The sequence below is a fragment of the Dioscorea cayenensis genome, chromosome 5 (genome assembly GCF_009730915.1).
Source record: "Dioscorea cayenensis subsp. rotundata cultivar TDr96_F1 chromosome 5, TDr96_F1_v2_PseudoChromosome.rev07_lg8_w22 25.fasta, whole genome shotgun sequence".
Classification (NCBI taxonomy): Eukaryota; Viridiplantae; Streptophyta; class Magnoliopsida; order Dioscoreales; family Dioscoreaceae; genus Dioscorea; species Dioscorea cayenensis.
The window spans coordinates 2,887,837-2,959,226 of NC_052475.1; the positions used below are offsets into that span (position 1 = coordinate 2,887,837).

At 34.9% G+C, this 71,390-nt stretch overlaps 6 protein-coding genes across 10 annotated transcripts; 3 read left to right on the top strand and 3 right to left on the bottom strand.

The window, feature by feature from the left end:
• The first annotated feature begins 8,353 nt into the window (after positions 1-8,353).
• LOC120262098 (protein FAM133) lies at positions 8,354-12,927 on the top strand. The gene is made up of 5 exons (XM_039270155.1): positions 8,354-8,619; positions 10,129-10,230; positions 11,195-11,336; positions 11,549-11,595; positions 12,441-12,927. The coding sequence occupies exons 1-5, from the start codon at positions 8,533-8,535 to the stop codon at positions 12,681-12,683; spliced, it is 621 nt and encodes a 206-aa protein (XP_039126089.1). The 5' UTR covers positions 8,354-8,532; the 3' UTR covers positions 12,684-12,927.
• Positions 12,928-14,582: 1,655 nt separating this feature from the next.
• Positions 14,583-21,461, bottom strand: LOC120261568 (HIV Tat-specific factor 1 homolog). 3 transcript variants are annotated; one of them, XM_039269505.1, is made up of 14 exons: positions 21,342-21,461; positions 21,048-21,155; positions 20,647-20,784; positions 20,317-20,573; positions 19,807-19,995; positions 19,348-19,440; positions 19,120-19,158; positions 17,910-17,999; positions 17,725-17,827; positions 17,558-17,638; positions 16,824-16,900; positions 16,640-16,720; positions 15,503-15,594; positions 14,583-15,044 (listed from the first exon to the last, which is right to left on the bottom strand). In XM_039269505.1, the coding sequence occupies exons 2-14, from the start codon at positions 21,151-21,153 to the stop codon at positions 14,921-14,923; spliced, it is 1,470 nt and encodes a 489-aa protein (XP_039125439.1). In that variant the 5' UTR covers positions 21,154-21,155; positions 21,342-21,461; the 3' UTR covers positions 14,583-14,920. The 3 variants fall into 3 exon arrangements, with proteins under 3 accessions (XP_039125439.1, XP_039125438.1, XP_039125440.1); XM_039269504.1 differs by having other exon boundaries at positions 21,314-21,447; XM_039269506.1 differs by having other exon boundaries at positions 21,396-21,414.
• Positions 21,462-37,608: 16,147 nt separating this feature from the next.
• LOC120262107 (60S ribosomal protein L5) lies at positions 37,609-41,500 on the bottom strand. Its single transcript, XM_039270165.1, has 9 exons — positions 41,359-41,500; positions 40,558-40,627; positions 40,375-40,466; positions 40,161-40,287; positions 39,989-40,068; positions 39,783-39,899; positions 38,429-38,563; positions 38,000-38,169; positions 37,609-37,897 (listed from the first exon to the last, which is right to left on the bottom strand). The coding sequence occupies exons 1-9, from the start codon at positions 41,359-41,361 to the stop codon at positions 37,786-37,788; spliced, it is 906 nt and encodes a 301-aa protein (XP_039126099.1). The 5' UTR covers positions 41,362-41,500; the 3' UTR covers positions 37,609-37,785.
• A 7,364-nt stretch (positions 41,501-48,864) lies between these two features.
• Positions 48,865-51,441, top strand: LOC120260584 ((+)-neomenthol dehydrogenase). Its single transcript, XM_039268095.1, has 4 exons — positions 48,865-49,024; positions 49,151-49,412; positions 49,931-50,113; positions 50,919-51,441. Exons 1-4 carry the CDS (start codon positions 48,981-48,983, stop codon positions 51,312-51,314), a joined length of 885 nt encoding a protein of 294 aa, XP_039124029.1. The 5' UTR covers positions 48,865-48,980; the 3' UTR covers positions 51,315-51,441.
• Positions 51,442-53,355: 1,914 nt separating this feature from the next.
• LOC120261905 (shewanella-like protein phosphatase 2) lies at positions 53,356-56,556 on the top strand. Of its 2 annotated transcripts, XR_005536655.1 has the most exons (2): positions 53,356-54,870; positions 56,228-56,556. XR_005536655.1 is itself a non-coding variant. In XM_039269926.1 (1 exon), the coding sequence occupies exon 1, from the start codon at positions 53,525-53,527 to the stop codon at positions 54,713-54,715; it is 1,191 nt and encodes a 396-aa protein (XP_039125860.1). In that variant the 5' UTR covers positions 53,356-53,524; the 3' UTR covers positions 54,716-55,217. The 2 variants fall into 2 exon arrangements, 1 of the variants encoding a protein (XP_039125860.1); XM_039269926.1 differs by lacking the exon at positions 56,228-56,556 and having other exon boundaries at positions 53,356-55,217.
• Positions 56,557-59,144: 2,588 nt separating this feature from the next.
• LOC120261166 (protein NLP2-like) lies at positions 59,145-64,204 on the bottom strand. 2 transcript variants are annotated; one of them, XM_039268923.1, is made up of 6 exons: positions 64,090-64,204; positions 62,787-63,890; positions 62,227-62,280; positions 61,381-62,118; positions 60,679-60,802; positions 59,145-60,504 (listed from the first exon to the last, which is right to left on the bottom strand). In XM_039268923.1, exons 2-6 carry the CDS (start codon positions 63,615-63,617, stop codon positions 59,444-59,446), a joined length of 2,808 nt encoding a protein of 935 aa, XP_039124857.1. In that variant the 5' UTR covers positions 63,618-63,890; positions 64,090-64,204; the 3' UTR covers positions 59,145-59,443. The 2 variants fall into 2 exon arrangements, with proteins under 2 accessions (XP_039124857.1, XP_039124856.1); XM_039268922.1 differs by having other exon boundaries at positions 63,983-64,204.
• Positions 64,205-71,390: the final 7,186 nt, after the last annotated feature.

Consider the following 71,390-nt stretch of genomic DNA (forward strand, 5'->3'; position numbering starts at 1 on the left):
AGTTTTTTTCAATTTTTTTGCCTCCTCGCTTGCTTTTTCTCAAACAAAGTTTAGAAGGCTCATATCTTGTTCTTCTTGTTCTTGTTCTTGTTCTTGTTCTTGTTCTTCTTCTTTTTCTTCTTCTCATTTGGTGTATTCAATTTTTAGCTCTTTCGATTAAATTATGGAGAGTTTTTTTGTGCTATTCTTTAGAATCTGACGGGGAGGGGACGAGTGCTAATGTTCGCAGTGACTTCTTGGGAATCGGTGTTAGGTGAAATATGTGAGCGATGGGGTCTCGATATTTCCCAGTGTCGAGGGTGAAGTTTATCACACCCGATGGACATAAAAGCGGTATGTCTCATATAAAAGCGAGGTTGACTTCCGGTAGCATGTGTCACGTGCGCTCCATCTTCAAATGTTACGTTGTTGATCTTGTTGTTGGGGAGCGGATGATGTGGCATCGTATCCTCACGAAAAGCGAGTTCTTCTCGTTGTAAGTTTCTTCTCGTTTATGTTTATATAGTTGTAGAAGTTAATTATTGTTTATTATCCACTGCCATCTGTTTACATTTATCAAGTTTCCATTTAAACACTATTGTCTCCGATTAACTTATTAACTTATTATTTAACTTTTTTTGTTTTTAACGTTTAAGATTTATGTTTATCGTTTAAATATTTTTGTGTCTCTGTTTAAATATTGATCGTGTTCGTTTAAACTAAAGTGTTGGCGAGGAATTGAGATCTGGCATCGCTTACATTTCCACATCATGGTGAGCACGAGGGTGTGGCGTGCCTTCCTTCCTCATCCGATCAAGTGAAGTGTTGTCGTTGGATATTGGACAGATGTTTTTGAGGCGTTGAACATTTTCGAGAGCGCACTTAGGAATTTTCTGCAATCAAAAGGAATTTTTGACTTCAAATTCTGAAGAGCGAGAAACACGGGTGATTTGTGGAAGGAAGCTTCGACTTCAAAAATGGCGTATAAAGGAAGCTATATTCCCCATACTGAGACGATAGCGAGGCCGATGGATGAAAATCGTGACTGCGTTTGCGACCGCTTTGTGACGAGAAAGGCGACACTGGGTGTCCTAGGCGAAAGAGGATCGAGTCGTGGCGTCCGAGGTCCCATAAGTTGCGTTGTAGCCATTGCCGCGTTTCGGTCGCGATCGCGGATCGTGGAATGAATACATTGCCGAAACTAGGCATTGTGTATATACTTCTTATTATTGTTTAAATATTGAACTTTATATTTAAATATATCTCTTACGTTTTAAATATTTTTATTCTCTGTTTAGCTATTATTTTTTTATCGTTTAAAAATAAATTTGTATCCGCTTAAAATGTACAGACGGGATGGTGCTAGCGGTTCCCCAGCGTAATTAATACACGCTTTCGGTTCCCCAGCGTTTCCACTCCCGTCGCACATAAAAAAATCGGAACATTACATTACACTCTATAAGAGATTATTAAGTAATAAGGATATTTTTAAAGCGAGAAAATATTAAGTATATTTTTTTGTTGTAATTACATTGATATTATTAAATAATAAGGATATTTTTAAAGCAGAAAATATTAAATTTAAAGCAGAGAAACCTAAACTTAAAGCAGAGAAAGCGAAAGTTAAAAGGGCAAAAGTTATCATTATACTGAGTTAAAATGAATGTTGATATTAGCCGATAATGAAAATGAAAATGAAAGCAGAACCCTACCCGATAATGTACCTGCGGACTACAATATCATCCAACAAGAACAGAACCTCAAAAGCGAAAGCAGAATGAATTTAATTGAATTTAGATACATGTACATTTACATTGATAAAATTTGTCATGTTCTTCGGAAAAAAATGAATTGAATTTAAAAGCTGGTTTACATTTGAAACTATTACACCTATCTGATGACTATGACCCAGCTTGCGTACACTCCCCTACGGTTCGTTTTACACGATAAAAGCGGAGTTTAAACAATTACATTGATATTTACACAATGAACTATATGCTTAAACACGAAAGTGTATGTTAAACAATGAATCCGGATTATTAAAGAAAGAATCGTGTATACAAATATAGAAAGAATGACTAAGAACCCGCTTGCGAAGACTCCCCTCTGGCTGTGATGCTTGGTGCCCTCCCCTACCCTAAGTATCACGGGAAACATACCTGTCATCGAGATAAGGGGACGTCGGTCTGCGAGTACCCGTAGCTTCTCACCCGGCGAGTAGCGCTCGATAAACCGCATGACATAGACGCTGCGATCGACACTTCCTTTTTTTACGTCGTGGGGCTTCGATTAGTCGTGAACAAGCGGGTACTGCGATCGCCCGACTCGCCCAACTCCATGTCGATCTGAGGTCGAATAGGTTCAGTTTGTCGAGATATACAAGTTCATATTAGAATGCCGATTATTTACCGAACACTATTACACAAACACAAATTATTAAAAGCACTTACCATTTCTAGCGCGTTTTTTTATCGTATTCTTCGCTTTGGCATGAAGAATAATGCACATATTCTTGTTTTTTCATTGTCGAGGGGACGGCGACATGGAAGTGGCCACTCATAATTATCGGGAGGATGACGATGTCCACTTTCATGCAAGTTCTTGGCGGCATCTCCAATCATAGCCATCGTGGATTCATGTGCGTCGTCGCCACGCTTTGGCGTGAACAAGGCCGGTGGCGGGTGTGATGGAGCGGCGCCTCTTATAACGATATGACACTACGCTCATCGTCTTTTGCAAGATACATACTGAATGCGTCCATCACGTCAAATGCGTGACCATCTCCTTCCCCTCGAGCGGGTCGAATAGATTGGCCCGTGTGGTCTTGGCAGTCGTTCTTCCACACGAGCGGTCTTTGTGGTTGAGCGGAACAAAGACATGTAAACAATGTTGTAAGTATAAAAATTAAGCGTTAAAGTATAAACTTTAAATTCTATATTGAATGTTTTAAGCAGTAGCGGTAATATTTAAAAGGGTATCACTTATAAGTTAAATGTTATGCAGTAAATTTTTAAGCGTTAACGCTCCTACTTAAATGGTAACTAAAAGCAGTTTAAACAATATCATAAAAAAACTTCAAACTTACTTGTCCATAGGGGCGGTTGAGGAAGATCCTTATCAACTCACTGCTCGTACTTATTGAGTCGCGATTGGCAGCGTATTTTTTTCTTGAATGAAGACTTTCCGAAGTTCTTCTACTTTTTATTGGCTTCCTTTAATGGGGGCACGACGGCGGCATCAGCGGGAGACACTTCCTTACATGCTTCTTGTTCTTGTGGGATTGTGTGCGCCTCGATGCGGCGCGATCGACCGTTAGTTCCACAGTGAATTCCACCGTTGAGGTTAGACTCAGCGACCTTCTCAACCAGTGAGTTCCGGCGGCGGCATCGATGGGAGACACAGCGTTGTGCGGTTGTTCTTCTTCATGGATTGTGTCCATCTTTGATGCCCTGCTTTGTCGGCGCCGGTTCCACCGTATGCGTGATGTCGTCAACAACGAGTCGACGATCTTTTTCCACCGCGGCAAACTCGGCGCCATCTTGATCTCCTCCACCGTGATGGGCATGTCATCAGCGTTAACAACATCGACCGCCGATGAGTGCTGCTGCCGATGGTCTTTGCTATTATTTCATCGTCGGTAGACGCGGGTGGAGACGGAGGCATTATTGTTTTCCTCTTTTTTTGCAAGCTTCTTGAATGAGGCCGTCTTTGAAGGGCCACCCCGATGATGTCCTCGTCGTTGAACTCCGACGGCGTATCTGTCCCGGGTGCTTCATTTGTTTGAAGGGAAGGCGCAGTCGATTGTGACTGTGGCCGGCCTTCAATGCCTCCACCCGGCGACAAGTCGAGGGAACTTCGGTCATCAAAAATCAGCGAAAGCTGCGTGAGAGTTGCGGTGACATCCTCGCCTAGTGCCGTGAGGGGCGCCACGTTCGGGGAGTGACAGCGGTCGGGGAAGCCCGCGGTCGGGCGGGGTGGGGGAGGGCTTCTCCGGCCTCGGCGAATGCGTTTTGGCACGAGGCGGGGAGAGCGGCGTCCGGTAGCGCAAGGAAGAGGTTGCCCTCTCATCTTGCCTTTGAGCAAGCGGTTCGGGAGCAATAGCATCCGACCGAGCGGTTGGCCCGAACAAATACTTCTTCATCAGCATTCGCCGGAACCAGCTCAGGAAACTAGCATGTGTAAAGCAAACAATCTTAGCGAAATTATTTAGTTTAAACAATTAAAAACTATATTTACACATGTAACTCAGTATATTTAAAGCGTTATAACCTATTGTGTTAAAGCGAGTAAACAAACAAATTAAACATTAAACTAAAAAGTTTAAGCGGTAGTTGAACAAAAGTTAAGCGGTAAGTTATAATGTTAAGCGATAGATGAATAAAGTTAAGCGGTAAATGATATGGTTAAAGCGTTAACGTCTCGAGTTAAACAAAAATATTTTTTTGAATTATTACCTCTTTTTCCTTCGAGAGATGACAAACTCGTCTCTATCGTCAGCTTGCTTCAGGTAAGTATTTTTCACCGTAGCACGGCATCCTTGGGATCTTCATGAACGGACTTTCTTTCCGGTTCGGTCAGCTCATAAAAACCGGATGTTAAGCGCTACAGTGCGACCCTTAACATACCCGGTGTTGGTCTTCTTCCCCGCGCATCTAGATTGCACTCGGGTGGCGGCTTGTGGTATGTCCTCCATAAGCCACTTGTGCGTCGCTTGCGCCCATGCGTGGCGCCCCATTCCGGGTAGATCATCGACATAATCAGCGATCCGAGTTAGGAACCGAGCGAGGGAGGTATTTGGGAAGAGGATTGTACCCGGGAGGTACACCATCGATGGTTTGGCAAAATTCTCCTCTTCTCCCTCCGTCCAGCGAGTTCTTTGAAGAGTGCTCTGATGGAGTCTCTGTGTCTCGTACGTCTTCGATAAATACCTCTCTTGAAAAGTCGACCGTGTTTTTCTTCTTACGAAACACGATTGCCTCCCCCATCGCAACGCGAGCGAGACGATTGCCACATCTTCGAGGGCTCGAAAGTCGGCATGCTTTCCCGATCCACGAATTTATTGAGTGCGGTTATCGTATCTACTGCAAGAGAGTCGAGAAGGGTCCGCTCTTGGTATACGACTTCCAACTCGATGAAATCGTCGTGAGCGGTGTCGCTTCGGATGATCTCCGATGTCGAGGGATCATGTGAACTTTCAGATTCGACCCGCGGTCTCCACTCTAGGGTGTCAAGTAGCATCGCCCGTTAACTAGATTGACCGCCGTAATCACAAGCCTGCGACAATAACGACGACATTGTTAAGCGGAAATGTAATTTGTTAAGCGGTAAACACTCGGTTCTTAAACAGCGATATCATTTTTTTAAGCGATGGCGTATACTATTAAGCAGAGATACAAATAATTAAGCGGAGGCGAACTAACTTAAAGCGGTAAAAGCTCATTGTTTAAGCGGAGACCTCGTTTTTACAAGCTGCAACCATATCAGCGAAAGGAGTAGCGTAGATTATAAACATTACACAAAAGCACAACAATCGGGAAAAACCATTTCGATCAGTATACATAGGCGAAAATGTAAAACAAAACAAAAACCCTAGCCGAGACATCTCCCTGCGGACTAACAAAAACCCCGACCGATTAATCCCCACGAAAGCTTGATGTCTTCCAACAAAAACAAAATCACAAACCAAAACCGAAAAAAATGTCTCTTACGTATGGAATAGTTAACAAAAAAACCATAATGAATACCTTAGGCTGCAAAGTGACGAAATCTCAGAATACTTGCAGGGACTTCTTCTTGAGGCGCGGGTGGAAAGGGAAGAGTCTAGGGTGGGAAGAGAAGAGCTGGAGAGCGAGTTGAGCTGAGTCGCGAGTTGAGAGAAGACAAGCAGTTTGTAATGCCTAAGAAAAAAACCCACCCACTTCCTCTCACACTGCAGAAATGGGTGCGACCCACGACTTCCGTCAGAGGCATTTTCGTCCATAAAATTTTTAAATACACTCCGTTTAATGCCGATTACGTACTTTGGGGGTTTCAAAATCATGGAGTTGAAAAGGAAGGGGTTTTTGGGTATTCCGAAACTATGGGGGTTTGTTTGGCAATTTGGCAAAGTTGTAGGGTTTTTTTGACAATTTCCACTTTTTTTAATCCAAATGCACTATTAAATCAATTAAAAATTTGGATATATAATAATATAATTTACAAATTATACCTTTATTATAAAATAAGAATACATGATTAATTAAGAAATTTTAAGATATTATAATTTTTTTCCTTACACTAAATTAAAAATATTATCCAAATAAAAAAATTACTCACAGTTTTATGAAGCAACAGGCTTCCTTTGGCTATATATTTTTATATACATAAAAATTTAATTTTAAAACAATTTACTTAAACAATTTAGAAGTCTACTATTTGGACCAGCCAAGTTAATCATATTTTAAAACAAGTGAATAATATTTATATATATATATATATATTATCGATTAATCTTTTTATTTGTTTAACGTATGTTATATTTCTTTTTTTTTTAATGACGATATTATTATAATGTGTAAAGATGCATTATGGTATTATTCTTAAGTTAATTTCTCCAATGAGAATTCGAACCCTCATCACACTCCATAATTCACATAAAAAATTTATTTTATCATTAACCATTTAGATTAACCATTTAGACTAAGTAGTCTTGAATTATAATCAAATATTTATTTTATAACTAAAATAAAAAATAGTAAATTGTAATATTATTCATTTTTATATAAATAATATAAAAATTATTCCTTTCAGCTTGTAAACTATATAAAAAATCTATTTCATTTTCTTATTACAATGTTTTTAATTAAGTTAAATAATTTATTTTATACGTGAATAGCCAAATCATCAATAATATAAAAATAAGTGCAAGATCTACATGTGAAAAAAAAAAATTCACATCTAAAATTTTCCGCTTGCATTAAAAAATTAAAAATAAAGACCTGATTGCTTGGACATAACTGAAAATTTTAGTTTGTAAATATAATATAGAATCATGAGACACTTTGGGATAGTTCTGAAAACAAAATATCTAAAATTTTTTCTAAAAAACAATTAAGATAATAGGAATTTTTCACTGAAGTTTAGAAAAATGCAAAACTATATGGTTCAATCTCATTTACTGATCAAACATTTTAATTTTCTACTGGATTTTACTTTTTTTTCCTATATTTTTTTTTTCCCAACAGACAACACATGCCCTTCACTTAACATTTTGTTAAATAAGTATTAAAATGCACCACCTAAAGTTTATCAACATTTATAGCTTATTAACACGATCAACGGCATATAGAACAATAAAAGTCTATCACATGTATATATATGGAACAATGAAAGACCATCACGTGTACACGTAGAAGATTAGCTAATAAATTTTCTACCATACAACTATGAAGAGAGAAAATAAATTCTTCTCACATAAGATCCCCTACCATGCAATACCAAAAAGGGAAAATATGACTCCTCCAGGGGAGATGAGTTCAGCAGGAGAAGCACTGTAAATAATACCATAAATGCAAAGTTTTGAACCCACATCTGACTATGTACTACTAAGTGCTTTTACCAGCAAACTCAACAAGTGTTAGCATAATTTATACTTTTATTCAAATATTCAAATAATATTTATCAATGAAATTATTATAAAATAAATTAAAATCATATTTAGAAGTAAATATATTCGGCAAACCAGGGCCAGTTGGTCTGGTTCAATGTTCTACTAATTCCCAGATTTACAGCAACACCCCCCAATTTATTGGAAATTTCATTTATCTTGTACTCATTCATGGTTTAAATAAAACCCCCTGTTTTTTGGAAATTTCATTTAGCTTTTGATAAGTCTTCGTATAACAGAAACACCCCTTACTTTATCAGAATTTCATCCCAATTTAACATAAACAATTCAAAGTAATTAATTAAAAATTTTATTTATTCTAATTACCCCATGTGACATCTGACAGAGTTAATAAATCTCTAAATGGTCGTTAAACCATCGTAACTGGTGCACCTCCGTGCCTATCTGTCCTTTAACACCCCATTGTGAAGCAACACTTATCACTTTTGTAAAAAAAAAAAATTACTTAACATTTAATAATTCTCAGTTTAAAACTTTAAACAACGCCACCCTTAGATTTTAATAATTCCACTTCTAATTAATTTAACAAAAATACACAGTCCCACGCACACAAAAAATTATTGCATAATTTAAATTTATTTTTAAAAACCACCCTTAATTTTTTGGAAATTTCATTTAGCTTATATAAAGTCACAGTTTAACAAAAACACCCTAACTTATTGAAAATTTCATTTAAACCCTTGCTGGAGTTCACCCTCTACAATCCGTCCAATATCTTCTCTTCGCTGCGTCTTCATCTAAAGACTAAAACCAGAGAAAGCAAAGAGGAAAGGGGACCGTGAAACCCTAAAAATCCCACCTTTTTTCACTGTTTCTTCGCACGAATCCTTTGAAATCCAATCCCCCGGTGCTTCGATCTCTTTGGTGGTGTGCTTTCAGCGTCGCCGATGGGGAAGAACCAAGCCTACAAGGCCATGCAGAGGGCGAGGGTTGGCTCGACCTCCGGCGGCCCGGAGGAGATCGAAGATGGAATGGTCTGTCCCCTTTCATACCATAATCTGTTTATCTCCTCGTTTTTAAGGATTAATTTGTGTGGATTTGGTGCTTGGCCGCTTAAGCTTTAAATTTGGTGATTAGGGTTTGGAGACTTTTTTGTTTCGTTATCTAGCATTAGGGTTTGAAGAATTTGAATTTTTCGTTATTGAGATTGAACCATTTTGTAAAGGGTTAAAGCTTTCAATGGCCACCACTGTAATGTTTATCCCATTGAGATTTCACTTGATATCAAGATTTTTTCATTTTTTCTTGAACAATTTATACCTGTCATTTATATCTAGGCTGAGATACATGTAAACAGACTTGTTTTTGCTTTTCACATAGGCCTGAGAAGAGCTCTGCACATACAATGTATTTTTGCAATTTGTGTAATTTTAAGGCTCTCCTGCATAAAATGATGAATAGTGACAGAACTGAGAATTGAATGGAATTAGTAGACGGTAGAAGAGTACATTAGCCAATTGTTTCTCTAAAACAAATGAAAGCAGCATGAAGTCCTGCCAACTTTGGAGCTCCTTGTGTAGCTATGAACAACTAAATTTCTAGTTTGTCAGGTGTCTGTAGACAGGTTTGCCAACATAATGTTGTGGGAGTTGGATAATGTTGATGTATAGATTTAGTGTAGTTTGGGGAAAACCAAGTTTTTTATGAAAACAAAAGAGCATAAATCTACAATTTTCTATTATCAACCTTTTCCGCAACGATGTTTTGTAGTAACTTCAAATAGAATGCCCGTAGTCTAAGTGGTAGGGCTCTTCATGAAACTGGTTTTTGATGAAATGAGACGCAGAAATTTGATTGCTCCTTTATTGTATGAGCTTTCTGCTTGCAATTGAAGACAATTAACTGGAAGTGTTGTCTCTAAATGCACTTTGTCGTTACCTGCCATTGTTGTTTGTGTTGTAAAGAGTTCCATTTGAAACATACTTTCTATGATCTACCATCCTTTATTTGAAGCCTTTTTTAGCATTGCAGATGATTTTTCCCCCTTCAAGTATTGAACCATGCATTTTAGTTTCTAAGATATGCTAGAACATATAAATTTTCTGAATCATTTTGGCTTAATGCTAGGTTAGTGGTATGAGATTTTTTAACTTGAATGGCTTAACGCTAGGTTACTATCCCAGAGGGTCTTTTTTTCTCATAATGTAACTGGAAACATTATTTGCCAAGTGATAATTGTGAGTGCTTAGAAGAGTGTACTCTCAACTCTGGTTAACTGATTTTATTAACTGTTTGTTACATTTTGTCGAGAGGAATAAAACACAAGCTTCATTTGGCTTTCGCATATAGCTTAAAACACATTTTTTGGATAGCTCAGTGTGCTGGTTTTATTGATCTAGGAAAGTAACTATATATGTACATAGGACCTTGGATTTATACTCTTCTACAAAATCTATTGATATCGTGTGAAACCTCTTATTTAGCAGTGCTTCTGCGTGTGTACATACTTTTCCTTGGATTTTTACTAACGAGGACCATCACAGACGGATGGTTCTTTTCATTCACCAGAGTGGCATGCTGCTCGTTTGGCCAGCCTGAAAACTTCTCACACAATAACATGGGAAGAATACAAGAAGAAACAGAAGGTAATTCATTTTTACTATGGAAAGTACTAATCTTTTGAGCACTGGAAGCGAGTTCTGCTTTCATTCATTTTCTTTGTACTTTTTGGGTGATCCAATAAATTTTGACCTAATGAGTTTTCTTTATATCTAGATATATGAAGATATTGTCTTTTAATGCTATGCAACTGCCTTGCTACGTTCATACCGGATCATCTCTAAACTTTTTCATGCTAGTTAACTGGATCAGAAACAATTCCTATTAATTGGGAAAAGGCTAAGAATTTGATTGTCTCAAGTTTGGATGATTTAAAGTACAGGCATTCCACCTCTATGGTCCTTGTTTTCTTTGATAAAAACACAGCACAACAACTATGGGCAGTAAACTTGTGATAATTTTAATGAATCTCAAGCAATAAGGAAGGAACAGGAATCAAAGACAATAGAATAAAAAAAACACTAGGGAGGAGAGGGGGTGGGAAAGATGGGATCGGATGAAGTATCTGCAAGATATTTATGGTCCCATAAATAGATTTATTTCTCCACTCCAATTTTTTTTATGCATCAACTGAACTTAGTATCACATTCTCCTGCTCAATCATCGATAGTCCATCTATATTGCTACCTTTATGATTTATCATCTCAGACATCAAGGTGAAGAGCCAACTGCTCCGTATTTTCATATGAAAGTTTTAGACATTTGTGTCATTCTATTTCATTGTTTCAAGATTCTGAGTGATAATGCATGGGAAGTATGAAACAAGTTTGTTCAACTTGAAGCCTATTCTTTGTGTCTTTATTTTATTTCAGTTCTGTTGCAGATGATATAAGGTGTTTTGTCAAATTACTCACTAGTTATGATTACCCTCTTAAAATACAATTTATGCCAAATTTTTATGAATTTGTTGGCCTCCTTTAGTGTGATTTCATATGTCACCTTCTCATTCTTCTAGATTGCTAATGATTTGGTTCCTGATTGCTGTTTCAGGAGGATGAATTAAAAAAGGGTGAGCTGGAAGCTGACAAAGACAGAATGATGAGAGAATACAGGGCCCAGTTGGATGCTGAAAGGGCGAAAAAACTTTCTCATGGAAGAAACCATTCCAGCATCAAGTTGAACCACAAAAAAGGTTGTTGTGGAAGTTTTTTTTACTGAATCTGTGTTTCTTTTTCATTCGGAATTGGAAAACCATAGCCTGATTTTAGGAGGGATTTCTATTTATCTTTCACCATGTTTTTATTCAGATGTGTTAGGTTCTATTTAGTTACATGTTCTTTATTATGCGTTTGTGTAGTTTGAAATTTGAAGTTTCTTATATAATTCTGAGACATGTTCATGTAGAAAGGAAGGATAAAGATTTGAAGAAAAGGAGCAGCAGGAAGAGAAAGGTTTTTTTCTAAAACTGATGGCATTATTTCTTTTTAATTCCTTTTTTTGGTAGTCCATGCATTTCAGAGATGCACCTGATCTCCTTGAATGCAGGCTTGTCCTTTCATTCATTGGTTTATGATATTTATATGTTGGTATATCTATTATTTATTTAATTTTCACAAATGACATTGTATGCTATCCCTATGTCATTTCTCAGACCTTCCTTTTAATATTACCAATAAACAGAAGTTGCAAATGGCCCTTGCCATCAGCATTGTTCCTTTATGAGGATGAAGATTAACCAATCTACTGTTTGGCAGAACTTTGAAGATATATTTATATATATACATCTGTGTTTTCTTTCTTTCTTTTTTGGGTGTGTGTGTGTATTTAATTCTTGTATGTTTTTCCTATAACCTGCATACTCTTGTCAATTTTATCATTGTGTGATTTTTGGCATCCTTTGACAACCATATTAGTAAGTCGGATAAGCAAAATTTGGGATTAATCCCAAGAATATGTATGATTTACAGTGGCCAAGTTTCTGTGGGATAGACTAAGAGCATAACAAAGAAGAATTGAAAGGAAATAAAAAGGGTGGTTTAGGGATATAAATAGTTCAGAGCATTCATAGAATATTGAAAAAGAAATCATTGATTAGGTATTAAATTTCTTTTCTTATTTTGTCGATTGGCAAGAAAATACTGGTGGTTCTCTGTGGGTGCTTTATAGCCATTGAAGTAAGAAAAGTTGTCTTATATAAGGTTTTGCAATGCTTTAATTTTATTGGAAATACATTTTGTGTTTCATCTCCAGTTGATCAATACTTAAAATTTCTAACATTGAATTAATCATGCAACAGCACAAAAGGAGATCATCGGAATCAAGTTCATCTAGTTCATCTTCTGAATGTTCTAGCAGCGACGACGATGAGGAAAGAGACTCAAGGAGATCAAGGTCACGTTCCCGGTCCCGGTCCAAATCTAAGAAAAGCAAGAAAGAAAGAAAGCACAAGTCGAGAGTGAAGCATTCAAGCAACAGCGATGGTGAGGAGCGCGAGGGGCCCTTGCCATTGTCCAGATTCTTTGGAAATTCGAAGAGCTGATCATTCAATCTGTATCTTCATAGATATCCATTTTCTAGTGCATGGATGTCGGTAAAATTGGGTTAAAAGAATGGCTTCACCTCTCTGCACACAATGGAGGCTGGTTTAATTGTTTACATGCAGTTCTTGCCCTCCTGGAGATGTCACTATGTTTGTGTAGTTGAATTTTCTGTATTTTATCAGACATGTATAAACTTGATGTGAGATTCATGCCATTAATTAATTTGGTCACCAGGATTTTTCCCCCCTTTTTTTCTTTATGGATCTAACTATCTGGTTTTCAAACATTCAGAGAGTCTTATGGTACAGTTTGCTTGTATTGAAAAATATTTTCATGACATGCAATATATATCATAAATTTTCACAAAATAAACAGTTTTTCAATACTGTCTTTCATTTTGTGACAACATTTGTCAATGAGCTGATTTTTCCAATAATGAATACATTTGTCAGTTATTGAATACTTACCTTGAACAATAAGCGAATACCAAACTACCAAAAATGAGATTTGAAAAACCCGGCAGATCCAAATCCCTCTGCTGTGTTTAATGAATATTGATGCCAATCTTAGGCTTGAAATCAAACTCAAGCTCCATTGAAAGCTTTGGGATTGAATTGAATCTACAACCACTGATTGAGGTAGGGTTGTACTTATCAGTGGTAGGGTTGTACTTGCTTTTTTTCGTGTGCACGCGCGCATTTACACCCTAAAAGAAATTGGGTATATATATATATATATGACGACCATTCATCTATGGACATCCATTATCAACCGTTGGATCTCACATTGATAAACAATAGTTAATATAATAACAAATACAGTAATTACTGTTTGGAATAATATATCATACAATACTACTGTTTGCTGGGCGGGCACCTATGTACATCTGGCCGGAGGAATTCAAAAGGGCTAGTGTGCCCAACGGAACAGTGCGCGAGATGAGTTATCTTCTAAATCAGGCCCCTTTCTCTGGGGAGGGAGAGAGCCGGAATTACAGGACTAGGCTAATGGATTTGGATGGGGCGGTAGGAGATAGAAAGAGGTGGAGGCTGACCGGCAATGGTACCTTCACGGTGAAATCTTTCTATTCTTTTCTCATTGATGGTGGTGTGCGTTGCTCTATTGCTAGGTTCTTCTGGAGAAAGCCGTGTCCGAAGAAAGTTAACCTGTTTAACTGGTTAGCTGAGAAGAATAAGATTCTCACCTTGGATGTCCTTGCGAGAAGGAGTTGCAATCGCCTCCCTACGACGACCTGTGTCTTGTGTAATTCGGCCATTGAGTCGGCTGACCATCTCTTCTTACATTGTTTAGTTGCTAGAAAGGTGTGGGGGTACTTCGTACATTTACTGCATCTTCCAGATCCTCCCGGGTCTATGCAGGAGATTTGGCGGGGTTGGAGAACCTTGATTCGGGCTAACTTTAGGGAGATAGGGGTCTTAGTCGCTAAGGCTATTGTGTGGAATATTTGGCTAGTTAGAAATGATTGTATCTTTAATGCCAATTGTTTGTCTACGCATGCTCTTGTTTTGAAGATTGACCGTATGTTGATATCTTGGCTCTCTTCAGTTGGCGAAGGTTTGCGAGAGACGATGGAGGATCCTATTGCCTTGCTTCGGCAGAGCACGGAGGCCCTAAGGACCAGTAGAGTGGAGGCTGTCGGTGACCCACTCTCCGGGGTAGATCATGTTCATCTCTCGGGCTAGTCTGTTTGTGTTTTCTGTTGTTGGGCTGAGAATCCTTTGTTGATTCTCATTCGGTGTTGTTAGTTCTGCCACTCCTCGTTGTGTCCAACGGCTGATAATTAAACGGCTATAGATTTTTTATATATGGATGTTTTGCCTATATATATACATTACATTAAAAAATACATATAATAGTCACACAAAGACCCTAACAAATTGGCAAGATGCATAACTACAAATAACTTTTGCTTGACTTGATGCAAACGGTACAAACCTGTTTGGCTCACACTGATTGTTGAATAGTACAAGAGAGAACTATATACCAACGCCTAGGTTATAAGGATATTTGGGGCATAATGTACACTTTAGAGCAAGTATCAGAATTTCCAAAATACATATTGGCAGCCAAAATTTGCTTGAAAATAAATATGATGATCAGTCATCCAACCTTGCATCAGAATTGAAAACGGCAGAACAGCAGAACCATGCTCACTTTGCCGTATTCTTGCAATCAGAATGTTACACAGAATATCTAGGTTTAGCTTTGGTCAATCTCACTCTGCTTCCAGTTCAGCACCGAACTGCTCTAGTCTTGCAGCATCAGCATCATAGTCCCGGATTTGCGCATGGTTTATAGAGCCATCATCCACGCTTGCATGGATCTGCCGGCCACCAAACCTGTCCACACAGGAAGAAAATAATCAGAGGAACAGAATACATGCTAGACAATGACCAAAACAAAAAATTATCAACACAATGCGGAAACACAACAAATTCAAACTGCGAGAGAGTTAGTGTATGATGATAGATTTATATGATTTCTAAAACACAAAGTGTGAACAATTCCATCATTGATATTGAGCAATGCAAGAGTTTCAGTTTTCCGTGAAGCATAAGCAAGAGCTTTGTTGCAGAATACCCTGCTTCTTCACAAGAAAATGAAGACTTAAGAGTCCATTTGCCTTTGTAGATGGGAACTTTAAAAAGATAAAAATAAAAAATAACTCGGATTAGATAATGATATGCAGATGCTAAAACGAATTAGATGGGCAGGGGTGAAATGATCATCTAATGGCAGGAGAGGATTAAACAAATTTATGTCAAATTTAACAATCAGTTAGAACAAAAAACTTTACCATCTTCCATTCATCAATTCAATGCACTTCAAGCCATCTTTACGGTCCTTAAACTTCACCAGTACCACACCTTGTGGATGGTTTTCACAAATCTGCATTCAAATCCAGGAGAGTAAATTAATTATTGATGAATTTAAAAACAGCCGAATACAAGAATAATTTTTCTGTAGGAGATGACATTAGTTTTTCAAACTTAATAACCATCAAGCAAACAGTCCTAACAGATTAAGGTCAAGAGGTTGAAGATCACCATAGAATAACCAACTTACATGAACCACACTGCCACATAAAATATCAATTTTTTTTCAACCAAGATAGTTTCTCCAAATAGGCATAACAATAAATAGATTCTGAGATGATCTTTGCAATACTTTATGGTTCTTGATAAAGTCCACATTCAAGAATCCTACAATAATCTCTACTCTTCACACAAAAGCAGCTTTATTCTGCCTTTCCTATACTGAGAACAACTTTCAAAATAATAATCTTAGTCTATGGCATAAGCTTCTAAACAAAACTGCAGAAAATTTATACATGCTTCCACAAAAATATGCAAAATAGCAGAAGAAAGAGCACCCACAGCGGCAATTGAAATGTGGGGCAGAAAAAAGATCTAATGTAGCAGCAGAAAGTAATGGGGTCATCCTGCATATAATGATAGGCCTAGAATCTAATGCCAACCGGCTTCTCCAACACCCCAATGTCCGCACCTCCATAAGATGACATTTGGTTAGGAGATGCATCAAAAGTAAGAATTATTGCCCTAGTAGGCAACTCACTACATGTATCAAGGGTCAGAATTATAGCCCTTGTAGGCAACTCACTAAATGTATCCAGGGTCAGAATTATATAGCTACTTGTCAAGCATTATTCACATCTCAGCAACACATTCATTTTATGGTGGTGGGAAGCTTAGGCATGCGTGATGGGAGAAGCACCATAGTGTCTCATGATAAACCTGAAAGCCAAACGACCTAAACCAAATTACACAACATACAAACTGATGCAACAACAAAAATCAGCATAAATTACAACCACATCACACTTGTCACAGCCCTGCTTATAAAAGGTTCCATGAAGTTTGAGAATAGCAAAAATGTGGCAACTTTACTAATTAAACTTGTCGCAAATCCATACCTTAATGGAGTCAAGCGGCCCAAGCTTGGCACATTCCTCTCTCACATCTGCCTCCAACTCTGGAAGAAGGCTCTCATCTGCCTGCAAAAGACAAAAATCAACTCATTTGGCATTTTAGGTATCTAGACAACAGAAAATGCTTCAGAGGTTTATGACAAATAACATGTAATCCCAGCAACTATACCCTCAATTCAGCAGGTGTGAACATATGGCGCAAAATGATGGTCGTCGGAATTGACAGTTTTGCATCATCGTGGCCACCTAGACACATATAAACAATATTGCAGACAAATAAATACCAAGGCATTTTAAATTGTGATAATACTGATTAAGTACATAAGAATAAGCAAACGGATAAGCAGAACAGGAAGTTGTTCTACTGTTACACAGCAATGGAAAACCTCAGCAGTAAAAATAAAACGGCAATCAACCTAAACTAATTGAAATTTTCTAGGGCAAACGTCAAGCAGGGTAATCAACCATGTTTCTAGCAATAGAGATCATCATTTAACATCTGAAAAATTGGACCCAAGCGGTAATGACAATAAAACAACATCAAGCAAACAATATAGCATTAGGGGCCATCAGGTATTGAAAAACTGACTAGCTGCCATCAGGAAATCAGCAAAAGTACAGGTTTTTCTAGAAGTGCAAGTGCATGTTTGTTTAAATGTATGACGGATACAATCACAGAATAAAGCATACTATTCCATACAACATATTGGTAAGTAAAATTATATCACACTATATTCAGAAGTGACTTCACATCATTCTCCCGTGATAAGACCAATGGATGTAGATGAATTTAAATAAATAGAAAAAAGAGGAAGTATGATCATAGAAAAGTTACAATTTGATCATTTGCACACACCAGAGGGTAAATTATGATAGAAAATTGAATCTAAAATCAGGACTCACCCCATCCAAGAATTTTATCTTCAACCCTTTTAAGTTTCTTTTTCTTTTTCTTATCCTGCTGCTTTGGTACAAATTTGTCTCCTGTGGACATTGAAAAGGAATTTAGTCCAAGGTTCCCTGTTTCCATGCGTGCAGTTATTACATAATGCAACAGCAAAAGCAATTACCCTTTTGCTCAAATTTCGCTTGGGTTACAGACATGAGGGTCTTCCCACCAGGTCGGAGTGGTGTCCCGTCTAAAAGTTGCACAGCCAGAGCAACAGAGGGTTCCTGAAGTTAAAATAAAATTTATTTCTCTTCAGCAGCAAAGGCTTCAATAAATATCAAACCGTGCCTCCTATCTATAGTCTACCTTAAGATATGTTACAAGTGCATCGCCCTTTACTCTACCAGTTTCCTTATCGACATATATCTTCACTCGAGGCTTCTTGGTTTCAGGATCCTGCAAAGGATGATAATAAGATTTCATAATAGATTTCAGAAACTGAGAATCATGTGAAAAAAAAAAGAACATGCAAAGTTTATCAAAATTAATATACTAAACATTTGATTAAATGAAGATATTAAATCACAATTTAATACATAAAACCGCAGAATAACTATTACTATTAGTACATTCAAACCATAATGTTCGAAAAACAAGACATGCTCGAGAAACCAAACAGAAAATCATGAACAAGAATGAAAGGTTCATCTCTATCTTACGTATGATATTACACTGAAAAGTCTGCAGAAGAGTCTCTTCTTTGCTAGGAATGCAACGGAACAAACATACAAAAAAGGATATAAAGGATTGTATGGCATATACAATCATATCATTCAGGTAAAATACTAAAATTAAGATTCAGAATATTTGATTGTTTTATACTTGAGGAATCTGTAAAGCTCTCGGCCATAATAGGACGGTTAGGACCTCTCATATAATATTCTTTGTTTCATTGTAAAAACTTTTAATATTGAAGCATGCATCACATACTGCTGTTAAGCTACAATAACTTATTCAGACTACAGCAATAGAGAAAGATCCAATAGAGGATTATTAAATCATGTTGGAAGACATGGAATTCCTCACATCTAGATTTGTCCAGGGATGGGAACTGAAATCATCCCAGTTCCAATAAGTTTTTTTCCTTTTTGTGTTTTTGTGATTATTTCCAAAGAAACATCACAATACTCAAGTTTAAAGGAATCTTGTCCAGAAGCTATATACTACAAGTGAGTCAAAAGAAACTTATGTTTCAGAGCAAATACCACTTGTTTAACTTAAAATACTATAAAATTTGTTTCTGTTGACAATTGCCAAACTTTGAATCATACATTGCATTTTTTTGAATCAGTGAAAAAGCTAGCTATAAGGAGGAGAGCAACAAATTCAAGATAACAAAAAGCTTGACCACCATACTGCCTTCAGGGATTCCAATGACCACAAATTTTGGTTCTAGAACTAGTACAAGTTGATGGTTCAGATAAACCTGATCCAGACATCTGCCATGCCCAGATGTAAAATCTACTCAAGATGAAATTCATGAAAACTGAAATATGTTTGCAGAGTTATGTAGCACCTCCTTTATAATGCCGCACTTGGAAAATACCTCCACCACCTGCAAATATGTACAAAATCAATATCTGTACAGGATAATGCATGCTAAAACATAACAAAAGGCTTGGTAGAACTAAGTTCTCTTCAGGAACTTTATATCTAAGAGTGTGCAACTTCCAGTAGAGGACAGTGCAACCTAAAATGAATAACCGCAACAGAAGAGCATGAATAAGCAGTAATCTAAACTTACCTCCTCTGCAGTAACATCATCAGGCAACCCCAACACATAGACATGAGTATTAATCTTTAGGTCAAACCAAGTATCAGGAGGTTTGTTTGCTTCCTGTAAAGCATCACATCGTAACTGTTAGTATCTTACCTGAAAAAGCATACCTACATAAACAAGAACCCAAACACCTGCACTTCTATCTATTCAGATCAGCTGCATAAAAAAAACCAAGAGGCTATTCTTACTGTTATAGTACACAGATAGGTGGAAACAAATATTAACCAAATTTCTTGGAAATCCACAGGCTGAGAATTTCTCCTAACACCCTAGCGGACCTAGCCAACTTATTCTTTCTTTCCTAGACTATGCTCTAGCAATAATAGCAAAGCAAAGACCACATTCCAGCGGGAGTTAAAAGAGAACAAGAAATCAGAAGCATATATCTGTCTGCCAAAAAGTAGACAAAAAGTAACTGCAGACCTTTTTTTCAGTTGGTTTATCAGGTAACTTCCTCTTCCCCTCGGATTTTGTTTCCACCTGCTCCACAGTAGTTTTCGGCTCTTCAACTGCAGTCGTCTCTGTAGGTGCCAGAGTAGGAAATACCTCTTCCTCAACTGAATAAGTCATCTCTTCAAGTCCATAATCTTGACCTTTACCATTTAGATTATCCTTAATGCAAAATCGAATAGCTTAGACAGTTGTCTCACTTATGTATGCATAAACAGTATTTTCAAGGAAATGGCATGACATAAAAATAATAGCTATTAGTACGTTTCACACCCCTAGGAACAAGGGCAAGTAAAGTAGGATAGAAACCAGAAACTCTAGGATGTAAACATAAAGTAAACAAATTATTTAAAAAACACCAATTCTACATCAGAATGTAATGCAGAAATCTAGGAAAGAGTATTTCAACAATGAAATGCATGGAAAACAGCTGACAATGCCAAGGCAACCATTCCTTTCAAGGTATTGAGCTGAGACACATACTTGAGGAACCCACGCCCTAAGACCACGATCCCATTTATAAGTAGTTCCATCGTCATCAGTGAATTCTTCTTCGCCATCTGGAGGTGTCGCTGGCCGATTATCAAGACCGGTGTCTGCTTCCTCCAGTACACTCTCTTCCTGTTGAACAGAGCCTAAGCCACTTATTACAGTCCCCTTTTTCAAAGCTGCAGCCGCAGCCTCGGCCTCCTTGACCTCCTTCTCCCACTTTGTGAAATCATCATCATTATCAGTTGCATCTGCGAAAGAAACACTATATTCAAGTCCAATGGAAACAGCAACATCAAACATAGCCCAAGATGCCATCTTTACCTCTGATAGAAGAGCTGCTAGCTTTCTGGACGGAGATCACTGTACTTAATTCTGGTATTGAGGATAATGGCAGCCAATCACTCCTCCCGTCGGCCCAAAGAAAGGTGCTCTCAGAGATGTAACCACTCAAGAAATGGTCTGTAAAATTGAAGGCAATACAAAAATCTTCAAGTTGTGTTTTTTCTTGATGGAAACTAGAACAAAAGAAAAAAAAAAAAAACATAAAATTCCATTAATACAGAATCCATCTCATTCCATTCAAACAACAATTAAAAAAAAAACTCCTTTTTTTCTGTTTCATTCTAGGTTTCTTTTCTTTCATTCTATCTTCCCCCATTGTTTCAGAATCAAATCAATAGAAGAGGAGTGCAACCACCAAAATTAAGATTACTAGAGCTAACCTTGCAACTCAGAGATCGCATAGGGACCAAGAGATTCTTGATTATCCCCAAGTATATACCATCCGGCCTCTGCGACTGCTCCATAATCAACACCACTGCTCTCCATTCCTGAAATTGATAGAAAATTAGAAAAAAAAAAAAACAAAGAAAAGAAAAGAAAAGAAAAGATCCCAAATCCCTCTGATTCCCGAGAATGGGAAACGAATCAATGATAAAAATCACATAAAATTAAAGAAGAAAATTACTAAACCCTAACTCAAACTTACAAATTCGGCGATTATTCGATAAAATTACCACAAATTCAGAAATTATCCGCCTAAAAAACTGAGAAATCGAGAAGAATGATACGTAATTCGAAGAGCGATCGAAAGAGACACCCGAAACTTGGCGAGCCGCCAAAACCCTATGGAGGGGTATTCCCGTCAATTCATACAGTTAGACACGTTATGCAATCTTCACCGTTTGTGCGATCCGTTTGTGCATATCACAAAGCAGTCTGAACGTTCTTGGACACAGAAGAACTCTAGAAAAACCAGGGTCCATTTGATACGTAATATTTTAAGGGAGCACATGCCAACTTATATTATTACTAATTTGATTTATAAATAAACTGATAGTATTGGATAAATGGTTGCTTGAGTTCTGCACAACTTGTTAATTTTTTTTGTACCACTAAAAGCACTATATAAAATTTCAATCGAAGTACATGAAAACTTAAAGACCTTGTTACTTTATTTAAAATTAAAAATTACATTAATATATTTAAAAGGGGATTAAGTTTACTAGGTAATTAGATTTTTTTTTTTTTGTTTCGGTTGAATGAAGATGAGATTTATTTTTTAAGTGCGTAGATCACTGTGATTGCATTATTTATTTATTTGTTTGTTTGTTTTTTATTAGGATTTTAATGGGAGTTTGTTGGTTGTGGATTGAAGGTTTTTTAAAATTGTGTTTTGTTTGGATCAAATTTTTGGATTTTAAACAACAAATATTGTGTTGAATGTTATTATAATATAAAACAAATATAACCATCTCAAAAAAAATATAAAACAAATATAAAATAGTAAAAAATCATTATAATAAATTTTCAAATTTTAGTTCTATATTTTTGTAAATCAAATACCAAACAGCACAAAAAATTTTGTGTTGTCCAATAAACATCAAACATACAATAGCACAAACACTTATATTGTACTTCAACCATTTGTTACTATTTTTAGTACCGCTTGTGTTATTCTTATGAATGAATCAAATAGACTCCAAAAGAATTTCAGCCCATTTGCTAGCAAGAAAGGCATTTTTTTTTATTCATAAATTAAAAAACAATTTTTTAATAAAATTATCTCTTATCTATTTCCTTTAAAAAAAATAAATTTCTAAATTATCCCTCGATTATTCAAAATCTGTCATTTGTGTTCTCTTATTATAATTTTAACCTCTTCGGTCCCTTATTTTATCATTTTGGACAATCTTAGTTCACCATGTAACGGAAGTTTTTTTTTTTTGCCGTGTGACTTTGTTGATGTGGTTTTTCCTATAATGAGAAATAATTAAAAAATAATAAATAATAAAGAAATATTACAATACCTCAAAATAAGGATGAAATCGAATGAATCAATGTTTTAAAAATAGGACCGGACCTGGTTAGGCAACCGGTTCACGGTCTAACCGATTGAATAGGTCGATTCAACCGGATTTAATATTTTTCAAATAAATAAATTTTAAAAATTAAAAATAAAATAAAATAAGTAAAAAATAATTTAAAAAATAAGGAAAAAATTAAAAAAAAATACAAAATACATATTACAAAGTTATATTGCCTTTATAAGGTCACAAAGTGTTAACTCTATATAAAATTGATTTTTTTTTCAATATACAAATATACAAGATACAACCATACAACAAATATTCAAAAATAAAGAATTAAATAAAATATAAATATACAACAACAAAAACAACAATAAAAAATAAGGAATAAAATAAAACACAAGTATATAATATATTGTTTTTTGTTTTTGTTTTTGGAAAGGGTTTAATTTTAAAATTTTAAAATAAAAAAAAGCATATGGTCTGGTTGAACCGGCCGGTTCGGTTACTTAGTGTTTAGTGTGACTAACCGAACTGGTTTACTAGTCGGTTCCCGGTTGAACCAGTCGGTCCGGTCCGGTTTTTAAAACATTGGAATGGATCCGAATCCATGATAGTAATTTTCACACCCTTTCTCTAAATACCCAACACCCTATACCCCTTTCTAGATGGCTAGGAAGCTTCACCACTAACCTCGATGATGGCAGTGAAGCTCCCCCACCGATTTCATTATCACAATAATCTCATTACATGGTAATTGTCAGCGCCTCTCGATCGACACCACAATCACACCATGCGGCGCTTGACATGCCACCAAGAGTCAAGCCAGCCTACCGAAGGTTAAGGTTGAAAAGCAGGCCTAATACAAGCAACAAGTATGCTATCAAGTAAATCTAGTCATACAAGCATGCAAGCATCATAAGAGATATCACAAAAAACCAAGTATTAGAGAGAACAATGAAACTCTTTATCAAATGAGAAGATTACAACCATGACCAAGACTTACAACCAAGAGTTCATCCAACCTCCCCAAACAAGGAGAATAAGAGACCTTATATAGGAAATCTCATAGAAAGGATAAGGACACCAAGACTCCATCATATGGATGAGATTAAGTCAGCTGTCTTGTCAAAACAAGCACAGTGCTACAGTGCCAACAAACACAACACTGTTCCAGCCCTCACCAGGATCATGTTACAGTGCTGCCCAACGATACTGTTCACCCAGCCAGCTATGTCCCAGTATTCCCCTAGTCGTTGCGTCCTCCAGCCTCGACAGTGCCACAAGCTAGCCCAACCACGCCGATACCTATTGGTATCAGTCTAGCTATCGGCAAAGTCTCTCGGTAACGGCGAAGTGCCTCTCTTCGTTACCCAACATCAGCGCATGAAGCCCCCATAAATCGGCTAACTATTGGGCACTAGCCTCTGTCATAATGTGCCCACCCGCGGCATCTCGGTCATGTGCATGCACTCACAGTCATGCACACGCACCACATAGTCTTGGAAATATGGTCTAGCGGGCAATTATGCCCACTATCGGTCACAACTCTCGCTCACACGCCCATGTGCGTTGTCGGGTCCGCGTGGTTATGCGCCCATGTGCATATGCCTAACTCGACACCACTCAATCAGGCCACACCGGCTCTCTCCGTCACCTTCCCGCGACCAAGGCAAGTTGTCATCCTGGATGATATAAGCTTCATATCATTTAGTAACCATAAGTAAGGGACCAAACCCTTACAAACCACCCCAACTTGTTGAAACTGACGTCCTCGTCGGACCCAACCTCGTCAAGAAGTCTTGCACCAACTCCTCGAATTTCCAAAAAGTAGTATCACGTTCCAAACTTACCTCCGATGCTGGCAAGTCTTTCCACTGCACAAGAAAGAAAACACGACGATTCTTCTTACTTTGGCCTTCGATATTCTAGTCTAAGATCTCCTCAGCCCTACGAGTGAACTCCGTCCGCACCATCAATGAGCTCGACTCGCATCCACCCGTGCTGGATCAGTGGGGTCTTCATGGCATAGCTTCAATAAACTGATCTGAAAAGTCGGATGAAGCTTCAGCCGATCGGGAAGATCTAAACAATAGGTAACGTTGCCAACCTATTGGATAATCAGAAATGGTCGGTCATACCGTACAATCAACCCCTTATGCACATCCTTCCGATGCAACTTATTCCACATCCGTGGAGTGACCTTTAACCAAACCCGGTCCCCAACCTAAAATTCCAAGGGACGTATTCCTTGGTCTGCATACTTCTTCATGCGGCTAGCTGCCTTGGCGAGACTATCCCGAGCACTCTCCATCATCTTTTGCCGATCAAGGGCAAAGTGATAAGCAGCGGGGCACTTTCCTCCGATCCTCCTCTTAGCCATCTCCGAAGTGGTAATGGGTTGGTACCCATAAGCAAGCTCAAAAAGGCTCTTCTCCCTCGAAGAAGATCGATGGAGGTTGTAACTGAACTAGGCTACGTCGAGTAGGTCCGGCCTATTCTTCTGTGAGGGAGAGATATAGTGTCGAAGAAATTACTCTAACAAAGCATTGATATGTTTTATCTGTCCTCAATCTGAGGATGATTGGCAGTCGAGAACTTCAACTATGTGCCCAACAACCCAAACAAGATTGTCCAAAACCGCCCGGTGAAGCATGCATCTCTATCGCTCACAATGTCCTCCGGTACACCAAAGTGTTTCACCACATGCCTTAGAAACAGTTCAGCTACCTTTTCAACTATACATGTCGCTAGAGTGGGTACAAATACAGCATACTTAGTTAATCGATCCACGAGCACCATATCAGAAGACATATCATTCACCTTCAAAAACCCAAAAATGAAATCTATAGACGCAGAAGCCCATGGTCACTCTGGAATCGATAGCAGTTGAAGAAGACCAACTTCTCGTTTTGTTTCAGACTTGTCTTATTGGCACACAGAGCATGTATTTATATATGCTTCTATGTCATTGCCATATCCAGCCAATAAAAGTGACACGAGACCAGGGCCGTCATACGCTCACGGCTGGGATGTCCAGCCCATGGAACATCATGATGCTCCTTAAGGAGATCCTGCCGAAGTCGAACACTCTTCTGCACAAAGAGTCGAGCGCCCTTGGCATAGAGAAGACCATCTTCAAGCCAGTATTTGCGCACAACTCCTTTAATCTCCCTAATTCGAGTTTGCATATCATTCTCCACCTGAGAAAGAGCAGCTACATAACCCACAACCTGCCGGCGACTTAACGAATCGGCAACCAGATTGTCACGCCCCGACCCGCGGGCCCACGGGACGCGACAATCGCCGCAGCAATCCCAAGGAGGGATACCCCGCCACTCAACCCTCAGGATGCCGCAAGGCTAGTCAATACACCTGGAGTTCAACAATAGTACTAATAACAACAACAACAACGACGATGACAACAACAACAACAACAACAGTAGGATACAGAAAATACAGAGGTTCACAAAATACACAGGGAAACAACCCTAACAACAGTAGGAAATGGTAATACACAAAAGTTTAATAGTATTTAAATACTAAACCATGCAACAAGTTTTCTACACACTAGTGGATCCATAGGTCTTATAATATGTACCATAACAACAATAACATATATGAACCGAAGGAAATACAACAGAAGATAAAACAAAAGCAAATGCCCAGTACGCTGCCACACAGTCACACCTACTACCTGCAACAGACTGGGAGGAAGAAAGAGAGATGAGTAACTAAAGTTACTCAGTGAGGGAAGGTTAGCACAACCTTAGCAGAAAAATACAGCAACAATAAAAATAATAATAAATCATCAAAATACATGCTTTACCAAAATAATACTAGTTTAGAAACTTTAACATGCATTATAGAAGTTTTTATAAGAAGTAAAACAACATAATAATACCAAGAAAACCCTTTTTACCCCAACTAGGGTTTACAACACAAAAATTATAAAACATGGTTTTGAAATAAACATAATACCCAACACTCACCCAACATAACATGGTCTAGAAAACTCTCTAAACCTTCGCCGTGGCCATGGCTAGGTTCAGAGCCGCCAAGGTACTCACGCCCTTGACGTTGACCCATCAGTTCACCGGTTGGTGACTCCGGCTACCCGATGAATATCCAGTCAGGGCTCTACACTCCCACCTGAACTGGCCCTCGTAGTAATCAACCGGTCAAACGCCACCTCAACAGGCTGGCCGTGGAGACCGCCTACTGCAGTAGTATATCACCAAAACAAATCACCACAATAAACATAACTCCACTCGGAGAACAATATCCATCCAAAATCATAAATCAAGAATACCTCGGCCATTTGCACGAGAACAAGATAAACAAATAAGCAAAGCCCAAACTTTTAATACAAAATAATTTGCAAGTCCCAACACAAGAATCAACATGGAAATCCTTTCCTCTCAACAATTCAAAATTTGTTTCAAGCCTAGGATTTCACCAAATCAAATATTTTCACAACAAATCTCAAGTTTCCTACAAAATAAGAATTTCACAAACTCATGGATACATATGTCAATCACAATTCCCACGATAACAAATCATATGCCGAACAAGACATCCATGATTTGTCTCAACAATAATTATCATTCACCAAATTGCCAAACAAGTATAAATCAATAAAACTTACTTAAAACATGATATGCATATATATATATACAGCTATTGGCATTCTTCTAATAAAGCTATGCTAAATACTTCCACTCACCGGATCGGCAATTTGTCTTCCTCGCAAGCTACTCCTCGGCTAAGTCTTTGCCTCGAGCCAAGACTTCTTCTCCTTGCCAAAACATAACAAAACACAACAAAATTTAGCAAAAAAACAAAACAAACAAGAAAAACCCTAAGTTTTCTAACAAACAACCCTAATTCGATCATAGGATTAGCTCAAAACTAGGTTTAAAGATTACCAATGAATTCCTAGGGGTTTTAGCTTCGATCTAATCCAAAGAAATCAAAGAAACAACTAAATATTGCCTGTGCTACAGTAACCTCGAAATTGCTACAGTAAAACCGCCCCTTAAACTAAGATTTTCTCCAAATTTACAACACCAATACAAGAAATTTCATCACAAGCATTCTCACACAAGATCAACAAGTCAATGGCTTCAATTTAAGCCTATAAACAAGCAAATCCATGGAGAAATTCTAGGTTTTAAAAAGAAAACTAAAACAAGGAAAATACAAGAATAAATACGGTATAAAACCATAAATACAGTAACAGACCTCTACCAAACCAGGCTTCTACAGGAACATGTTGCTACAGAACCGGTCTGCTACAGGATCAGGCTGCTACAGTATTGGGCTGAAAATCTATAGAAATGGGTTATAGCAATCTACAGTAAGCCCTTGTTATAACACAGATTGTGTCTCCCTGCTTATACTGCCAAAGCTCTTGCCATCTAGCTTGTCACGCAAACAGCTTCTTTTGAGCAGTAAAGAAAGTATTAACTACATTATTAGTTTTGACAAGGAACTTAGTTCCCAATAGATAAACTCTCGATACCTGAAAGCAATAAACAACGACGAGCATCTCCCGCTCATGCGCCGAATACCGTTGCTCCACATCTTTGAGCTTCTAACTCTCAAAAGACACTAGATGCATGTTCTGAACTAGAACTCCACCAAAAGCCTTGTCGGATGCATTAGTGTGAAACTTGAATGGTTCATCAAAGCTTGAAAGAGCTAAAACTGGTTCACTCGAGATCGCAGTCTTAATTTTGTCAAAAGCCGATTGTTGCCGTTCGGCCCAACCGTATGGCTGGTCCATCCTCAATAAATCATTAAGCGGCACCACATTTCTCGAATATCCCTCGATAAAACAACAATAATAGTTGGCTAAGCCAAGAAAAGAACGTAACTGGGTGACCTTGGTTAATGCCGGCCAATCCAAGATTACCTCTACTTTAGCCCGGTCCATCCAAACTTCACCTCGAGAAATAACATGCTCTATGAACTTAATTTCCTCTTGAGCATATTGGCATCTCTCCAACTTGAGATATAATTGGTGTTGTCGAAGTTTTAATAGCACAAACTAAAAATGGGTGATGTGAACCACTAAGGATTCACTAAAAACCACCACATCATCCAAATAAACAACCACAAAAGAATCAAGATACTAAGAAAACACTTAATTCATTAACTGACAAAACATCGCAGGGGCTTTGGTCAAGCTAAAAGGCATTATAAGGAACTCAAAATAACCATAAAAACTAACACAAATCGTCTTGGTCTAATCTCCTTCATCAATCCTCACTTACCAATAGCCCGAACTAAGGCCTAACTTGGAAAAATAAGCAACTTTCGCCAACCGATCGAACAAGTCTTGAATTAGGGGCATTGGGTAATTGTTCTTGATTGTGACCTTGTTCAACTCTTGATAGTCCACACAAAACCGAAGAGAGCTATCATGCATTCTTTGGAACAATACTAGAGCACCAAACGGAGCCTTAGAAGCCTAAATGAAACCGCTATCCAAAAGATCGGTGAGTTGATGACGCAACTCAGTCAACTCCAATGGAGCCATCTGATAAGGAGCTTGGGCCGGCGGTTTGCAGCCTGGTACCAGTTCAATTTGGTGATTAATTGCCCGACGAGGAGAAAGTTCGCAAGGCAATTCCGGGGGCATGACGTCTGAAAATTCTTCCAAGATATCCCATACATCCGGCGGAATATCATACACCAAATCATCTGGAATTTCCAATAAAGAAGCAACAAAAGTTGGTTCACCATTCTTCAACTCATGAGCCAACTGATGAGCAGAGAGCATCATATCCTTGCTCTTCTTCTCAATCGAGGCACTTGCCACAAAATAAGAGGACTTACCATCCATAATAAGCAAGCTGCCTAAGTGGGGGACAATGGCAAACTTGATGGTCTTCAAGAATTATGTCTGAAGAATCAACTCAAAATCATCAATTGTAACGACAAGCAAATCAGTTTTCCCTTGCCACTCGCCAAGCTGGATCGGTACATCCACTACTCTCCCGGCAACCGGCCTAGCTTGAGAATTGATTGCCTTCACCCGGCTAGCATGTTCACTGGCACGTAAACCCAACTGAGTGCCTATCCATTCATTGATGAAGCTGTACATCGCTCCTGTATCCACCATTCCTTGTATGGCCCTGCCATTCAAGGTTAAGTCCACGTAAAGAAGAGAAGTGGAGGAATTAGCTTTAATAGACCTCAAAGCACCCAACAATTGCAATAAATTCACTCTTTTCGGCACTTCTGAGTCGTTTCTCGCTTCAGTTATCAACGCGGCCAAATTTTCACCCTTCGGACAGTCTCTGGCTCGCTATGACCCGTCATAAATAAAACACCCCATCGTCTTGGTGTTACTCAGGGTACCTGTTGCTATCCCATCATTGTTAGTCTTGTCATAATTGGCCTGGCCAGCATAAGGTTTCCTCTGAAATCCCCTTCCGGCCTTCTTCTCTACTGGTTTCTTTTCCTTGGAAATAGACTTCGCCTTCTCGCCATCATTCCCGAGAGAAGATCTCAAGTCCATCAACGCTTCTGTTGTGATAATCTCCAACGCAAGGTCTTTCGCTCCTTGTCGCCGAATCTCGATTTGCGCCTAGTTCTGCAAGCCTGTGAGGAAGTTAAACAACTTGTCCTCCTCCGACATGTCGCAGATGTCCAACATCAACAATGAGAACTCCTTAACAGAGTCACGAATTGTGCCCGTGTGCTTCAGTTTCTTTAGAGCCGTGCAAGCCACCCACGCGGTATTTCCGAGCAAGAATTGTTCTTGCAATTCTTTCTTCAACTCTTTCCAAGAAGTAGAAGTGGTTCGGCCTGCCTGAACGTCATCCTCTTCCCGTATGCGCCACCACAACTTGGCATCACCAGTGAGGTACATGCCAACTAACGGATTTTGTTCCGAATCCGGCACCTTAACAGCTTTGAAGTATTAATCAACATCCCAAAGGAAGTTTTCCAATGTCTTCGCACTCCGAACTCCATCGAAGGAAGAAGGGTCAAGGATGTTTACGCGCGCGGACACTTCCCGCGTCACAGTTGGCGTAGCACTACCCACTTGAAGCTGAGTTATGTCAAGAGTTATAGACTGCACATTCTCCGAGAGGGTATCTATCTTTACTTAACTCTCCTTCCAGCTACTTACCAGATCCTCAATCCGTTGAGTCATAGAGTTTGGTAGATCATCGACATGCCCGATGACTTGCTTCACCCGCTCCAAACTCAATTCATGTCACACCCACCCCTTCTACCGAGGTAAATATGACACCATCAGTTAAAAATTCCTTTTTAACTGGAAACCTGACACCTCTCAGAAACCAAATCAAACTTACTGATCACAATTTACAACTTTACACCAATTATATGTTTTAAATACATAAATATAACAAACATAATAACCCAAATTTGCGGGTACAACCGCTACAAGATTACAACACCAATAACAAGAAAGAAATAAAGGGGGAAACCCACTGCAGTCCTGGACTCAACCCTGACTAGCTCTATAGTCGAACAGTGATCTACTAAGGTCCTTCTCCTGTAACTACAGCACATTCAGTTGGTCGATAGTGGCTCAATAATTTCAATTAATTTAAAAGTAATATACATAAAGCATATAAAGATCAATTTCTCAAATAATTTTCCCAACTTTCACATATACCAGAATTTTAGAAAAAATACAACTTTAAAGAGCTTTTGGAACTGAAATTCAACAGAAATCAACATCAATTCGATTTTCTCATAAAACAAAAATTTTGTGAGGGACTGCCCTCCTAAGAGCGACAGCTAGCTTCGCCCCCTCATCACAATTCAAAATAACATGAATCTCAAATTCGAAATAAAGCAATACCCAACACTCACCCAGCATAACATGGTCAAAAAACCTCTCTAACCTTCGTCGTGGCCGCGGCTAGGTTCAGAGCCATCAAGGAACTCATGTCCTTAACTTTAACCCATCGGTTTACCGGTCGGTGACCCCGGCTACCTGATGAATATTCAGTCAGGGCACTACGCTCCCACCTGAACTGGCCCTCGTAATAATCAGCCGGTCAACAAGCCACCTCAACAGACTGACCGTGGAGACCGCCTACTGCAGTAGAATATCACCAGAACAAATCACCACAATAAACATAACTCCACTCGGAGTACAATATCCATCCATAATCATAAATCAATAATACCTCGGCCATTTACACGAGGACAAGATCAACACATAAGAAAGCCCAAACATTTAATACAAAATAATTTGCAAGTCCCAACACAAGAAGCAACATGGAAATCCTTTCTTTTTAACAATTCAAAATTTGTTTCAAGCCTAGAATTTCACCAAATCAAAGATTTCCACAACAAATCTCAAGTTTCATACAAAATAAGGATTTCACAAACTCATGGATACATATATCAATAACAATTTCCACGATAACAAATCAAAAGCCAAATGAGACATCCAAGATTTTCTCAATAAGAACTATCATTCACCAAAATACCAAACAAGTATAAATCACTAAAACTTACTTGAAACATGATATGCATATATATATATATAGTTATTGGCATTCTTCTAACAAAGCTATGCTAAATAATTCCACTCACAATGCCGATAAAACATTTTTTTTATATGCTCACATGGTTTCACAAATCATTCCAAATCAAAGCATATATACCCATCAAAAATAAATACATGAATTGAATAATTAAATCATATATACATGTATTTTTACTATTTAAAAATACATATAATTATATAAAATAATGTGTATCAATACGATCGTCATGGAACATCAACAGTAAATGGTTATAAATATATTTCAACAGTATATGCAATTAGACATAATAAAATAAAATAATTAAACCATCATTTCCAGCATACTAGCCATTAAATAATTATTTCAAAATAATAATAATTATCCAATAATTTAAATAATAGTCACTATCAACTCACCTGATCTTCCTTCGGTTTCTTGCTAGACCTGGAATTTCCTCCCAAGCCTAATCAACACCTAGCAGGATAACATAATAAAAATAAATAATTATGACAACTAAAAACATAATTGAACCCAACAGAAAATACATGAAATCAATAACCGACTCTCTAATTGGCCCACTCACTCCAATCGGTTCAAACCTGACCTTGCATAATCAAACTGGTCTCCAATTGCACTTAAGCCAACTCAATTTGGACTAGGCCATTCTGAACCAACCTCAATTCCACTGAACCGAGCTCAAATTCACTGAACCAAACTCAATTTCACTGAACCAGGTTTAATTAAACCAACCAGCCTTGAGCCAACTCAATTCTTATACAAAATATATTGAACCAACTTGGTTTAGCCCAAAACCCTTAGCCCAAAATCCAAACCAAACCCAAATCAACTTCAACCAATTTAATTTAACCAAACCATTCAAGTCCAACCACACTCAACTTGATTTGATCAAGCCCAACACAACCAAATCAAACCCAACTCAATCAATTCAATTCAACTCAACCAAATCAATTCTAACTTGGTTTGATCCAACCAAATCAATTTGGCTAAATCCAACCAATTCCAATTCAACCATAATCATTAACACCTTAATCATCATCATCATCAACTTAATTAACCAAACCAAACCCTAATCTCGGTGCTACAGTAATGATACAGTAAAACCGAAAATCTCATCCTCTATTCAAGCTAGATTCATCATGAATACAAGGTTTTCTAAAACAACTTGAACCAACAATCATCTATAACCATTAAACATGTTTTTCCTGCTCAAATCCATCATCTTCATCAAATCCATCAAATACACATATATACATGCATACATACACTCATTCATCAAAAATACACCAACAAAACTCTTACCAAGTAAAAACATCCCTCCGGCGAACTCCCTCTGGCGATCTCCAATCCTACACCTCAAATCTCCCATTTTTCTCCTCATTTCTTCATATTTTTTTTCTCTCACGGGTTACTATAGCAGATGAAGGGAGAAGAAGATGAACAAACCATCAAAATCTAGATTTTTCTCCAACTTAAGTTTTCAGCCGAAATTTATTTTTAGTCCCTCAAAATATAATTTCTTACAAAACAGTACAGAAAAACTCACCAATGGTCCCTAAATTATGAAATATTATTCTCAAACAGTCCTTTCAAATTATCCAATGGTCCCTGGATTATAACACAATATTTCAAACAGATCCCTTCTATCTTACCTTCCAGTCCTTGGTTTCTAGAAACATTTTATATCAATCCTTTTTCTATTACTCTTTAACCCAAAATCTTTTAAAAATTTTACATTTAGGTCCTTAATTTTTTTCCACTGGGGTTTCTCAACAAGATTACTCTGTAGAAAAATCTTACTACCACTCTAGTAATACCCTGAATATATTTTCCAACAGTTATCCACAGGTTCAGGTTATTACACTTCAAGTCAGTCAAGCCGATCTTTAATGCTAGCAACCGCCATCACCTAGGGTCCAAGAGCTTACAACCAAGAGATAGTTCTGATACCAACTGTCGCGGCCTCTCGATCAACACCACGATCACACAGTGTGGTGCTTGACACGCCACCAAGCGTCAAGCCAGCCTACCGAAGGTTAGAGTTAAAAAACAACCCTAATAAAAGCAACAAGTATGCTATGAAGTAAACCTAGTCATACAAGCATACAAGCGTCACAAGAGACATCACAAGAAACCAAGTATAAAAGAGAACAATGAAACTCTCTATCAAATGAGAAGATTACAACCATGGCCAAAACTTACAATCAAGAGTTCATCCAACCTTCCCAAACAAAGGGAATGAGAGACCTTATATATGAAATCCCATAGAAAGGATAAGGACACTAAGGCTCCATCCTATGTCTAAGATTGAGTCAGCTGTCTTGTCAAAACAAGCACAATGCTACAATGCCAACAAACACAATACTATTCCAGCCCTCACCAGGATCGTGCTACAGTGCCACCCAACGATACTATTCACCCGGCCAACCAAGTCATGGTATTTTCCTAGCTGATGCTCCCTCCATCCTCAGTAGCGCCACACGCTAGCCCAATCACGTCAATACCTATCAGTACCGATCTTGCTATCGGCAAAGTGTCTCGGTAACGGACGAGTGCCCCTCTCAGTAACCAACATCAGCCCATTAAGCCCCCATAAATCGGCTAAGTGTCAGACACTCGCCTCCATCATAATGCGCCCCACCCGCGCCATCTTGGTCATGTGCATACCCGCACAGTCACGTACACACACCACATAGTCTCGGCAACATGGTCTAGCGTGCAATTGCACCCACTATTGGTCACAACTTCGGCTACGCACCCATGTGCGCTGCCTGGTTCGCGCGGCTGTACGCCCGCGCGCATATGCTTGACTGGACACCACTCGATCAGGTCACACAGGCTCGCCCCTTCGTCCTCCAGCGACCAAGACAAAGTGTCATCCTGGATGATATAAGTATTATATCGGATAATAACCGTACGTAAAGGACCAAACCCTTAGGTGGTGTTTAGTTCGCGGTAATGTGAAAACATTACCGGGATTTGATGGTAATGTGTTCAGATTACCATGTTTGATTACTGTAGCAGTGATAATGTTAATGGTGATGCGACATTACCAATAGTGAAATATTACCAAATAAGATGGTAATGTGATTACCACCAAAATAGGTGTCCATCCAGATTACCAAGTTGGTGGTAATGTGTAATGTTTTTTTTTCCAATTATGCCCCCATTTATTTAATTTAATTCCTTATTACACTCCATAGTTTTTATTTTCCCTTATTATTTTTTATATTATAACTTAATTATTTATTTATCTAAATATTTTAAATTAAGTTTTTCGAATTTTTATTCGTAGGGGAATTTTGGTAAATACAAAGATATTTTAAAAAATTGTGAAAAAATAAATTTTGATATTATAATTTAATTATTTATTTATTTAAATACTTTAAATTATTTTTTTCAAATTTTTATACATAGGGGTATTTCGGTAAATACACAGGTATTTTAAAAATTGTAAAAAAATAATTTTTAATATTATAATTTATTTATTTATTTATTTAAATACTTTATATTATATTTTTCAAAATTTTATACATAGGGGTATTTTGGTAAATACAAAGGTATTTTAAAAAATTGTGAAAAATAATTTTGATATTATAATTTAATTATTTATTTATCTAAATATTTTAAATTAATTTTTTCAAATTTTTATACATAGTGGTATTTTGGTAAATACAAAGATATTTTAAAAAATTGTAAAAAAATAATTTTTGATATTATAATTTAATTATTTATTTATCTAAATACTTTAAATTAAGTTTTTCAAATTTTTATATGAAGTGGTATTTTGGTAAATACAAAGGTATTTTTAAAAATAATTTTGATATTATAATTTAATTATTTATTTATCTTAATACTTTTAAATTATATTTTTTAAAATTTTATACTTCGGTATTATGGAAAATACAAAGGTATTTAAAAAAATTATAAAAAAATTATTTTAATATTATAATTTAATTATTTATTTATTTAAATACTATAAATTATATTTTGCAAAATTTTATTTCTGAGATGATTACCATGACTAACCAAACATTATAATAAAAGATTACCAGTAATATAAATTCTCAACCAAACATGGTAATCTCACATTACCATAACATTCCCGATCATATTACCATGGTAATATATATTATTATTGTGAACCAAACGCCCCTTATGGTAATTGTCACGGTCCTCCCGATCGCACCAACGATCAGCGTGCGGCGCTCGTCACACCACCAAGGCGCCGAGCCAGCCTCCAAGATCCTGGAACCAAAACAGCCCAAGAAAACTAGCAAGCAACGATGCCTATTAAGTAAACAAGGCAAGTAAGCATGCAAGCATCATTAAAGACGTCATGATCAAGGTTCAAGAAGATCCAACCGCCCACCACACCAAGATATCCGAAGAAACCAACTCAAGACAAGAAACTAGAGAGAAAAGATAAACTCTCAATTACAATGGATCCGAGATACACCATGAGCCAACTGACACAGCCAAGACCTTCACTCCCCCAAGGAATGAAGGTGAACAAAGCCCTAAAGAGTTAGCTTTACCCCTAAGTGAAGCCAAACTCTAACCAGGTCTCTAGTTGCCATTACAAGAGGAAGGAGAGGGGTATTTATAACAAAATCCTCTCAAAGGATAAGGGACCCGACCCTTGATCCAATGGCCATGATAGGCTTAGTTGTCCCATCACAACAAACACATTGCTACAGTGCAAGAAAACACACTGCTATAGTGCCTCAGACTCAGCCGGCCACCATCAGGATCGTGCTACAGTGCCGCCCCGTGGTACTGTTCACCTGATCGGTAATGGCCTCGGTATCACCCTGCCGACGCGCCCCATGCTACCGGTAGTGCCCGCCTATCAGCCCAAGGGTGCCGATGCCCATCGGTAGTCAGTCTAGCAATCGACCGTTCCTCTCGGTAAGGACACTCGATAGCGCCCACGCGCCTCACATCATGCTGGCCCACGGCTGGCTAACAGCTCCTGCTCCGCCCGCTCAATCCGCTGATCGACCGTACAAGTCCATATCGACCGTACCGCCGATACTAACGCCGATCTGGCTCCTTTGGCCCATACTTAGCCAAATATCTATGATCAATTGATCATCCTGGTCCCTTGATCACGATCCCATCACCACGCCCGCGCGCCCAGGGTGCTGCCTAGCGAGCTCTCGGTAATGTGCGGCACCATGCCCGCGCGCCCCTCGCTCGGCACCCCCGGCAGGGATTTTTGATCATATGCGGCCGTTACCCACATATAGGCCACCGGACGACTAGTGCCTTGTTTGGACTTAGATTTTGACCTATCTTGGCTTCATCGGTTATCCTCCCTCGGCATGGAACTGTCCTTCACCGAGCGCAGGTAAAACCCTTACAGTAATCCACTACTATAGTTCAAGAGCAGGAGTTTAAAACATAGAACTAATTAACCAGCATGAAACTTGGCAAAATTTGGAATTTGTTCTGCTAGCGAATAGATGGAATCCAACCCAAACTCACAAGGTCTCAATAAACAACAACAACACAGACCTGTTACAACATATAAACTAGAATAAAAACACAAAAGCACATAACATAGGTTCATAATTGATGTCTTCTAAGTGAACTGGACTGCAAGCTTAGTCATCATCTTCCTCATCCTCATCATCATCGGCAGTTGAATTGAGAGCATTCAGTCGTTCTACAAGCCGGGCCTTCCTCTCATCATACGTCAGCTTCTTCAAATTGTATCTGAAGCACAGCATTGATCTCATTGTAAGTACTAGAGAACATGCAAGCACAAAAGCTCGATGATAATAGGATGAAACAATCAAGCTTCTGATTAATGCTCACCTCTTGTGAGCCTTCGGAGGCTCCTTGGTTGATTTTACAGCTGTTGGATCGGCCCGAATGGCGGCATGCACTTTCTTGTAGAGTTCCTCCATGTTGTCAGCCTCAATACCCCGCTTAATATATTCGCTGAAATGAGTCTGGTACTTCTCTGGTTCATCATCCATCAATGTCTATCAAGGTTTTAAGTGAAAAGGACAAAAGGTTCAGAGAAGAAGTATAGAAAATGTAAAGATGAATCAGCATTATAGGATTTCTCATTAGTTTTGTTATAAGTAGCGTCATGGTTGCATGGGATAAGATGCTTGAGAGTCTATGACATGAGATCATCAAATTAGAAAGACAAAAGGTGTGTGAACAACACAAGGGGCACTAGTACAGATAAAAAAGACAAAAATAAATTTTGACAAAAATAAAAATATAAAACCTAACCCTCATGTAAGAAGCAATGTGACCACCAAAAATATATTCCCGGTGAAATTCAGCATCCAGTTGCTTCCCATCCTTCTTAAAACCAGCAAACCGCTTATCACTGTGAGGAATATCAAGACCACCATCTAATGCTCCCTGCAGTGTATGAAAATTACAAACCTTGTGAAAAACACAAACATGGGGAAAAAATTTCAAGTTATCAGTAAACAACTTAATTGACTTTGTTTTCAAGAAATAGCAAATCTAACGACAAATTGTCTTTTAAGGACCTTGAAACAGATTCATCTCAACACAAATCAGTCTTTGTCATGTTTGCCAAAAGAGTTTTTCACAGACACAAAATGAAGCTGATGTGAGACGGACCATTTTGAACTTTTGCACATCATATTGTCAATACTAAAAGATATTCATCATTTTTTGAAGAGCCTTACAAGGAGAAGAACACAAGCATATCAAATAATGTCTAGAGAAGGACTTCATGATCTTATTATGCTAAAAGTAATTTCGATAAATCGCATTACTTGGAGAACATAGCAACAGCTTAATATACCAAGCCTAGGTAATTTAGAACTGCGTGCAAAATTTCAATTTGATTGCCAGACTTCATGTAATATTCAGCAAAACATGCGCTTAAAAGATATGAGGAACAAACATTTTTACCAACCCCTAAATAATACTATTTCTTAGAAACGAGCAAAACTACAACATATGACTTTGAATTTCAGGCCTGAATGCTTATGCTAGCAAGAAAGAGAGACACTACACAATTTGAGAACAGAAAAGCAGTATAATTATTTACTATCTACTAATCCAAAATTTTAAAACCGGTGCATGATACAAGTACTGGAGAAAATGCCAGTAAAAAGATTCAGTTGGAAACTCTACAAAACTTGACCAAAAAAACCAACAGATTGAAAATTTGATCTTTGTGCAAATAAAGCACTTGCTTATATTTTTTATACTCTCACTAATAACAAGCTTTAACTTTAAATTTCATACTTTTAAATACATGAGCAAAAAGGCAACCACTGATTCATACCCATTAGTGCAAACATTACATCGAAAAAAGCATCGATGAGTACCAACTAGTCAAAAGACACCAAATAAAGAAATAAATCAATGGTTTTAGAAATTATAAATTGAAAATGGTTCTAAAAATTTAAAGAAGCTATTTTTTTTAGCCACAATTCATGTTAATATGTATTTATCCAATGCGGACAAAAGTTCCCAAATAGCCTTCTATTTTGATATTGTAGAGCATCTAATATTTGCACAGACACGAGGGTCAAAGATATTCCAGCATATAATTGTTTGATGAATGTAACCATAGAACGGAAATCAGAAAATGGAAGACCTTAAGAGCACCAAAGACACGATTCCCAGTTGTAGTCCTCACAAGGCCAACATCAAGTAGAGCTCGGAAAGGCCGTCTACTTTCAGCAGGCTCAACAGAGAAATCTTCGCCAGTGGCCTGTTTAAAAGCAATTTACACTCTACCTGAGTAAAGAGGACATAATCACCTTCACAAGAAAACAAAAAACAGATGCTCCAAGTATGTACCTCAACATTTCCCTCATATTCCTCATCCATTTCAAGCATCTTCAAAACACGGCGTGCCAATAGAAGGCCAGTGCAGTAAGCTATTGTTGATAAAAGGAAACCGGAGTTACTGACTAATTAAACAGTATGATGAGAAAGGTAATACCAATATAAGTCGAAATTGAATAGTCACCTGCAGCATAATTGGTAAGACCAACTTCAAGCCCATAGCGAGGTAGCTCATGAGCATAAGCTGCTGCTAAAACCACATCCCCAACAATACTTGCAGAGACTATTTGCGCATGAATATCCTTGTTGGTCTGGTATGATGAAGGTTAAGAAGACACAATAATAACCATTGCCAAGTGACAAACATACATATATTATCAATATCATTTTTTGGATACAAATCGAACAACAAAACGATACTTGGGAGTATTATATTTATTTTTGTCCTGATTAATCAGCCGGATCCTTGCACGGTAATCAGTTTTACCCTCTGCATAAACAAATAAAAACATAGATTTAATAATTTACCAAAACCAAAACAATCTTACCAAACAAAAATATGAAGCCAAAATCTTTCTTACGCCTCCTTCTCTTGAACTTCACTTGAAAACGCTTGAAGTAAGCTTTTGTCTTCTGAGCTTTGACAAAGACCTGCAGAACAGATCACAATTCCTTATAAATAAATAAATAAATAAAAATAAAAAAATCCACAAACAATATAATGGAATGAACAAATTTAAGAAAAGCAGAAAACAAACACTCAACAGAGGGGGATAGTAAAACATTAAATTGCAAAATCAAACAAGAAGCATCACAAGAAAAGCAAGCAATTCCAGCAATGCATTCATAAACAACACAAGTTTAAGTAATGCAATAACTGATTAGCAAGATATCTGATTGATTCAGTAAAGAACTACAGAATACTAATATAATCGTGGTAAACTGAATATATCAACTTACACAAACTAAATTCCATATCCATCAAATGTCCACCACATGATGCTCATCCACTAAATATGTTTTTAATGTATCACCATGATCACACCGAAATAAAGCAAAATTGCTCAAATAACAATCATAAAACTTACCCTACTAGAAAAACCATTAATTTCTTTAAATGAATCCTTCAGGATTTCAACTCTAACTCTACGGGATCCAAAAATCAATGTAAAAATCACATCACGGCGGTACAAAAAACTCAAATTCATCACAGAAAAATGCATAGATCGATTGACAGTCAATGAAACCAGCAAAAAAATTTAAAAAAAAAAAATCGTGAAATAATAAACATGCCACAAATAACCAAGATGAAAATTCAAAAGCTAGAAAAACACAGATTGAATCAAATAACATCGTGGAAATCAACAGATGAGAACGATTACCATCGTGAGCTTTGCTCGCCCGAGCCTGGGAACGATCGAGGAGAAGAGAAACGAGGGTTTTAGGAAATGGTGCTCTTGGTTCGGTCCCCGATGAAACCCTAGTAGCGAATCAACGGCTGCAAGGACCGATCAAGAAACTAACGGTCATGATCATTTGAGATGGAAAATTGGGCTTTATGGTCATTTCGTAGTGCTACGTAATTACTAAAGAGCCCCTGTGTGTGGGTTATTAAGTTATATTTTGGACTAGCCCAATGGAAATGACAGGCCCAAAAATGCTCAAGTTGGCCCAAATGATTCATTTAAATCAAGCAATTAAGCTAAAAAAAAAATTCTCTTTTATTTTTTTTTTTGCTGTAATAAAATGAAGAAATTAACTTTTAAAATTTATTTATGTTTAACAACCATTACTGGAATGTTATAAGAATGGTGAATGGGCAGACTCAACATTGAATCTTTGGGTCGATAATACTGTTAGACATACATGGTAGAATACTGCATAAATTATATAATAGTACTATTCATTCGATGTTTATGGTCCCATGTAGGCTTTAATCACTACATGTGAAATCCTATTGAGTTAATAAATCTCTAGGGGTAGTTAAATTATCATAATTGATGTACCACCATACTTGTATGTCCGTTAATATTTTTCATAAGACAAAGTTTATTGTCTTTATAAAAAAAAAATTATTTTGTTCATGGTCTGCTATACATTTTTTAAAAGTTATATATTTTCTAACCTTAAAAAACAAAAAAGAATGTGGAATGATTTACTAAATATGATATGGTTTTCATAACCCCTCTGAAATTTTAGGGAGAGTTCTTTTTGGTTTTGTATTCAGTAGTTGACCAAAAGTGTTGATGTTTCTTAAGATTGCCAACTGGAATGGTGGCTTAGATTGAGGGCAGCCTATGCTTGTTATGGTCTATTTAGCTAGATTATTAGCCCACCAGAATTGCACTACTTCTAACAAAGATTCAACATTCAGTGAATTCAGGCAATAAGTATCTGATTAGTAATCATTTGATACAATTTTAATATTCATTTTTTCCCTTAGCTCATTGAACTGTGTTTTCTCCTTCTATTGTTATTTCACATTCAAGTGGGACTGTGAATCCACGCTCTAAAATTGGCAAAGAATCCTCGCATAGCAGGAGCTTAAATTTGATCAGGCCAAATTAGTAACCTATAATTAGGCTGCATCATAACATGCTCGATTATAGATTGGGTTTTTCGTTTTTTATTTTTTTTAAATGTGTGTCTCAAACCCATGAGCTCCTTTGAACCAATGGAGATTCGGAGAATCCAACCAACTCCAGTCTCCACTATGCTACATTTGTTGCTAGTAAATAATTAGAAATATATATAAACTCGAATCACAACTAGGGATAGTAATGGGGCGGAGCAGGGTGGGGCGGGGCAAATCTCTACTAGGTCTTCCTCGCCAGAAGCACAGTCTGCACCGCTTCCCGCCCCTGCCCCTCCCTTCCCTCCCAAATAGTCACCCCCGTCCCCGCCCTCGCCCCTAGCCCCTAGCCTTAGCCCTTGCCCTTTTTTTTTTCTTCATGCCCCGCCCTGCCTCATTTTTCTTTTTTTCGTAAATAACCCCACACCACCCCGCTCATAATTATAAATAAACAACAAAAAATTCTTAAAAACATTTATAAAATATAATTTCTTATAAAAATATATACTTATAAAAACAAGATCATAAGAAATCTATTAAAATTTAGAAGAAAATTTTTATTTATCCCTTATACTATATAATATTTATTAATAACTTAAATTATAAGCTGGGTGGAGCAGGGCAAGTTAATACCAAACTCGCCCTCCTCACAAAATCCCCACTTCGCCATGCCCAGTGGGTCGGGGTGAAAATTGCCATCCCCAATCACAGCCTAACCACCAAGCTAATCTCTTTTTTGGTTAACATAATGAAAACTAAAAACTAAAAATATATTTTAAACAAATACTAAAAATTATTTTTTACTTTTGTTTTCAATTTGCATATTCCTCATTCCATTATTTTACATTTATATCATTTTATTTATTTTAATTATTTATTAGTTTACACATATAATTAAAAGCTTGTTAAAGTTTGGTAATAAGAAGAATATGTAAGAAATCCAAAAAGCTAGTGACTTATTCTCTATTGATAACATGAATACAACATTACTTCTTGATGAGTCAAAGCAAGAGTCATAATTTGATGCCAATAAATAGGTAATTGGGTGACAACTCCAATCTAAGATAAGAAAATATTGTGAGATTTGATTCCTTGCACACTCAAGAGGATACATAAAACAATTTAATTCGATAAATTAACAAATTGATTGTAAGTTTTTTTATTATATGTTTAATTATTATAATTTATCTAAAAAAAAATTTTATCTATTAATTTTTTTATTTTTTAAACTAAAATAAAAAAAACATGTTATGGTTTTAGTTATGTTTATTATTTTTAATAATACAATAACAATGTAGTGTGGATTGGATCTTTTAGCATTGTTGCCAATTCCAGTTTTTTGATTTCAATTTTATATTTTGGAAACAAAACCAAGAAAACATGTTTGGCACCTTGTTTTAATTTACAAAAATTTTGGCAACAATTCTCATGTTTAAAAAAAAAAACAGGAAACAAGATTTTTATGTTTTCAACTTTTTTGGAAACGTTTTCAAAACTCTTCCTCCCACTATGAAACTCTTCCTCTTCTACTCTCTCTCTCTCTCTCTCTCTCTCTCTCTCTCTTCCCTTTTAAATTTTAATTCCTTTTATTTTTTATTTTTTTTAAATATCAATTTTTTTACAAATCACTACTAATAATTTTAAAAATATATATTTTAAGAAAAATATTTATAAAAATTTATTATTTTGACTTGATATTTTACAAATTAGTTTATATAGTATAAAAAATTATATTTTTATAATGTATTTATGAAAATTATTATTTTACCCTTGATTTTTAAAAACCAGAATAAAACATACAATATATATATATACCTTTATTTTTAAAAAAAATCAATGGATCCAATTTTAATATATATATATATATATATATATATAATTTTGTAAGACAAACTCCAAAATATTTTTTAGTTTCAAATGATACAATTTTTATATGATATTTTTTACCCATTAAATACCATTCTATGTAATTAATTTTATTTAATAGTACAATCAAATAAACTAATATAAAAAATAAAGTTTTATTAAAAAATAAAAAATATGAATTTGAAAAGATGATCATAATAATATAATAACTTTGTGCTAACCATCGTATTTTTGTTTTTATTTTTTAAAATACACAACAGTTATTGTATCCAAACATGTTTTTGTTTTCAAAAAATTGAAAATAAAATAAAAACAAAACAAAAACAAAACAAAAGCGAAACAAAAACAAAAAAAAAAAAAAATGAAAAAACGGAAACGATGCCAAATGACCCCTAATTAGAATGTTTGAAGGTGAAATCTCTGGGCCCAGGTTAGATCCCTTCAAGCGTGTGGAATGTAGCATGCAGAGAACTTAATTCATAGATAAAAAGAATTAAGCACAAGTCCTTCAATATTTTTAAAATTATTTTGAGTTGCCTTGAGTTCTTTTGATTTATGATAAATTAAAATAAATTTTTAAATTGTATATAAAATAATTGTTTCGTTTTCGTTTTATTTATTTATTTTTAACAATTCAAACAGGAAACAAAAGAGTGTGACCTTTTGGTTGATGAGCTTGACAATGCAATGAGCCTTACAATTCAAAAACAATTCTTGCATCTTACATTCAATTTAAAATTTAAAATAACAATAAAAAAATATTTAAGTGAAAAGTAACAATTCAAAACCCTAAAAATCAGGGTCCAACGAGTTAAGTCAGCTCAGTGGGTCTCAACTGTGGATCGGTGGGCGGTCGGAGGTGGCTTCATTATTTTCAAGGTTGGTGGGATTTGAGCATATAAATCAGTTTAAATCACATTAGTTTTGCATTATAAATTTTATTAATAATTTTATATTTTTAATTTAATTTTTTATTGATGTTATGTGATTTTTTTATGCATGATGTATATGTTGTAAAAAAAATGGACCAGAAAGATTCCCCATGGGATTGGGGGATATTTCTCCCCACAAAAACAGAGACATGGATCCCATTTCTCACCCCACCTCGTGTTACTTGCATTCTTACTTATGACCAATCGTTTAAATTCATGCATTATAGATAATTGTTTTATCTAATACTTATGCTACCCCATCCAATTGTGTTTTTTCAAAAGAAAAAAGACAGGCATTTTTATTAAAAAGCAAAATAAAGCTTTTTTTTTTTGTGTGTGTGTGTGTGTGTGTGTGGTGTTCTCTAATACACTAATTTTCTAGGAAATATAAGCATTCACCCAATTTTGTTTAAGCCACCCACTTGTGCACACTTGAAGCCAACCCAATTAATTAAAATCCTATTTTGGAAATAAAGGATAACAACAATAATGTCATTTTTCTGATATTTTATTAAAATCTTTCTTAAAAAAGAGGGACTTAATTAAAATATCCTCAAATTTAGCAAGACTTGGCAGTTAACTGAAATTATCTAAAGTTGTTGTGGGAACTTGGTTCAACTTTATTCCATTACCATCTCTATTGGTCCCCATGCTTTAAGACCATCAAATGAAAATAACATTGTCTAATAAAAATTGCCAAGTTATGACAGCAAACATGGCCTTATACACCATGTGGTCAAAATAATCACACCCTTGACGAGATAGATTGGTCCCCCACCTAACTTACTTTTCATATATACCTAAACTTTTGGTTTACTATGATGTATATATGTGAGTAAAGTAAACCATCCAATGTGAACTAGCTCTAACTTCAAATGTGGATGCAATAAAAGGATTTAAAAATAATAATTAAAAAAATGATGTTTGCAGGGGAATATTCTTTAATGGTTGATAGCTTCATTTATTTAAGAGAAAACATGTTTCGTGATGTTCTGCATGTTTATAACTAATTATGGCTATACTAATTGTGAATAGATCACTTTTATATTAAGATGGTTTTTGGTAAATTATGTTTTAACTTTTTTGTTTTTTGTTTTTTTGTTTAAAGATTTTTTTTTATGCAAAACAATGGATAAATATGATATTCTCCTTGAGTTTAATTTAGTTTATATTGAATATAAAATTCTATTGGATAATAAATAATGAGTATTTTGTATTACATGAATTTTCATAAAAATATTACTACAGATTAATTATTTTTTAACTTTAGTTTTCTTAATTTATCATGCTAATAATACCTAAACAAATGTACTAATTTAATAACTGAATTTTTTCCCTAATTAAATATTTATAATACATATTTTTTAATTGTCTTACGTGTTAATCTGCCCATGTAGTAAATTTTTAGGGGTCGTTAAGCCACCGTATTTGATGCGTTACAGTACATGTTCGCTCTTTTGACATCTCTTTATGAGGCGGCGCTTGTCACCTTTATAAAAAAATATATAAATATAGGGAAAACATCATCTAGGGACGTCCCTAGATTTCAAATCTAGGGATGTTTTTAAATCTAAGCCGTTGGATCATCATCCGATGGTTGATTGATTATATAAACATTGTACACATTTTTTTACTGTTCATGATCACTATACAACACTGTAGAACGCGGTTTCTACTGTTCATAATGATAAGAGCCGTCAGATTTTCATCCGATGGCTATTATGGACATCCCTAGATTTGAAATCTAGGGACGTCCCTAGATGATGGGTTCTCATAAATATATATATATATATATATATATATAGAACAACACCAAATGAGTCCTTAGTTAATCAAATCATAGGAATTTGCAGATGTTTAAATGTTAAACATAAAACTTGTTATCTTGTTTCAATGCTAGATTAACACATGATCAAATGTTACAATTTCTGATTAATCAATGGTTCATAAAAAATAGTGAAAATTACTGTTTGACTATATAGAAAACAAACATGCAAGATCTATCTGTGTTAGTTGGTCAACCATGAATTCATATATACTACAAACTCTCAATATTCATACGCGTTATTTTCATACAATGTACACGTTTATCAACAAGCTCTTGTACATATATATATATATATAATGACTGGATCTACATCCAACTGGTCATTGAATATCTAGAGTTCGGTGGATAAGATACAAACTTGGTTGTCTCAATTATTATAGCATTTTAAACACTATATTCTATTATAAAATATAAAAGAAAAGAAACTTATCTATTTGTTCATATGATGCGTGTCAAATTAATATAAGTTATTAATTAATTCAATTGAAACTGTTTTTGATGGAACTTCATGGATTTCACAATGGAACTAATCCCCATAAAAGATCAGGATCTTCTTGATTGGAAATTATTTGAGAACAAACAATAAATTGCGAAAGCGTGCACTTGAATCTATTGATGATGATGATAATTGGGTCTTGTGGTTCTTCTAACTGATCACACGCAGATAAGGAAGATGAGAACTCTAATTCAAAATAACCTAATTTTGGATGACACCCTATTTAGTATTTATAAGAAATCTTTATGGGGCTAATTACAAGTCTATTCATAAAAAACTTAACGATTTTATCCCAGTAATTCTGCACACCATATTATTATTATTATTATTATTATTATTATTATTATTATTATTATTATGTAAATCCACACATCTCATTTAGATAATTAGAATTTTATCCAAACTTTAATTAGATCACCACCTATTCAAAATTAAATATGATAAGATATATATAATCATAAATATTATTTGTATACGTTTACATAATTTGTACACATATATTCTGAGATTCATACATGATCATGGTCCAAAACCCAACAGTTTCACATCTACACTGTATATTGAACACGCATTCAAAGAATGAACTAAAAAATTTAACCCACTAATTGAATAGAAAACGAGGAGGCCAAATTTATAGGGTAGACACCATGTTACCTTGGCATGCATGCCATTGATTTATATAGTGATTAATGTTTGATAAATCATAGCATGCACATGCATTGATAGAAAGCATGAGTCCCATGCTTTGTAAGTTTAATAATGCATTAATTGGAGCCCCACTGCAACTGCACTTGCACCCCACATTGTTTGTTATAAATGTACACGTTGCCACAGTTTATGACGCTATAGATATTTACTTCTTACTCTTTGCATTATTGTCCCCCATTACTACCTCTTATCTCCTCTCATCCTTCACCAACGCTTGTTAGTGTTCCTTCTTGTTCTTCCTATTCTTCTTGTTACTTCTCTCTTCAACTCCTTTTCCCTCTTATCTCCTCTCGTCCTTCACCTACGCTTCCTATTCTCCTTTTCTTTTCAATTCCTTTTCTTCTTCTTCTTCTTCTTCTACTTCTTCTACTTCTTTTAAGACTTTTAAGTTTCTTCTTCTTTTCTTTTAAGACTTTTTAGTTCTTCTTCTTCTTCTTTTAAGACTTTTTAGTTCTTCTTCTTCTTCTTCTTCTGAGTTAGTATTCTTATTCTTCTTTTATTGTTCTTCTTCTTCTTCTTCTTTATCTTCTATTTCAGAGTCTTCTACTTTTTATTGTTCTTGTTCTTGTTCTTATCATACTTCTTCTTCAACTTGGAAATAAATGGAGTACACTCAAAATACAAAGACTTCTCCCTTCCCTACCGAGTAACCAAATTAACCTTCAAATCCTTTTCAATCAACTCACCAACTAACTCTACAAGATCAACTTAAATTTCTTCTCATCCTTCAACAATAAAAATCTAACTAACCACAATCAATCTTTTCATGCAGACATTGGTGGTCCAAAGACACAGTAGCGGTCATTACCGGAGCAAACAAAGGCATAGGTTTCTCCCTTGCCAAGCGCCTTGCACAATTAGGCTTAACAGTTGTTCTCACCTCTAGAGATGCCATCAAAGGCCAAGAAGCAGTTGAATCTCTCCGAGCTCAAAACCTTCATGTTGAATATTCTCAATTAGATGTCTCCAATCTTCAATCTATCTCTTCTTTTGTCTTCTGGCTTTCTAACAAGTTTGGAGGATTAGATATTTTGGTAAGTATAATAATCCTATTTATATATATATATATAGATGTTATCTTACATGTTTATATTATATTATGCCATAAACAACATCTATCTTTTTTGGTTGAATCTGAACTAATAATATGTTTTGTTTGTATATATTAAATATAATATCAAGCTTTATCAAGAACATGGTTAGTTAAAATAAACAAACACAAGTATAGAGTATGTATTAGAGTAATAGAGTGTATATAAATTTAAGTTGAACTAGATTCAGATAATATGTTTTGTTAATTAATTTGTATAACATAAAGTATCAAAATTTTATCTATAAATAGAAAAACATAAATAAAAAATGTGTACTATAGTAATGAGATTTATATGAGCTTTTGAGTTAAGTCGAGTTTAAATAATATGTTTGGTTTGTATCTAAATTAAATATACTATTTTAGTGAAATTAACTATGGTTTATATTCTATGATCTTAAGTAACAATATCTTATATGATCTTACATTGTATTATATCTAAAATTAAGTTTGATTTTATAGATAAATAATGCTGCTGTATCATTTAATGAAGTGGATACTAACTCGGTAGAGTATGCTGAGACTGTGATCAAAACCAACTTCTATGGACCAAAGTTATTGATTCAGGCACTTCTTCCCCTCTTCCGGCGATCCACCACCGCAAGCCGGATACTGAATATAAGTTCCCAACTGGGTCTTTTAAATGTAAGTTTATCAAATTTCTATTCAAGTATCAATTTTTCACTATATATATGAACTAGTATTCTTGGGAGGAAAAATGCATAATTGCATATGAATTAGTGAGGTCATGAAACACAGTAAAGGTGCAAGAGGACAGTTTGTCTTTAGTCTTTTTTTGTCTTATCTCACAGCTTTTTACAAAGTAGTACGTACATTATGATTTGATGCCATATAACAAAATTTTCCCATGTGATCTTTTAGTACTCTTGTTTGAGTTCACTTTTGATTTTTGGAGCATGAGATTATTGATTCAATTCAAATTGAAACATTAAACTGAAGAGAGTTAGATGATTAGGGGAATAATATATGAATTGTTGATTAATCTCAAATAAAGGTGATATTTGGGTGAAAAAAAAGGAAGAAAATTAAGAATGTCCATAGTTCGATATGATTTTTATTGAATTTTTTTTTTTCATGTTATATTATGTTATCCTATCATTCATTAACTCGTAATCATATAACATAGAACTCAAGTTATTCCATAAATTATTTTTTATTATTATTATTTCATTTCAATAATGTTTAGCTTTCAGTTTTTGTTCTTTACGTTGTTTTTGTTTCCATTGTTTTGAATTTATCCCCATTGTTTTGAATAAATTGTGGTTTATCCACTTGAAAAATATATATATATATATATATAATCTCGTAAATTTTGACTCTTGAGCATTTTTTTTATATATGTTCTATTTACTAAAAAAACTCGTTTATATATAATCTCTTCTTAGTAGCCAATAAAAAAAAATAATACGAATATATATCATGCATGCAGAAGGTGAAAAACCCTAAGTTGAGGGAAATGCTAAGAAATGAAGAAAACTTGTGTGAAGGGATGATAGATCAAATGGTGGCCAATTTTCTTCAAAGTGTTAAGAATGGAACATGGAAAGAAGAAGGGTGGCCAGAAATATGGACAGACTATTCAGTATCAAAGCTTGCTCTTAATGCTCATTCATCAATATTAGCAAGGCTTCATGGAAATGATCATTTTAAGGTCAATTGTTTTTGCCCTGGCTACACTAGAACAAACATGACCGGAGGGCGCGGTAGCCGGACGGCCGATGAGGCCGCTGAGCTCGCCGTTAATATAATTTTGTTGCCTCGTGATCGACTTCCTAATGGAAAGTTCTTTAAATTGTCCACTCCTTTATTGTTTTCGAAATTATAGTTGATGATGATGATGATGAATGAAGTGTGTATGTCAAGGTTTTCGAATTGTTATATTATGTTGTTTGTATTGCATGAATTGATTTCATATAAGAATGATGTTTGTTGGTGTATTTATTTGGTTTATACATTTTTTTCTCATCCGTTCATCAAGGTTAATGATGTGTGTTTTGTATTAAATACATTAGAGGTTTTTTCACTGTTGTATTATGTTGTTTGTATTAAATAGATTTATTGAATTAATTTTACGTAAGAATAATGTTTGTTATTGTTTTTATTCAAAATACACAACGTGTCTCACCGATCAGGTCAATCTATTTGTTTGCTCCTAATCTAATTTTCTAAACAAAAAGTTCTTTAAAACTATCTATTTTTTGTTCTACTTGAAATTATCTATGATGATGAAAGAGGTGTGTATGGTAGAGTTTTTTTATGGTATTATTAGATTATGTTGTTCATATTACTTTTTTTATTGAATTAATTTTATTAAAAAAAATGATTTTTTTGTTGTTGTTATTTTGATTCGAATGCATCATCATATTATCTGTATGGCTACAACAATTGCAAGTTTGCTTTTTAGTTTTATTGTTAAAAGCCCATTTTGGTTTTCTATTATATGGACGGTAAGCCCATTTTTCACATTGTGAACCTAAATAAAAGAAGAGTTAGGTTGGAATACCAATTTTTGGATATTGATATTGTTAAGAGACGTTACACTTTTATATATTTTATATATTTATTTATATTTAAAAAAATAGAATTATAATAGCCATCATCAATAAAACATGTAGGATTTTTCCTTTTTCTTTAAAAAAAAAAATCTTGTAAACACCAACTACCTACCATAGCGTAGTGGATTGTTACGAATGATAGATTAGTAGACCCAATATTAATTTAGTGTTCGTTGGGTCTTTCATGGTAGGATGTCATTTTTCTTTCCTTTGCTGGTTACACGCTAAAAGAAATTTAGAGGCTGTTTGGCATTGTTTTTGTTTTTTGTTTTTGTTTCGTTTATGTTTTGTTTTTATTTTGTTGTCAATTTTTTTAAAACAAAAACATGTTTGGATACAAAAGTTGTATGTTTCTGAAAGTAAAAAACACAAAAGCAAAAAAAAAGTATTGTAAAATTTTGTATTATTTTCTTAATTTATATTTTTATAATTATTATATTTTTTTTATATTAGTACACAAAATTAACTTGTATTAGTAAACAAAGTTTTTTTTCATATATTTTTATAAAAAATATAAAAATAATGAGATATCAAATTTTTATAAACTTATATCCATGGCAAAAAAAAAAAAAGAAACACATGATATATATATATATATAGATATATAGATGTTTTGTGATAATTAGAAAAAATTTAGAAAGAAAAAATGAAGGAGATTTCATAAGAAAAATCTTAAATCTCTAACCATCTTTATTGTAAATTTCCTAACTATCTTAAAAAAAATTACAAATAAATCTCAAAAAAGATTGAGATTGGAAAAAATCAAGAAAAAAGATGACAAAAAAAAAAAATGAGGGTGCACTTCTTGGAAGATCAACAGCCACATTTATCTAAACCATTAATGCCTATGAGAAAAAAATAATAATTAATGCGTTTAATGAGTTAGGTTAATGTTTTAAAAACGTTTTCAAAATAGTTAAAAACATAAAATTTGTGCTTCCATTTGTTTTGAAAACATGGATGTTGTTTTCAAAATTTTTAGAAACAATAATAATTTACCAAACGTGTTAAAAAAAATTGAAATTGACAACTAAAACAAAGATTTGACAACAATGCTAAAATTTAATTCGTGAAAATTTTATGAGCATGCATGAATTAGGACATGCTAGACAGAGTTAATAAATTCATAGGATTAAGCCACCATAATTTGTACGCTACTGGCCATATCTGTCCCTAACAACCGTGTCACCAACAAAAATCATTCATACATTTTTTTATTAATTAATGATTATAAATATAATTAATATTGTTAAAACAACTATTTCCGTCTGAAATCAGAAGTCACATACTCACGTGCTGCTGCGACCTCATTTTCAATCCTAGCCGTCCATCAATACCTCACGTTTTAATCCAACGATCTATAAATCTCATCTTCCTCAATAAACCAGAAGATCAGAGAAAACATATATATACACAATACACAGAGAAATATAGTCAGATGAGTCAGATAGAAAGGTAGGCAAGTCGGACCGTTTGAGAAATGGAGTCGTCCGACCCGTCGTGTAGCCAAATCCCGTCCATCCTCTCCTCCTTCGTCGACGCCTTCGTCGACTTCTCCGTCAGCGGTCTCTTCTTCCCCTCCTCTCCAAACCCTAACCCTAACCCTAACCCTAACCCTAACCCTAATCCATCTCCTCTTCCAACCCACATCCCCGCCCCTCGCCGTCTCGTCGCCATCGGAGACCTTCATGGCGACCTCCCCAAATCCCTCGCCGCCCTCTCTCTTGCCGGCCTCGCTGACTCCTCCACCGGCCGCTGGACTGGTGGCCACACCGTCGCCGTATTCCTCGGCGACTTCCTTGACCGTGGTGGCGACGAGCTCCGTCTCATACACCTCCTCCACCGTCTCTCCATCGAAGCCTCGCGCTCTGGCGGTGCCATTCACTCCGTTCTTGGTAACCACGAGGTCATGAACGTCGACGGAGATTTCCGCTACGTTACAAGGGAAGGCCTTGATGAGTTCCGGCGCTGGGCGATCTGGTTCCGCACCGGCCTTGCCATGAAGCGTCTCTGCGAGGGCGTGCCCACTCCCAAGGACCCCTTCGCTGGGATCCCGAAATCCTTTCCCGGAATCAAGCAACAGTATTGGGAGGGATTCCGAGCTCGGATCGCCGCCCTCCGCCCAGACGGCCCGATCTCCACAAGGTTTCTCGCCGGGAACCGGACCGTTCTGGTCGTCGGTGATTCAGTGTTCGTCCATGGCGGGCTCCTTGAAACCCACGTTGATTACGGATTGGAGAAGATCAACAGTGAGGTGAGGGATTGGATTTTGGGCAAGAATGGGAGGCTATCTCCAGAGTACATGAGGAGGAGGAACTCATTGGTTTGGCTTCGGAATTTCTCTGAAGGATTCAATTGCAATTGTGAGCATTTGGAAGGGATTTTGAAGATGATTCCTGGAGCTAAAAGGATGGTGATGGGGCATACAATACAAGAGGATGGTATCAATGGTGTTTGTGAGGATAAAGCAATCCGAATTGATGTTGGGTTGTCCAAAGGTTGCGGCGATGGGTTCCCGGAAGTGTTGGAAATCAGTTTGGATGGAAAGATGACAGTTTTGACGGTGAATCCCTTGTTCAATCCGAGATATCGGCCGGAAGCTGAAAAGAAGGAAGGGTTGGCATTGTTGGTCCCTGAGACTGGGTTGAAGGAAGTGGAAGTGAAGGCTTAGAGAAGAAAATAGAAGAGAAAATTGAGATTGCCATTGATGCTGCTTGTGAAGTTCATACTATGGAATCATTTGCTCTGAGGAATTTCTCTGGTTCTTTGGCGCATTGAGGATGATTGGACGAGCAAATTATTGGACAAGCAAATTATCGTGTTGAGGTGACAATGGGTAGTTCTACTTTAATTTTTAGATTATTGTTGATGACTTGATGAACTTTAATGTATACATGTTGTTAATAGTGTCAAATGTTGTAGGAGTATATTATTGAGGTGACGATGGGTAGTTTTAATTCAATTTTTAGGTTATTGTAGATGAGTTGATGAAAACATCTCTACATGTAGAAGGGAATTTGCAAATAATTAAGCCTGTATGACAGCAACCATTCTCATCTTTTTATGAGGGTGAAGTTGATTCTGTCTTATTTTTACTTGTAGATGGGAGATGATGAGCTTAAATAGAATTCTTTTGAAATTAAATATATTGAAAGTCTAGAAGTGTTGTTTCATGGTTCCTTACTTTAAAATTTTCACCTCTCTGCTTGATTTTGAAAGAGTTGTGTGGTTAAGGGCGATACGTGGTTTGATTTTGTGTTTGTGAGTTCTTGTGGGGACTAATCAAATTACAACTGCTTTTGCACATCATCTATAGCTTTAAATTATCATCTTTTTGGAAACTTTTTATATTGCACATCCTGGAGTTTGATTTCTACTTTGTTCTTATGAATTTGGAAGCCTTGCTAATTCCCAAAAGCGACACCAATTTCATGTTTTACACATAGTTTGATTAATATACATCATTAAGCACATTTGCACAAGCTTTTGAAGTATACTCTATTTAATTCTTCAATGCTATTACAATAGTTCTTGCAGAGATTGCCCGCTATTTTGAGTTCTTCAGTTCGATGGTTGAAAAATAGAAGTAGATTTGCTTCTGTTTAAATTTTATGTCAGTTGACTGGATATACAAAATATTAATTTTTCTGCTATTTTATTTTTTTTTGGGGTTTGGTACATGTCATTTTGGGCCCTTCGATCGTCCAGAGATTGAAAGAGTGGGTTTGGCAGTTGAAAACTCTTTTAACTCTCACCAAATCAAAGTTTTGTTATGTCTTCACTTCTATTGTGCTTCTTCATGTTATTGGTATTGAGCAAACTGAAATCAACCTATTGTCAAGGGGTGAACTTTGGTACATGAAAAAAAAATATCATCTTTCTCTGTTATGGCTCATCTTAGATATTTTCCTTATGTTTGTTGCCCTGTTCATACAGGTCCACATGAAACTCAAGGCATTGGTGCAGGTTTTGTGCCAAGGAATCTAAAATCTTGATGTCCTGTTTAATGAAGTCATAGACGTTCATTCTAATTATGCTCACAAATTTTCAGTTTCAGTGCTACATGATTTTTAGTACCATTATGAATTGCTAGAATATCATTAGCTTTATGTTTATTAATGTTTCTCTTTCTGTTCAAGAACAATTTATGCTGTCTATTGTGATATTCGCCTTCTTGTTTCAGGTTGTACTTCTCAGCTTTAGTGAGCTTCCCGTCAATTACAGATGTTTGCGAGCAGCTCGACTTACAACAACAACAACAAGCTTTTAGTTTGAGATGCTCATAACCTCATCAAGCTTGTAGTCTTAACTGTTTGAGATGCTCGTAACCTCATCGACAAAAAATTGTAGGTCTAGAACAAGAGCCTTTCTTCTCTTTTGCACATTCAAATGTGTCAGAAGAAGAGAAGAAGCAGAGTTTGTGGTCATTTCTGCTTGCTTATCGGTTATCACTGTTCTCAATATAAACAGGTGATGGAGGAGTTTGAAGTTGTGTGTTTGTTTTATATTTATATTTTTATATTTTATAACTCTAAAATGTCTCTCTTATGTTTATGTTTTGGTCGTGTAAAAATTTTAGGAGACCACTATAGTATAATTATTTTTTACATTACTCACTGAATTTTAATTTGTTTCTTTTCAATTACCATACATTGATTCTGTTTCACCGGGAAGCCATCTATAAAATTCTGATCAATTTTTGCTGAGCTGGTCATCAGGATTACAGGTCACGCATTAAACTAAAGTTACTTAATTTACGTTGGTTTGGACATGTCAGCAAGGTGTATTAGAAATACACATAAGCATATACATCAGTATTTTATGATAAGCTTTTGGTGAGGTGTATGCTAATGTGTATTTTTCATACATCTTATCGGCGTGTTTAAGCCAATATGGATTAAACAATTTTAGTTTAATGCATGACGTGTAATTTCAGAGGTCAGCTCAGCAAAATATTGATTGAAATTTTATGGGTGATCTCCTGATGAAACAAAATTAACATAGTATGATTTAAAAGAAACAAGTTGAAATTCAGTGCACAAAATGGCAAACAATCATAGTATAGTGGCCACGTAAAATTTTTACTTAGAGGTAAATTTAATGAATATTATTATTTTTATTTGTGATAATGATTAATTATTGTTATTTGTGACTTGGTGACTTGTATACCATAAATATTAAGAGACTCGTCAATTTTCCACGAGAAGCACTCTCTTGTTGCAGGGTGATGTTTAATTTATATTAAATTTGTGTTTGACTTGATTTTGGCTCACTCAAACTTGTTTAATTAATTAAATTGAAGCTAAGATTTCGATTTAGATAACTAATCAATGAGACAAACTTAAACGTATCTTGTCTAAATCAATAAAACTAGTTTACATGTACTTACATCAGATATGCATTGGAGTTATGTATAAAACAATTGAGAAGAAAAGAAATCTATCTTATAAAAATAATTTATGAATAAAAAAAAAATTCTTCTTAGAGGACTTTTTTTTTTTTTGTAAAGGAAAAACCTTTCTCCCACTTAAAATAAGAAGAATATATGTTTTTAAGGGGAAGAAAAAGTGATCCATAGCGAACACAGGTCGATTTTTTTTTTAAAAAAAAAATTAATTTTATTTTTTTGACTTGATATGTTACTTTGGAGATTTTTTTTTCTTTTGGGACCCACCATTTGCATTATTTTGCATCATTGTGCTTGGAATCCAATTATAAAAAGGAAATAAAATATGCACCTTTTCTTTCATTTGTTCGTTTTTGTGCGTTCTCTTTTCATGGTTCATACACTCAAAACATTAAAAAGACATGCAAAAACCTTTTTCTACCTTTCTTTTCATTTCATTTCATCTACTTTTGTTCTATCAATTCTAAAGTGGAATAAAGAGCTATATATATATATATATATATATTTATATATATGGTTCTCTTGAGGAGCAATTTTAGAGAAAGAAAAAGACTAGCTAAAATGGAGACCAACATCATTGATGGAATTAAATTTAAACGTGGTTATTTCATCTACTCAATTCTAGTAGTTGTTGTTATTTAGTTTTTTTTCCTCATTTTTGTGCTTTTTCTGTGAGAGTTGTGTTGCGCTTATGTTGTGGTCTTTTTCTATGTTTTTCATCTAATAAATGTGGTTCATTCAACTTACCCCCAATTTTGCTTCAATGGTGATTTGTGCCTTTATTTATGTATGTTTGGGATATTTAATATAGTTCATTTATTAATTTTTTATTCGTATCTATTTTTTTAAAAAAATATATATACAAATCATATGTTAGGACATATATACATGAGGAACTAAATTCTACATCATTTGTGCCCTCTACCTCTTCAGCGAAATAAACACCTTATACAAAAAATATGATGCCAATAAACCAAACGATCGTAGACCATATCACAGTGATAATATAAGAAAATATGATAGTCTTAGTGGGATACACTACTATTTACTCTCTTCGTTCTTTTTATCTGTTGTGAATAACCGAATCTCATATACCAAAAAAAACGAGTTATGTCACATAATTTAATAAAAAATTAGTTATCTTTTCAAAATTACCCATAATTTATATCTTTACATTTCTCTCATATTAAATTTCAAAAAGAAAATTGTTAGAGTAATTTTTAAAAAATAATAATAAATGCTTCTTAACGTTTAAAAATAACAAATAAAAAGAAACATAGATTTATGACAGATAAAAAAGAACGGAAGGAGTACTTTAGTTTTAAATTTCACATCAATTAGGTAAAATAAATAAAATGATTATAAATTTCTAATAACACAATCAAATTGCAAACAACACCACCCAAACAGACAAAAAATAAATTTTACAAAGGTTCATACAAAAACCACCAAAATACATAGATAAAATTAAATTAAATTAACTCAAAATCAAGCTAAAATATAAGCAACACAAATCACTATGTCCCTATAAACAAAATCCAAAATTCCACTCAACCTAAGCACAACTTTTTGAAATAGCACCATGCTCTGCAACCCAAATTCTTTAACAACAAGAACAATCAAAGGAAGCAAAGAGAACTTACATGAACATCAACTCAATTCAAAATGGAAATCAAAGATCAGATCAATCATCTGCAAAAACTCCTGCAAGCTATTTCCATTCCTTACCAACCCTCTACTCATTCAACACCATCAATCAACAATTATAACTAAAACAAAAACAAAAAGACCGAAAAAAAAAAAAATTATGGCAAAATGTAACAAACAACACAAATTCCTGCACCTACTATTATTCTACATTGTGTATATATTATACATTTTGATATGTGAATGTCATTATATTATACTCTGGGATCTAAGTACTAGTAAAAAAGAAAGAACACTTCCTACTTTCTCTGTACAAGAAAAGCATGCAAAAAACGAGAGTTTTCGTTATGTTTCCGTTAACAGGCAGTTGCTGCTGGTTGAGCTACCAACTGCATGACTGATGTCTCTTACCAAGAGTTTAACGCTGTTCGATCCCATGGATTCCAACACCTCAGCACATTCTTGCAAATCGGAGTCATTGGAGAGCATCACCCACTCATCCTCGTCGTCCATGTACTTCAGTTGGAATGTCCCTATGACCAGTTTAAACCGCTTCCCGATTTCATCGAGCAAATAGTGGTAACCCATGGACTGTGAGAACTTGAACCTCACTGTGTCTTCTTTGTATGTGGCTTTCATGGTGATGGCCACACCAATGCCGTTTGAGACCGGCTTGCGCTTTGATTTTTTCTTGAATGACCGGCAACTTGATGCACTATCACTGGTAGAGTCTGTCATGCCAGAAGATGATTGATGGTTACGTTCTTTTAAGCTATGGTTCACATCTATCTTCATTGCCATTTCATCAGCCGCCGCTAATGAGACTGAGCTCCTTGACAAGTCACGGACCTCTAAACTGAGACCTGATTTGCGATCAGCGCTTCTGTTGTTTCTCATTTTTGCACTGTCTGAACCTCGGGGATCATTTTTGGTATATGATCCCCAGGATGTTGTCAGATTAACTTTACCCTGTTGAGCTACTTCTCCATTGAAAGGAATAGGCTTGTGTTCAGGGAAACAATTCAACAGAGGAACGCAAGCATCATCTGGTTTAGACTTTTGTTCAAGAAGATGATCTAATTGGCCTGGAGAATTTCCGCTGAAATAACGGTTGTGCTCCATCTTGCCATGAATCTGTTCGCTATCAATATGATGTGTAAATGAAACCGGCATTAAATCTTGATCAGTTGAACCTACAGATAACGAAGAGGGTTTCTTGGAAGGAGAGACTGCTGCAACAAGACTTCCAGTAGCAGGATCATACTTTAGTGCTCCCTCGACTCCTTGGACAGAGTTTATCACATTCTGGATCTTTTTAAGTGACCGGTTTACCTTATTTATCTTGCGAGACGGCCATCTAGAAATTCCATGCTGTCTGCATATCCTTTTCAATGTGGTGGGGCAAACTGCCAATAATCAAAAGCTCCGATTGCATCATACATACAAACAGGGCATTGGCATAAATAATACAAAAAATCTTTAATATCAATGTAGTGGTAACCAAGTTTTGAAAATGCCATTTTAACTGCAGCATGGTTAATACTTGTTTGACAATGGAAAAAAGAACTGCAAAAACTAACCACCAATGCTTTTAGCAGCATCCTTGAGACTCCCCGAGAAATACTGTTGAAGGACACTCAAGCTAATATTTTTCTCTGCTGTACTACGTTTTTTCTCCAATTGTCTTACCGGCACAGGCTTCATCTGCAGTGTCAAATCAAGATAATATTAGAGAAAATAGATGAATATCAGCAATTCTACTAGTCCTTATCTTGGAGACGGCTAATGCAAGCATACCAGGTATATGGTAACAACAAAGGAAGCACAAAGGAGTTTTAGCTACAAAAAATTGCACTGCTATTGCTATTGCCCAAAAATCAAGTGCTTGAAATTGTTGATCAATAATACAGCTTATGCGTACAACATCATCTATCACTCATGATATCATTTCTAAAAAATAACGGAGTGACTTAATGAAGGAGAAAAGAAAGAGCCAATGAAACTTATGAAAAGATCGCGAGTAGGTTTGAAAAGTTCACTTTTTAGCTAACATGTCTGACATAATTAATCGAACACTATAAGCATCTTATTCTCATTCAGAATAATAATCTAGGAATTAGATTTTCAGCAAAAGGTGAAAAAAGAACGCACCATTTGTGAACATCATGATAGCAAAGGACAAATGAAAATAAGTAACTCAAAACAAATTTTACTTCACAGTTTCAGAAAACGTTCAAAGGGGAGCCATGGCAACCAACAAGGACAGTACAAAGAGCACGCACCTGATCATGAGGGCCATCTTCCCCCCATTCATCAGACCCCATGTTTTGAATCTCAAAATTTGTCAACTCGGTATCACTGTCTATCTGTCTCAAGTTCTTCGATGAAACATCCGCTGAAGAGGAACTCGGTCCTGATTCTTTTCCCTTGCCGAGGCCATCAGCCTCAACAATTTCAGCATCTGAAACTGTTCTCAAACTCCTGCAAATTCTCTGCATGGTTCTAGAAAGGTTATTTAGCAGGAGTTGTTGCTCTGCACTCCCTCCACAATTAACTGGAAGAAAGAACTCTAGAATGTAATCATCATTGCCAGTGTAGGTGCTCCTTAACCTGATTGCAACAGCGGCTTGCAGGCCATACTTGCGAGCATGATGAGCAAGTGGGTAATCACGGATGTCATACCCCTTCACATCTGGAGAAAAAAATGGGTGATTTGATAGAAGTGCTTTCCCTGCAATGCCCTGGCCTCTCTCAAGATGTTGGTCAGCACATACATGTAGAAACCCTTCCAAGTGTGTATCATTCACATAACAAGCTGAACTCTGGACACAGAGCATACTTTTCTTTCTAAAACCAGAATTTTCATCTTCACAACTGGTCCTCGAGCAGCTATCCATATTTGCATCATCACAGGAATATGGTATCCAGGTAAGTGCCAGAGGCAGCATATGCGCATAACAAACAGCTCTCAACACATCAAATATCTCTGCAAAAGCACATTTCTGACTCTTCGAAAGGTTCTGCACATAGAAATATACTATAGCTAAGACAATATTCTATAACTCAATCCAAAGATCAAGATTTTTCTTCCCACTAGAAAACTAAATAAAGGAACTGTTGAATGGCACCTGTTGATGGGTCTTCAGACTCCGCTGCACTTTGACAGTCCTCAAATCCACAGCCTGAAAATTATAGAGGGGGTATATATTAGAGATAAAGCTCTAACTATGGATAGTCACCTGACTTATTCCAAGTAAATACTTCTAAAACAAAATAAATGCACTCAAACACATCCATTGCAGCAAACTTCCAATTAAATACTTTCAGCATGCACATCTGGTCTACACAAATAAACAAGTGTCGTACGTGATGCAAATACATCACTGCTTAATAGGAGAAGTGCCTTATACGCTTGCATATAACTCCTAAATCTAAGCCGAAAGTAGATAACACCCACAGTAGACAACAAACTTCCAAAAGCCACCGGGACATGAGACACTAATTCTCTACTGACGCCAACTAAACCTAGCGACCTTTCAGTGTTTTGGTTAGTTATACATATATAAGGCACCAAAACAAGCAAGAAATTTTGTAGTCACAAATCAAAATAAACATATATAATAATAACAATAACACTGAACAGCAATTCAGTAAAGGAACTAATGCTTAGTTTGGTGAATAAGCTGACCATCAGAGCATGGCAAACAGTATCCATCTCTGCATCAAAATCAGGCTTTTCATTGGTAGACACAAGCTCAAGAACAGCGGAACAGGACCGCTTGGTAGGATCAAACACCGGCACAGCAAGCAAACCACGTACTGAGTGATTAACAGCATGGTCCACTCTCAAATACTCAAACTTTTTGTAGTAAACCACATTTGAAGTCCACTCTGGCATTTCTGTCATGAACACCCGACCAGGGAGCCCCAGTAACTGACCGGGGGCTTCTCTTGCAGAGAAAGTATAGGTCCTTGAAACTTCTCGATACCCAGCAAGAATCTTGTCTAGCAAATAAGGTTGCTCGGATGTACTCAATACAAAATCATCACCATGCTTTATAGGCATCCAAACTTGAGCAAGAATGCCACCAGAAGAGGACTCTTTGAGGAAAGATAGGGCCTTGAGCATCTTCTCAGAAAGACAAAAGTTTGGAAGGCATCTAGGAACAATGTCACTCCTACTCTTTGAAATTGGGTCACCATCTGATTCCAAACAACCCCCAGATCGATCCATCCCCAAATTCATCACTTCTGGACTATTAGAGGAGCATCCGAATTGAAAGTCAATCTTTTGGGTTCTAGAGACAGCGGAGTTCACAGGAGATTCAACAGCGGGCATGGCAGCAGAAGATGCATTCGTGGAGGCAAAGGAAGCCCAAAAGGAGTTGAAGGCCTGATCCGCAGAGGCAGAAGGACTACATAGCTCAGTGAAATCGAAATTCATGAGAGCGGAGAGACTGAAGGGATCCTCAGGCGTAAAGCTCCCATTGCCCCCATTTGCTGGAGCATAACCTTCCATTCTAGACAAACTAGAACCAAAGCTTGCCACTCTCTTCCAATCTCCACTAGAAATCAAACCCCATTTTCAGCAAAAACGAACTAAATTTATGCCAATACTCGCATCTAGCTATCAAAATCCAAACTTTCACCTCAAACTTCAATCTAAAACCAGCACCAAATCTCAGAACCACAAATCCAAACCCTCAAAACCAATCGTTTGAACCCGCACCCAGATTCTCCAGCTGAAAAATAAAAATTCCTTCTTTCTTCCAATCACCCAACCTACATAAATCTGCCAAAAAAATCCAAAAAATAGTTTAAAAAAAAAAACCTCAATTCCATACCAAATAAATCAAATCCAAAACTCAAAAACCAATCACAAACCTCTCAACCAATCAATCAACACACAAATCCTCAATCACAAAGATCCAAAACACCAACGAGAAGACTATTAACAGAGAAAGTGAAGGACGAGAGAAAGAACAGCCAACCAATCCAAGCTCCAAGAGCGAGAGCGAGAAGACAGAGGAATTCCAAGCCGTCTAGTGATGAAGAGATATGGAGAAAGCGAGAACAAGAGCCGGCCTTTCATCCATTCAGGATTCCTCCTCCTTTTCCTAATTTCAACTCTTTTTTCAATGCAAACCCTCTTTTTTTCAGTTATTTTCACCGCGGGTCCACTTTCTTTACAATTCCGAGATAAAACAAAAACAAAGGACCAAAAAGTAAAACAGTATAGAAAATTACAGTTAATGATCCGCAACTCACAGAGAACAGCATGGGTGAGTTTTCTTTCATCGTGACCGTTTATATAGTACTGATGTTGATCTTGAGGATAATTCAACGGTTGATATGGTATGATAACTGTGTTTGCTGTTTTGGAACAAACAGCTAACTCGGCCATAGAAGGGATTAGGTATACGTCGCGGTAAACGATGAAAACGGACACGCGTACTCGCGGGGAATTTCGGCGGGTGTACTGTTAAGTTCCGAATTAACATTTTGACTCGACTTTTTTTTTTTTTAAAATATATATTTTTTAATTATTTATTAAATAATTTAATTGAATTTTTATTTTTAATGGATTAAATTTTGTGCTCTAGGATTTGAATAGCATTGGTACTTGTACTTGAGTACTTTTTGTCCGACAAATAGAAATCTGCATTTGAAAACTGAAAAAGGTCTTTTCATTTGTAACCCTTAAAAATATGAAAATTATAAAATATATTTTATGCACCCCTAAAAAATATAGGATTGCTTGTATCTATCTCCGTTACGTGGATTAAAAAATTGGGTAAAATTAATTATTAATTTAAAATTTTGAAAATACATGTCGTTTAAAGATGTTACATAAGAATTAAAAATAATATTAAATTATCTAAATTTTAATATAAAAATAACTAAATTATTAAATTACTTTTTTTTGAAACTATGTATTTTTTTTAGATTATAAATATTATTTTTTTCGTTTATGTAACTTAAAAAATTTAAGATGGGTAACATTAGAAAAAAAAGATAAATATTGCCTTGATATTGTAAAACGACAATTATTTTTTAATAAAATTTTTTTTTCTTAAAACGACATGTATTTTGAAATAGAGGGAGTACATAATTTAATAAAACGTGTAGATATACATTAAATATAAAAAGGTAAATTTTAAATAATAATATTTAATATTTTTAAAATTTTTTAAATAAAGAAATAAAAATGACTAAAGATAACCTCTACAGCAGTTAAAAAGACGGAAGGAATATTTTGTAATGATAGTATTTGTGCATATACCAAGTATTATTATGGGTTTTTTTTTGCAGGTGTACCCCTAAAAAATTTTGAAATTACATATTTGCCCCTGAATAAAAGTTAATTACATACATACCCTTGAATAATATACATAATTGCGTATATACCCTTGAAATTCAAATTAGTTGATAAATTAACAAACAACAAATATATAAAATTACCATTATACCATTGCTCTTGAAAAGTTTTTTTTAAGTTGTACAAGGGTTATTTTGAACCTTTTGTATATCTTAATCCCCATAGTTAATCAAGTTTGATTACCGGAATTTAACAGTATAGGCATATCCCCAATTACCTATATTTTTTAGGGGTATATATACAATTATGTTTTATCTGGGGGTAAATATGAAATTATAGAACTTTTGAGGGGTTTGTAACCAATTCTCCCTATTATTATTATTATATATCCTTTTTATTTGCTTGTATAATTGTCTTGGCCAATAAAATAATTATAAAAATAAATTATTCTTTACTTTTACCTTCATTTTTTAATAATATTAAAAATATTTTAAAGAATAATATATTTATTTATAAAATTGTAAACTAAATTATACAAACAACTATGATTGTGAATTTTAATAAATAATTACTAAAAATTAAATATTATCTAGTTTTTGTAAGAGATGTGTGAGTAATTTTTTTGGATACATAAATATAAATATATTTATAAGAGATATGTGAGTATTTTTATTATTGATAATTAAGTCTTACTTAATTATTTTAAATAAAAATAATTTAAACTTAAAATTTTTTTTTATCTCTAACCAAATCTTTTGATAAAGACATTTTCATATAAAAGATATGTGTGGGAATATTTTTTTTAATAAAAAAATTGATTTTTTTATGATTCTATTGGATTAAAAAATATAATATGAAAAAAGTTCACATTCCTTCAAATTATTACATTAACACTTATTTAATTGGAAATCATATTAACAGTAATATTGGCCAAAATATTACTAGATTCCTAAAATGTAATATTTTTAATTTAAATAACCAAAAAGAATAATCCAATATTACCTTACAATCACACGCTTTGTTTCAGTATTTTGTAATTAAATCTATTTTACTATTTCTTTTTTTTTTTGGATATTATTTTCTTCTTTGATTTTTTGGTTTATTTTTCTACAAAGGTATTATTTGCTTTGCTTATTTTTTTTATAAATATTATGTATATAATATTTTAATTTAGTCAGTCGAATTATTTGATCTGTGTTTTAAATTACCTAAAAACTAATAAAATTGCAAAATCTCCAACAATATAGTTATATAAATAATTACTGACTTTTATGAGGTATGAAAGCAACACACCCATAATTTATGTGTTTGAGCAGTATATGTGATTTTTTTTTTTTTTAAAAAAAAGAAAAAGATATTGCTAGTGCATCCATGAGCCAAGCACTGAAGCGTATTTTATATATTTTTATTTTAATTAATTAATAATTATATATTTCTCGTGTGGTTCTCCTTTTTCATATAATTTATAATTAAAAATTATGTTGGTCGCTTGATGTACTGAGTGTCATGCCACTATAACTGACTTTTTGTACTTGAGTTGATAATATATACCAATACTCCTTATAGATTTTTTTTATTTTTTATAATTTTTAATGTTTAATAATCAAAAATTTTAAATCATCTCATCTCATATCTATTAATTTTATGTATTTGAAATTTAAACTTGCAAGTGATAACGGGTTTTTAATTATGAGTTATGAGTTCAGATTTGCATCCTATATCCTACTTTACTAGTGAGGGTTGTAAATTAGATGATTAATTTTTGGTTTGTATCGTATACCCTTTTTAATAATAATATTTGTTAGATTTATTAAAAAAAATATTTTTATTTTTAGCCACTTTTGCTTGCTTGCCTTGTTCTCTGTTTTTTTTTATAAATAGTTTTTTTAGAATATAAAAAGAAATTATAAAAAAGTTTTGTTTTACTTTAATATACTATATATATATATATATAAATCTCAAGATGGCGTCCTTGACTTTGATAGGAATCAAAGAACTTACCCATGTGAAGAGTGTGTTATTTTATTATAACAATAAATTAAATGGAATAAATACAAAATTTTATTGTATATTTTTATTAGAAGGTGATGGAACCAAAGTGGAGAGTAACAAAGGAATCAAGATTGCTTGTTTCTTGAGCTTCTCACCATCATTTTTTATTTCAAGCCCAAATAAAAATTTAATCCTACTTAATTTAAGGCTTTAAGCAATCCGAGCCAAGTGGACCTAAGCTTTACTGTATTCAAGTTTGGTTGAACACTATTTTAATTAAGCGAGACTTGAATAGAATATATTTCAAATTTTATTTGTCAGGCTCATATTAAATTCATTTAATTATAGTAACATAATTACAGTAATGCAACTACCGCATCAATAAGATGTTTAAATTGTTGCACTAATCATAACAAGTTGTTCATTAATTTTAATGACTTGAGTTAGGAGTGTTCAAACTCAATTAATTTATCTCAAAAATTAAAAAATTAAGTTAAAAAAACTAATAGCTGAGCCGAACAAGATTTTAACCAGTCAAGTCACTGAACATTTAACGAAACATTAATTTATTTAGAGCCCTATACTTAATATATATATATATATATCATGATTTAATAACATCAAATTTCATTGATTTAAACAAATAAATTAAATTACGCCATCGCTTTAATTTTTTGGTTAATAAATTAGAAGTAAAAAAATAACAATTATTGTTGAATGAAACTTGATAATCATGGGGAATGTACTTGTGTAAGCACTTGTAAATTTTTATAGGGATATATATATATATATATATATATATAATTTCACCCTTGGTTATAGGTTTTATATTATTAATTTTTTCACAATGAATGGAATATGTGTCAGCAATACTGGTTTTAAATGATTTGAAAAGTCCAGAAAAAGTTCATGATGTGTTTTTTTTTCTTTTTATTTGTCTTAATTACAAATGCATAAAATACATTAAATTAAAAAAATTAAAAATTTGAAAATACTCACATATAAATATATATTATTGTATAAGCTCATGCATGAGAATGATTGAGTCAAACAAATGGTACTTTCATGATAAAGACATTACATGTTTAAAATAAGATACATAATAATAATAATAATAATAATAATAATAATAATAATAATAATAATAACATAATATGACTTTGGGATGATTTGTTTTAAATTTATTTAATTTAATCAAGTTGAAGAAAAATAAAATAACATTTATTCCATTTTTTTCCCTTTAAAAAGTCATTAAAGAGTACTCAAAAAACAAAAGACACAAAACAATCACATCATGGAATTTTGGAAAAATGAAACCATCTCTATTAGTAATACTCTTTTGTGGTCAATTTGGTTTAGTTGGGTGTTGGGGGTGGAATTATATGGGGGAAAAGTTAGAATAGGTAGGTTTTGATTTGAACTTTATTATCACAAAAAAAAAAAAAGGGAAATAAGAAGAAGTTGATTTGATTTTGATTTGGTTTATGTTAATATAATACTATTAAAAACATTAAAAGAAATTAGTAATAATATAGATAAACAATTATAATAAAAATATAAATAAATATAAATAAGTAAATAAGTAATACAAATAATATGAGGTTTTTTTTGTTACAACACGATAAAGTAATACACATTTTTTTACTGAGTATTTAAGTGTCTCGCGGCTCTACTGTTAAAAGCAATTCAAATTTATTAATTTGGAAAAAAAATATCTTAAATTTTAAAACTTTTATTTTTAAATTCAAACTAAATTAAAATTATAAAATTGCCTTGCATTACTCATCCATGCAAGGGCCGGCACAGTAACACTAATGTTTATCTCAATGTTATTTATGAATCATAACATAAGACTATTAAAGGGTAAATTTTTTGATAGGGTACTAAACTATAGCTATTTTTTTTTTGTATCCAAACTTCAATTTAAATCAAAATGATTATTCAATTTTAATTTTATTTCACCTGGTGGTCATTAGAAGAAATTTGATTTATTTTTGATGATATGATGTTGGAGATTTTCTGTCCAACTGCGTGAATAATGTGTCATGTATGTCATGATAGAAAATTTTCGGCATTAACATCATAAAAAAGGACCAGAATCTTTAGGGTAATCATCCGGTAAAATAAAATTAAAATTAAACAATAATTTTAATTCAAATTGAAGTGTGGACCCAAAATAAAAAAAATTTCATAGTTTAATACCCTATAAAAAAAAAATTTACCCAATGATTGAACTTGCCCCTATATTAGCAAGTTTGCATTCATACAGTGTCATCTTTCTTCCCACCATCTCTAAAATTAAATGCAATTTTGATATTTTATTAAAATACTAATAATGTGGACTATATGGGGAAATTTTTTAGAAAAACTAAAACTAAAAAGTAAATTAAAAAAAAACACAAAGCAAGCATAAAATGTAAAAATTGAATATAAATCTTATATAGTTATGCTAAAAGATATTTCATTTGTTTTTCAGTAGGTAATTAATTGAAATTTTACATAAGTATATGTATATATAACAATCCTCATTTTGATTGGTACAAAATCTTTACAAAGGTTTATAGTTTTTAAAACATATATTTTAATGATTAATTTTAGAAAAATTACTAATATTAACAAAAATTTAATATACTTTTAAAATTCAAAATTAATTATAAACATTTACTTTTAATTAATATTAATTTAATCAAAGCTCACATAAAAAGTTTTTTTCAACAAAATTTTTTAAAACTTCTGTTAAGCCCACACATATATTCCCAATCAGTATATCATAGAAGTGTTGATATTACAATAACCTTTAAAACACATTATAAAACCAAGATTGTCTTTGGTCTAATGGTACTGACTCTATTATCAAATGTGTCTTAGAAAGATTTTTATAACCTTTGGTCTAATGGTACTGACTCCATTATCAAATGTGTCTTATAAAAATTTTTATTGCGTATGGTTTAAAATTTACCTAACACAATAGTGCTAAAAAAGCCTTAATTGTGGGAGTAGATTTGTAGCCTTCACCGTGCACATTAGTCAGATGATTAATTTCCAGTGTTGCGATATTGACTTGTTCACTTTGAAATATATATATGTATATATATATCCAATTAAAAACAAAATATAAATTTCAAATGATTATAAACATTTCAAAGTACTGTTTTAAAAAATTTATTATCCTCACAAGGCCCGGCCCAACCCAGTTAATTCGGGCCGCCTAGTGTGGACCACAAATAAGTAAATATTGACGATATCTCTGGACCCCACTCACTGGGCCCACCTCACATCATGTCTTTTCCTCCAAATAATTTTGCTTTAATTTAAAAAAAAAAAAATCAATCATGTATATATATATATATAAATATAATTAGACCTGACCACGGTTCGGTTCGAACCGAAGAACCAAACCGGAACCGCCACTATTGGAACCGAACCAGAACCATAAAAAAGGTTTCGGTTCCAAACCGGAACCTTGAACTGGAACTTTAAGGTTCCGGTTAAGGTTCTTATGTGTTGAAAACCGGAACCTAAACCGAACCGCCAGTTCAGGTTCTGTTTTTATTTTTTTAAATAAAAAATATATATAATATAATTTTTTATATTTTTTAATTAATTGGAATTAAATTATTTAGAACCGAACCGGAACCGCAATCGTATTGGAACCGAACCAAGAACCGGAACCTTATGACTATGGTTCGGTTCCGGTTCTATAGTTTATAAAACTGGAACCGGCGGTTTTGAACCGGAACCGAACCGTGGTCAGGTCTAAATATAATGCTAGTAAACTAAAAAAAAAACCAATGGAAAAACAAAATAGATATTTTAAAACATGTGAACTGACTTACTACAATATCAATTACCGAAGACAAATTATTCAATATATTTTAAATTACTTAAATATTATTTGTTTTATAACTAAGTTGCACACCCACACACACACATATATATATACATGTTTGTTTTAATTTATATTAATTAAAAAAATCTTAC

What these genes read in the sequence shown, in the direction of transcription:
- LOC120262098 (XM_039270155.1), top strand. Translation starts at nt 8,533, where the DNA reads ATGGGGAAGAACCAAGCCTACAAGGCCATGCAGAGGGCGAGGGTTGGC. An exon ending in AGGAGATCGAAGATGGAATG is followed by an intron (nt 8,620 to 10,128) that starts GTCTGTCCCCTT and finishes GGACCATCACAG; the next exon opens with ACGGATGGTTCTTTTCATTC. An exon ending in GGAGCAGCAGGAAGAGAAAG is followed by an intron (nt 11,596 to 12,440) that starts GTTTTTTTCTAA and finishes ATCATGCAACAG; the next exon opens with CACAAAAGGAGATCATCGGA.
- LOC120261568 (XM_039269505.1), bottom strand. Translation starts at nt 21,153, where the DNA reads ATGGAGAGCAGTGGTGTTGATTATGGAGCAGTCGCAGAGGCCGGATGG. An exon ending in ATGATGTTACTGCAGAGGAG is followed by an intron (nt 19,159 to 19,347) that starts GTAAGTTTAGAT and finishes ACATATTTGCAG; the next exon opens with GTGGTGGAGGTATTTTCCAA. An exon ending in AGTGCGGCATTATAAAGGAG is followed by an intron (nt 18,000 to 19,119) that starts GTGCTACATAAC and finishes CATCCTTTGCAG; the next exon opens with GATCCTGAAACCAAGAAGCC.
- LOC120262107 (XM_039270165.1), bottom strand. An exon ending in AATATGAGGGAAATGTTGAG is followed by an intron (nt 39,900 to 39,988) that starts GTACATACTTGG and finishes GCTTTTAAACAG; the next exon opens with GCCACTGGCGAAGATTTCTC. An exon ending in ACATTGCTTCTTACATGAGG is followed by an intron (nt 38,170 to 38,428) that starts GTTAGGTTTTAT and finishes AAACCTTGATAG; the next exon opens with ACATTGATGGATGATGAACC.
- LOC120260584 (XM_039268095.1), top strand. Translation starts at nt 48,981, where the DNA reads ATGGAGTACACTCAAAATACAAAGACTTCTCCCTTCCCTACCGA. An exon ending in ACTTCTCCCTTCCCTACCGA is followed by an intron (nt 49,025 to 49,150) that starts GTAACCAAATTA and finishes CTTTTCATGCAG; the next exon opens with ACATTGGTGGTCCAAAGACA. An exon ending in TTGGAGGATTAGATATTTTG is followed by an intron (nt 49,413 to 49,930) that starts GTAAGTATAATA and finishes TTGATTTTATAG; the next exon opens with ATAAATAATGCTGCTGTATC.
- LOC120261905 (XM_039269926.1), top strand. Translation starts at nt 53,525, where the DNA reads ATGGAGTCGTCCGACCCGTCGTGTAGCCAAATCCCGTCCATCCTCTCC.
- LOC120261166 (XM_039268923.1), bottom strand. Translation starts at nt 63,617, where the DNA reads ATGGAAGGTTATGCTCCAGCAAATGGGGGCAATGGGAGCTTTACGCCT. An exon ending in GTCTGAAGACCCATCAACAG is followed by an intron (nt 62,119 to 62,226) that starts GTGCCATTCAAC and finishes TTCTATGTGCAG; the next exon opens with AACCTTTCGAAGAGTCAGAA. An exon ending in TGCTGCTAAAAGCATTGGTG is followed by an intron (nt 60,505 to 60,678) that starts GTTAGTTTTTGC and finishes GATTATTGGCAG; the next exon opens with TTTGCCCCACCACATTGAAA.